Source organism: Terrapene carolina, unplaced genomic scaffold (genome assembly GCF_002925995.2).
Source record: "Terrapene carolina triunguis isolate 2854851 unplaced genomic scaffold, T_m_triunguis-2.0 Scaffold58, whole genome shotgun sequence".
NCBI lineage: Eukaryota > Metazoa > Chordata > Testudines > Emydidae > Terrapene > Terrapene triunguis.
In genome coordinates, this window is record NW_020664409.1 from 5,046,559 (window position 1) to 5,118,647 (window position 72,089).

The 72,089-nt window shown below is 42.8% G+C and overlaps 2 protein-coding genes across 4 annotated transcripts in view; both read right to left on the reverse strand.

The window, feature by feature from the left end:
* Positions 1 to 9,828: 9,828 nt before the first annotated feature.
* Positions 9,829 to 21,082, reverse strand: RBM24 (RNA binding motif protein 24). Of its 3 annotated transcripts, none has more exons than XM_024200759.3 (4): positions 20,585 to 21,082; positions 19,434 to 19,557; positions 18,127 to 18,181; positions 9,829 to 11,989 (listed from the first exon to the last, which is right to left on the reverse strand). In XM_024200759.3, the coding sequence occupies exons 1-4, from the start codon at positions 20,750 to 20,752 to the stop codon at positions 11,656 to 11,658; spliced, it is 681 nt and encodes a 226-aa protein (XP_024056527.1). In that variant the 5' UTR covers positions 20,753 to 21,082; the 3' UTR covers positions 9,829 to 11,655. The 3 variants fall into 3 exon arrangements, with proteins under 3 accessions (XP_024056527.1, XP_024056529.1, XP_024056528.1); XM_024200761.2 differs by having other exon boundaries at positions 20,608 to 20,777; XM_024200760.3 differs by lacking the exon at positions 9,829 to 11,989 and adding an exon at positions 12,471 to 17,796.
* Positions 21,083 to 68,446: 47,364 nt separating this feature from the next.
* The window catches only part of STMND1 (stathmin domain containing 1), a 9,368-nt gene continuing 5,725 nt past the window's right edge, over positions 68,447 to 72,089 (reverse strand). The window contains exons 2-3 of the mRNA XM_026647313.1: positions 69,169 to 69,294; positions 68,447 to 68,722 (exon numbers count right to left, since the gene is read on the reverse strand). Coding sequence (XP_026503098.1) covers positions 68,447 to 68,722; positions 69,169 to 69,294 — 402 coding nt within the window. The remainder of the gene's footprint in view (positions 68,723 to 69,168; positions 69,295 to 72,089) is intronic.

Genomic DNA, 72,089 nt, shown 5'->3' on the forward strand with positions numbered 1-72,089 from the left:
TGTATGATCTGTTTAGACCAGCGTTTCTCATCCAGTGGTTTGTGACCCCCAGAGGGGTCAGAAGAGGCAATCGGTGGGAGGAGGTGTTTGCAAGATGTTGAAAATGTTATTACAGTCTAAAGCAAAGAAAATCTCACTCCCCCACTCCCTGCACATCCTTACTCTTCAAGGTCAAGTATTCTCTCTCAACTTCTCAAAACATACACAAATAAATTATATAGGCTTATCATTATTATCATTGATACAATTTTTACACTGGCTTTTATAGTAAATCTAACAGGGCACTTGGAAGAAGGGGTCACGAGCCTGAGAAGGTTGAGAAACACTGATTTATAGCATAGTTCCTGATGTGTCTAAATAGCTTCTTCTCTAGTGATTTCATAGGTTCTCTTGGGTTATTTATGTTCTATGGCATTAGACCCAGCCAGAATTGTTTTGCAGTTTAAAAAAATAAATGTTATAAAGGCACAAAACAAGCAGGTAGTGTTTGGGTGCAGATTGTAAATTCTTCGTAGGGAGGTCAGTCTGTCTCTTGTGTATTTACAGAGAAGTTATTTGTATTAAATATGTCTTATACAAATATAGAATTATTTTCTCCCTTCCAGTTTATCATGTTTGGGAGATGGACAACAGTCCAGCTGCAACATGATATCCATAACAAACTGGTGATTCACCATATTTAGGCATTAGGAGATGCTGCTAATAAGAGAAATGAGCACATCGCAAATCTACTGTATGCACTGCATTTTACAGTGTCACTGATTTGGCAGTTTCCAAGTAAAAAATAAATAAACAAATGAGACTCCATCACATCCAGTGTTATTCCCCCCCCCCCCCCCCCCCCCGAAATTGCTAGTTATTTTGGATCCGTGTGTCAACGACACCAAATGCAAGGGGCTTCATAGTACACAGTTGGGATTAAAAGATCAGACATTGAACTTTGTGCTGGACTTTATAGGAATAACGCTGCATTATCTTTGTATTTGAGAGTCTGAGGGATATCTGTTATTAAGGATGCAGGACTCTTCTGGTTGCAGTATAACTCAGTTTAGCATAAATGTGTTCACATTTATGTATTTCCCAAGGTATGTAACAAGTTCCATCCGATCAAGGCTGCATCCTGGTTATATATTTTTGATGGTTAAAGATGCAAACAGATAATTTGTGTCAGGGTCCGTGGGAGAAGGCAGGGGAGTACATTTAAATCTGATCTTCTCACGGTTGATATATGATAGTAATTGCATTTTCTTTTAAGTTCTGTCTGTTTCAGAAGGGTGACAGACTTGAGCTTGTGGGTGTCCTGTCCTTTGGAAGGCCTAGAAGAAAGCCAGTTATTAGACTGACAGAGAGGTATATTTGAGTCTGGCAGTTATTTGGGCAAGTGTCAAAAGGGATGAACTGTGATTAGCAGATACTCATGTTGTGTGTGTTTAGTAGCAAACATTTGGTTGTCTCCATGGGTTGTATCCATAGACAGGATATCTTTGGTGAGTCAAGAGTCCAAAAAATGTGAGGTATTAATGGCAGAAATGCATAACACAGTGCTCAAATGTGCATTATTACTGTGTTGCAATAATTGAAGGTATGTTAGCTTTTCCATTATGATCCCCTAATTTTAGGGATTTGAAAGTCTGATGTAAAGATTCACCAAAAAGTGAAACTTTCTAGCAATTTTCAGATCACATGTGAATTTATTGCACAACTTTTAATATAGCCCCTCTCCCTCCGAATATTACTAGTTTCCAATGATCTTATTAAACAATTACTCCATAACATGGGCCAATCCTATGCATTAATTTTTATAACAAAATTAACCTTTAAATCAGTACCTCTTTCCAGATTACCGGTCCTACTAGTGCTTTAGAGGATTTTATATGTATTGTGTGCCTCTCCCTTCAAATGGTGGACATGGCATAATTAATTTTGAAAACCGGTATCTGTATTTTCCCATTAATTACTTTTCAGAGAACATTCACAGTGGAAAATTATGGGACAAAATCATTGGGATTACACCAGGGTGAAACCTGGCTTATTGATTCCACAGTTATACCATAGCTAATAAACCCCTCAAAAACATATTAATCGTATTTCTTATAACACTACAGAGTTTATAGTCTGTGCCCGGATTAGAAATTTGTAAAGATCTGGACCATGAGGCACCTAAAATATTTGGAAACCATACATGGTCATCCTAGGCTATTTTCCACTTCATGATACTCCATTCTGTATGAGTTATCTGGTGATCCCATCTCCCACATTTCACAAATTCTTTCTCAATCCACAGGTGCATGCACACACATAACTACACCTAATAATAAGTGAGTGATCAAACTGATATTGTAGTGTGTACCATGTACAACATGGGATTTACTGATGCAGAGAGGATTTAAAAATAATTGTATATTATGCATATAATCAAAAATTTTATCTCAAGCTCACAATTTTGTGCAAATTAGCAGAAAATAATCCCATGTGGAAAAGACATATGTGTATTATACACATAATGGATTACATATTACATATGTGTGTAAGCTTTTATATTAGTTCCTATCTGAGACCAAACTAGGAATATATTTAATATATAAATATGTAAAACATTGCACTATTTATATTGCATTTGCATATTACCTATATATTTTTTCCATGTGGGAGAAATTATATCTATCTATCTATCTATCTATCTATCTATCTATATAAAAAAATGGGATATTTGTTTGTGTCTTTGAGATAACATTGCAAATGATCATTTGTATAAGCCAGTGGCTCTCAACCTTTCAAGATTATTGTACCCCTTTCAAGAGTCTGATTTGTCTTGCATACCCCAAGTTTTACCTCCCTTAAAAACTACTTGCTTACAAAATCAGATATAAAAATACAAAAGGGTGACAGCACACTATTACTGAAAAATTGCTGACTTTCTCATTTTTACCATACAATTATAAAATAAATCAATTGGAATATAAATAGTGTACTTTCATTTCAGTATATAGTATATAGAGCAGTATAAACAAGTCATTGTCTGTATGAAATTTTAGTTTGTACTGACTTCGCTAGTGCTTTTTATGTAGCCTATTGTAAAAATAGGTAAATATCTAGATGAGTTGATGTCCCCCCTGGAAGATCTCTGCGTACCCCCAGGGGTACGTGTACCTCTGGTTGAGAACCACTGGTATAAGATAAATAAAAATATGGTGTTTTTTTAATCTTTCTCTGCATAAGTACTGTAGAGTGTGCATGCAACAATATCAGTTTGATTATTCACTAAATACTAAATTTGTTGAAAGAGCACACTGTAAAAGAGTCAAAACAAAATATTTATATCTTTCCTCTACAAGTACTTACAGATCATCCTTTTTCCTCCCATTCATAAACGTATGTAATTAATAGTAAAGCTAGTTGAAATTTTTTTTAACATAAAGGTATTTTCATTTAAAAATTACCTTTTTCCATTTTTTTGTGATAGTTATCAACATTTTTCATTTACCAAAAAATGTTTTTTTGGTGTTTTGGGTTTTTTTTCCCTGTAAATTTTTTATTCAAAGCTCCAGTTTTCAGTAAATTAAAAACGTTGATAATGGTTTCAATAAAGAAAAAAAACAGAATAGGAATTCAGTAAATGAAAAATCAGTCCATTATGATCCCTGTGAAACAGAAACAGCTTTGAAATATCTCATGGACATTTTTAATTATTTTGACTCACTGTACTTAATAGTTAGCATGTCTTGTACGTATCTCTTATTGTTAATCTTCTTCATTATCACTTAATGTTGTATCTTTCACACTGATAATATGATTGTTCTAAAAGCTAGCAACAAAATAATAATGCTGGTAATAACAATAGATTCCCAAACTATAGCTTGGCTGCATTGTTTTTATGATGGTCTATACAATCTATCTTTAGTTGATTGTCTAACAGTTCAGTCTTAAGTTAGAGACTCAAACTAAGGCACTGGTTGTATTAAATATTTAGTTTGAAAAAAGTAAAGGAGAGCTGCATAAAGGCAGTCCAACTTTTAGTAAAATAAATGGGAATTCATCTGAGATTCTCTTAATTAGCTACAAGTACAGTTTTGGATTCAGAAGTTCTTTTAAAACTAAATGTATATCCAACAGAGTGCAATACTGTGGACTGGTAAAATGCAATATATAGTGAATTAAACAGTGTTTCTGTCTAATTCACTTTAAGGAGGGGGGGGGACATAAATATCTTCTAATCTCAAATATATGTTTAATCCCATTCCTGTTACCGAATTTGATATATCCCTTGATCATCCAAAAGGGTGGAGCTGTGTGGGTATGCTGAACACAGAGACATACCCGGTACTCTACTTTCTCACTGTCAAAGATATCTGGTGATCTAATATGGGAAGTTCACAGTCCGGTGTTACAGTGAGCATATTTGGTTTCTTTGAAACTAGGGCATCATTGGCTTAGTCTTTTCCAAATAACAGCATTTCTTATTAATAGAGTTCTTCACATGGCCATGGATTATTGATAGTGCTTGATCGTTATGCTATCCTAGACCTACGTGGCTGATGAACTATTTAGTTGTAGAGTTTACCTCTGCTGCAGCTCTTGAGCTAACACACAAAACCAAGTTTTCTCAGATTGTTGTCAGAGATTCTTTTGGGGGCAGTAAAATCTGAGTAGGGGAACAATATTGGGATTCTTGTTCTCTGGCCTGGTGATGATCAGGTACCTTACCAAGACCCTAGGGTTGACATGACAACATTACACATTTTTAAACACCAATGCCTTTGTCTGCACTAAGTTTGAAAAGATGTTGATTAACCCGTTAGCTAACATTTGTTAAAAACACCTAATTTCCTAGTCTAAACAGGGCCTCATGCTTGATCCGAAGCTCATTGAAGTCAATGGACATTTTCCACTAGGCTTTGGATCAGGTCATTAGACTCTGAGGAAGGGCAATGGATGTATTCTCAAAACACATGCCCTACTGGCTAATTCACCACCTGCTTTGGTCTTGGAGGATGTCACTCAACCAGCCCATTAAGGTGGGGGAGGTAGAGTGGTCCAAGATTATACCAGGATAAATAGTTGCGTTACAATGAAACTATGCAGCTACAGTGATTCAGATAGGAAGTAAAGCTATGCAATGATAAGACCTTTATGTTCTGTCTTTTGTATTACTTTATGATCCTTCAAGGATGTTTTGTTCAGATGGCATTTTCCTATGGGGCTTTTATAGAGTCCTAGCCAGGTTTTACATAATATCTCCTACGTACCCTCAAGTTCGTAAGCACTTTCAAAAGTCTTTCTTGACTTCAGCCAAAATAGTAGAAGACACTAAAGGCTTAATAGTAATGTTTGTCGAGGTTAACTTAGAAATTTACTTCTGCAGCGAATGTGAAGATTCATCACAGTAGCAGAACTAGCCAAAGATCACAAGGTACTTAGGCTACCCCAGATTCAGGTTTAGGTGCCTAATCCCAGTTTTAGGCCCCACTGTGATCCACAAAACTCCCACTGAACCCTGTAGGGACCTAAATTTATTTGGCACCTGACTTTTCAGGGTAATAGTTCCCTCAGCACCTTGTTTATGTCTCTGGGCATATCCACTGTTGCCTCATTCTAGGCATCTGGAGGCCTATTTTCTGCCTAAGCCCCACAGCAATACATAAGCCATGGGGAGCTAGGAATTCATCCACCTATCTTGCATGCAGGGCCCGATCTGGTAGAAGTGCTCAGAGGCCACCTACCGGATTGGGTCTTATTCAAAATCTGGCTGCTGGAGGAGGAGGTGCCACCCACCTTATAACTTTTAGCTCAATGGTTACAGCACTCCTCTGGGATGTGGGAGACACTGGTTCAATTCTCACCTCTGCCTGAATTTGAATAGTGGTCTCCCACCTCTTAGGAGCATGCTCTAGACTCTGGGCAATGGGATAGTCTGATGTGGGGCTCCCTCAGTCTCTCCTGTTGAAGCTGTTCCACTTTGTATAAATACTTAGGGTTTATTGGGCCACAGAGCAAGAGTGACAATGACTCTGTAGCCTGGTGCTTAAGGCAGCCACATGAGAGACCCATGGTCCAGTCCCCCTGCTCCAATCACTCTTTTGTTAGTATACACAGTGGAATAGCTCCAACAGGAGAGACTGTGGGAGCCCAACATCAGAATAGCCCACAGCTCAGTGTTTAAAGCACGTGCCTGTGTGTAAAAGGCTGCTGTTCAAATCCTTTCTCTCCCTTAGGCAGAGTGGGGCATTGAACCTAGCACTCCCACATCCCATGAGAGTGTGCCAACCACTGGACTAAAAAGTTATAAGGTGGCTGTTACCACTGCCCCTGCAATCCAAAACAATAGTTTAAGAATTAGGTTTTTGGTGTATTGATGACATTAATTGCATGCTGCAGGAGTAAGGAAAGAATCAGGAAATTGGTTTACCTAATCATTCTAAGTTGTTGTTTGAAATTTTTCTATATTTCAGTATTTACATTTTTAATGTAATGTGGGATGCTGAGTAGATTTTCTTAAACAGAGGGTGTTACAAACTCCATGAAATGATCATAACTGAGCTTTAGTCATACTAAGGCAAAGAGAAATCTTGTACAATCATGTCTTTGATAATTTAGCACCATGTGTCTTTCTGTCAGCTTCCCAGCTTTGTCCTTAGCCATAAGGAACTCACAGTTGGATTCATGACAACTGTGAAGAAGCTTAGATGAGATTCTCTTTAATAGATTTCTATATGGTAAGAAAATTTTCAGATTTTGGAAGACAATCATCCTTGTAAAATTAATCCACGATAACATGCTAAAAAAACATATTCTGGGGAAGAGGGGGGAAAGGGGAAATGAAAGATGTCTGGAGAGCCAAATGTGGCAGCTGGAGGAGAGAAAAAATAGACAGATGGAGTAGGCAAGAAATGCTACAAGGGGTAAGAGAGGCAGCTGGGAGATTTAAAAGAGATGGCCTGAGAGATGCCAGGAGTCTGTCGGAGAGAGAGACTGGGAGCTACATGGCTCTGGCTGTAATGAGAAATGTGCCAAAAATGAGAAGAAAAACAGCTGTAGGAAACAGAACTTCAAATGTTTTAAAAAACATTGGTGGATGTGCAAATTTTATAACTACTAAATGAGTACATGGATTAACCGCTCCTTTTCTTCCGGGGTACCTGCTCTTTCATGGCTCTGAAACCACGCTACCCTCCCAGCTCGGCTTTCACCCGGGACCTCTTCTTCCTCCAGGCCCTTCAAGATTCTTCTCCTGCTCCCATGTCGAACACCCTGGTTTCCTGATGCTCTGCTGACCCCTTCTACTGCTGTTCCTGGATGCCTTCTCCTCTGCGCTCTTGGAGTCTGATCCAAAGCCTGCTGAAGGCAAGGGAGACTACCATTCACTTCAATTGACTTTGTGCCAGGCCCCTGTACTGCCTCTTTTGCTGTTCATCTTTCATTTCCTGGCCAGCTCCTGTCCATTATTCAGAGAATGTCAGTTTTAATAGTGGGACATCTGTCTCTCTAAAGAGGATGTGCTGGCAGCAGACAGTTTTAATAGCTCCTACCCATAAGGAGTTTTTACTATAAGTTTCAAAGGCTTATACTCTAAAGCGCTAATTGGAAGAGGAGCAGGAATTGGCAGAATTGAAGTGTCTGACTGAACAGTTCCTAGAACTGGCAGGTTCTTTCACAAGCTTGTAATGAGCACACACTGTCTTTGATGAAAAGGAAACAGAAAAAAACATGGATGGTTAGGCACTTAACAGGCCATGTGCATGTACAAATGTACAAGCTGTGCACACACATTGGGGAAATACACATATAAGCTAGGCAGATGCCAATGTCTGTAAAGTATATACTTGTATGCTCCTACCTTTGAAAACCTGGCCCTGTTGTTGTTAATCAGCAGTAATGACAAAGGGAAAGAATGATCAGAAGGAATTAAGGTTGTGGAATGAAGGGCCTGGAGCAGGACTGGAGGAGATCATGGTGAACCCTCTCCCATCAAGAACTCTGTTATGCAGCATCATGAAAATTACAGACATGCTGTCTAGCTTCTCCAATGTCTCCCAGGGACTCTGATTTACTAAAGAGATAACCAAGGGACCAGGAGCTGCAGCACACTCAACTAACACATGGGAGGACAGAGATAGACAACCAGAGATCCCTACAGCAGTTAGAGAGCACAAGGAAGGAGGGTGGGATGAAAGAGAGTGTGTGTGTGGGGGGGAGGGAGTGGGGGAAGAAATGGAGACCAGAAAGAACGAATTTCCCACAAAAATAAATAAAATATACTACACTAAGAAGAATAAAAAATGGGAGATACGGTCCATGCAACACACCTGAGTTAACTTTGCTGTGGGAACCTTAATGTTTGTATTTCTTGACTCGGTTATTTTAGCTGTAGCACCAAAGTGATTTACATTTAAAAGGGTCTTCAACAACAATCTTTTCTCTACCCTTACATAACTCATGCAATGGCCTGTCACAAAGCAATCCCTGGAGTGCAGTGTGTCCCCTCTTCATATCTCACACAGGGGTTCACATCACCTTAACAGCAGGGAAGAACAGAGGTAGGGCCTATGACTATGCATCCTGCCCCCGCCCCCCCCCGCCCCCGCCATCTTCCACGGTGGCCCAAGGAGCAGACCCAGTGCAGCAGCAGAGGAGGCTAGTGTGCCACTGGGCTTCAGGAAGTGCGACACTGTGTTCTTCTTGCATTCTGGGAGGAATTGGTATTTCTGAGGCTAGCCAATCCCATGTCTGAATTTAGGCCCTCATTTTCCCCTGTGGGCCTAACACATGTAGGAAAGAAGTAAGTGAGTTTAAACTAGGAATTTCTGACTCATTCTTCTACTGGGTGTTTATATATCCCCAAGGAAGCAGCAAAGGAGATTTTTCTCCCTGAGCCCATGGATCTCAGGTGATCCCACAGGAGGCAGTTCAGCACCCCTCTCTCCCGCCCCTACTAGGTACGAGCAGTTCACTGTTTGTTTAGAAGGGGAATTTGATGCTTGTGGACATGAGTGCAGTAGTCCTGGAGAATTAAGTCCTATGTTCACCCAAGGTGAAATTTACCCCAGAGCAGCAGATCAGCACCACTGAAGTCCAACTCATGCCCGCAGGATAAGACTCCAACAGAGCACACACACCTTGTGTTGACACGCTGTATGGGAGCAACTTTCACCCACAGAACTGATGCAGCAGACGTAGCAACAGAGGAAGCCTTCTCTATACCACTCCACTTAAGTAATCCAGTGTGCAGGGGAGACTACGTCTAGCAGTAAGAGAGCAAGTCTCCATGCTCAAACTTTCATCTCTGTCATTTTTCATTACAATCTTAGCAATTAGCATCAATTATAGTACAGTAGTGATTTTCAGGACCTGGATAACTTGTTCAGTAAGCACTGGCTGAGGCTGCCATTCATTTCATATGAGGCTCCTCTTTTAGTTGTTGGATGACAGTGGTTTTTGGTCATTAGCAACTTGGGCTGATCATGAACAGATAGAAGAGCTCTGCCAGACAGCATGAACTAACGCTAACCACCGAACTCTCCAAAGCTTCTATTTGTAATGTTGGGAAATGTTAAAGCAAAAAAACACCAGCCCCCTCCCTCAAATGTTCCCTTGCACTAAATGTTTAATAACTTTCCATCCAAAGAGTGTATTTTCTACCCTACATCATCTCTATTCTAGGATTTGCTCAATATAATTTGACAGTGCTCCATTTACATTAGTCTGCAGCTCTGAAACCATTGTGACACCTTGTTCTCCCCACAGTCCAGGAATTTTACAAACAAGTCAAGGCTTCTAATTACAGTTAGAAGACATCCACTACTGGTTGAGCACAAACGTAAATAGACTGGATGCAACAATATTTTTTATTATATTTAATACAAGTGAATAGATTAGAAGATCTGAAATGTTATAAGGCAATATACATACTGAATAAATAGCACAGGAGTCATGTCTACATTATATAACACTGGCTAGTATTCAGAATACTTAAAATAAATCCAGTGACATTGGATAAAGTCCATAAAAATGCTATCCTGGATAAAGTCCATAAAAATGCTATCCTGTCTTCCCTTGTATGAAATTGTTCAAGTATAAAAAATCCAATACAGTGTAAAATATTAAATTCCAATTAGGTCAAGAATAAAAATTGCAAGTATTGCAGTTTCACAGGACAATGTAAAGCAGCATTCTCAAGCAAATGAAAAAATAGTCTACATACAGATGTGTGAAGAAAAAAAAATCTGTACTAATGTATTTGAGAGGCCTACATGAAAAAAAATACTTAAGAGGGAAAAGCCTGGAACTAGCAATATTTAATGTAAAAACCTAAAAAGTGTTAAATTAAGAGTACCCTCATACAGTGCACGTACTGAATTTAAATAAATCCAAGTCAACATCTTTAATTGATTAGGTTAATATTTAATATGCTACATCTAAACCTGCTAAATAATTTATGCCATGAGATGAATACATAATTTTACAGTGTCACATCTAAAGTTGCTTTCTTTAGAGCGCAGCATAGTAAAACTTTCAAAATAAATATTTTTTTTAAATAGCATTACAATTAAGGCACAGTATATATCACATACCATTAACCCTTGAAGAACTGCAATCTCAGTAACAAAAGTTGTCTCGTACTGTATGTTCTCTAATAAATATTTTTAAATATTCTGAAATAGATACTAAAATTGTACAAAGTTTCAAAAAAGGAAAAAAAGAAGTTCCCTTAAAACAGTTCTTAAAGGTTTAAATTCAGCAAGCTTCTTCCTGCCTTTATTCACAAACCATGAACAGATGCAATAAATAGAAAGAGAAGGCTGTTGTAGTAAAGGGCTGATCCTATTTCAGAATCAGAATAGCTGACACGAGCAGTTAAAGTTTCCCAAAAGTGAAACAGGATGGAGAGAGGGATTAGAAAGTGACAAGCTCATCAAACGAGCACAAGTGATGTGTTCTTTCCAGAACTGTCTGTGTTATTGATTGTCTCTACAGCTGTTGCGCCCATTAATTCCACATCACTTGCTCCATAGTTCCACTCATCCAGAGGACAGATAAGAAAATAACTTTGGTGCCTGTCCACCATTTTATCAACCGGCCATGTTCCTCAGATTGTTCGATGCCCATTAATGAGATAGTGAGAAAATATTTTCCCACTAAAACAAGTTCTATAGGCCACAGTGAAAACTAGAAATGACAATCAGTGCTTTACACATTTTTTAAAAAAAAAAATTAAACTTGATACAGGCTACATATTGCTCACTGATTTTTTTTCCCCTGGTTCAACTTTTTCAAATAATATTTTCTCACTTGTAAAAGGCAGTATGCTTCCCTGATACTGTAAAAAATACACATTTACTTTTTATTTTATTTTTTTAATATAAAGTCCCATTGTTACTCCTGCCATGGTTTCATGACAGTACATTATAGATTGTTTCTTCTCAATTGATACCTGAAACTGGTACTCCCACCCCACCCCTTCCCTAATAGCAACATTATTTGGATGCATGCTGTATGAAGACAGTGGAATAAAAAAAAAATCTTTAACTTTGCAGTAGCATAGCTTTTCTTAAAGCTGCTTAGTTAAATGTTAATTGTCTCTTATTAACTACTTATATTGGAAGGCTGGAAGAAAGGAAGAGAAAGAAAGAGATCTATCTTTCTTCAGAAGTCCATCTGCTATTGCATGCGGTCTGTTTGCAGCTGTTGTGGCTGGTATTGGCCAAAAGCTGCAGCAGCTGTCCCAGGTGCTGCAGCAGTGAGTGGTTGCTGGACTGCATAGCCATAACCCCCAGCAGTGACATATCCTGCAGCAGCTGGGGATGCTGCATACGGGTACTGGTCATAGGCAGCAGCGGCAGCAGCAGCTGCCGCAGCTGAGTATTGTGCATATGCCGCTCCAGTGTAATCAATGTAAGGTGTGGTGGAGGCAGCAGCTGCTGTAGGTTGGACATGTGGAATTACAACTCCTGGCTGCACAAAAGCCTGTGGATAGACATAATGAGCAGGTATCCTGTTGAAAGATGGAAGATAAAGTTAGAGGAAAACTTATGAATTTTAAGTGCTATTTCCATATTCAGAACTAAAACAAACTCAATTTAGTTGTTGTTATGAGCATAGGGTTGCCACAATAGCTAGATTTATTTAATACACCAACGTATCATTTCAATAGCACAAAGAGATGCATTGCTCAAAAACCCAGCATTAGGAGATGACTTAATAGCATTAAACATAACACCATCAAGCAACACTAAACGTGTTCACTTTAAAATCTTTAGAAGGGCCAGTATTTGGGATGTCAGCTTAAGACATCTGTAAAAAAGCTTAATTTGTTTATTCCAGATCCAAGCTTGGATTGTTTATTTTTAAAATAATTGGTAAGTGATTTTGTTGCCCTAATTCTGACTAACCTCATTGACTATTAGTAAAATTCTGTTATGAATACAGGTTTTATTATAACAGCTATGCAATTTGACAGTGTAGTCACTGTAATCAGTTTGCCAGTAGTAGATAATGCAGCTAAAGTTTTTTAGTTGGTCAGTTCTGTAGCCCATCACTCTCTCCCCCCCCCACCCCCCAACCCCTTTTAAAAAAAAAAAAAAAAAATTGTATTGTGGCAACCCTACTTAGATTGCTATGCAGACTCAGCACACATTAATTTCTCTGCAACCTCAGTCACCCTTATTAAAAATTAAAAAAAAAAAAAAAACACAGGCGACAAAGGAGTTTAAAGTTCACAAGTGTGGTAAACACAGCACGAATCACACTTTCCAAACGAACTATAGTGCAGCTCACTCGGTCACAAGAGGCCATAGAGGAGAAGCTACATAGATGCTATTAAAATTCATAACAGTGATTCCTAAGTACATGTGCATCACACTTTTGTAAAGGTCATAAGGACACAAGGGTCAAACCTGTTTGACTATCAGGCCACTGATGTCCTGTTTTGTGCCAGCTTGTTTATTTCTATGCAAGACATACAGCATAGAGTTTTGGGAGATGGGGGTAGGATTAAATCTAAATAGATCTGGTGTTTAACAAAAGCAAAAAACAAGTTTATGGCTCATTAAATAACTGTTTGAACAAGTCAATAGATACACTTTCCCATTTCCTCCTCCAAATCAGAGAGCTTTGCTTCCTTAACTTACTAGCCCATGATTGAACTACTTTTGATACCAGTAGTAATCCTCTCACATCACACATCTGCATACAAATTAATCCCATCATTCCATTGTATCATGTAATATTAAAGACATGCTTTAGAATAGAGTAATACCATGTTCATTATACACTTAATCCCCCAATCCTGCGATTGGATCCATGAGTAGACTGAAGTCAGTGGGGCTCTACGCAGCCACAAAGTCTGCTTTTGCAGCTCCCAATGCAGGATCGGAGCCTTAGACTTTGCATGACAGTTAAAAATTTCCCTTTCCGGCTGAGTCTAAAGACAACTCCAGGCTTTTACCATTATATTTACATTGTAAACATAGCTGGAAAATTGCAGCACTACCATTTGTCCTCTTCCTCCAGCTTTAAGAGCCAGACAGTTTTTTTGAAAATAAAATAACAGTTTTACTTCCAGTTGTCAACAGTTCAATTAAATGGGACACTGTCAACTAAATTCATCCCAAGATAAAAAAGCCAAAGCATTAAATCTGATTGGCTTTTTAAATTATAAAAACTTAACATCCAACAGTCAGTTTAACATCCACGTAGAAGTGAATGAGCAGCAGTAGTTATGACTTAAATATTACTTTAAACAGTGAGAAGACAGTAATACATACTACATTTCTAGATCTTTCTCTGTGCGAACACAAATGACGTTACCGAGGATTTCTTAGAACACTTGTACATGTACTTAACTTCTTTTTAAAAACTAGACTGAAAGATACACATGCTCCCACTTAAACCCTTGTGACTTGTTTCCTTTAAGCCAAGAAACAAAACAGGTGGTGAATTACGAAACTATCCCTTTACAACAGCATTTTAGTCTGCATTATACATGAACCCTGTGCAGGCCCCCCACCATCATGCCGTTTCAGATATGGTGATTGACAGTATAAGCTGCAGTGGGGCTATTTTTGATCCATCTATCATGAGACAAGGGTTTCAAGCAGAGTAAAATGACTTTATAAGGCCAAAGTAAACGTCTATCTACTGCAAAGGCAAGCATGCATACATCTCAATGACACTGAAACACTGCTCTTTAATCTTTTGACCTCAGTTTCCCATTGTGCTGTGACACCTTAATAAAACACTCAGGTTTTTATAAAGAGTACTACTTTATAACAGACAATATTATATTGGGACAATATTTTAATTATACAACGGTCTTATGGCAAGGAACTTTTTTTCCATTTTGTAGTAAAGCTACTCCCTTAAAGAAAGAAAAAAGGCAATGTTTAGCACCAAGTAATTTTGGTGCATACAAGTGCTCTTGCCATCAGACTTAAGATTTTCATTAACCTAAGCTGTAAGAATACTTTTGCAAAGTTAGAACGTTAATTAGGTTTAATACTATAGTAGCTGTATAAGTAACAGTAAACTGCCAAATATATTATTGTAAGTGATATGCATACAAAATACAACTGAAACAAAAAGGTAGCCTAGGCTGATCTGGAATAGCTGCAATACATAGGAATTCAGTATTAATGGACAGAACAATTGTGATACCATTGAATTCTTGAACAAGTAGTTACTGGACTGTGCATGAGACCTGTTCCTTCTATTCTGGATCTTGCATTGCTTCATCTGTTCTTTGTAAGTACAATTAACTAGCAGATTTAATTCAAAAGTTCAATATTGAACAGCCTTCTTATACCAGAACAAGAGAGTTATGCACACTAAACAAAAAAAAACAAACAAAAAAATCAAGCATGTTTTGGGGGTTAAGTTTGAGCTCAATGCCTTCTGCAGTATATTGAAAAATATATACATTCGGTTTTCTTTGACCATGGCAGTTTCATGCCACAACTGTTTCAAAATTATCAGCTGCCTGACGTTACACAGATCTTTTAATTATCAACTGTGGTCAGAACTCTTCCCTCCATCCCTTATAATCAATTATTAGGATTTTGTAAAACTTAGAAGTGACTTAGCAAGTGTTTGATATCAGCTAACCATTCGTTGGCCAGCTTGTCCTCTTGGGACTTAATTCGGCTGTCATTGAAGTTGGTGGGAACTTTTTCATTTACTTCAGGATCAGTCCTTAGACGAACAGGGAAAAAGATCTAACTATTCACATCCTACGTCCACCTCTCCCTTCATGCATGTAATTTTCCACTGATGTTAAGTGGTAATTATGCATGCAAAGGAAAAGAAGCTACCTCAATGGAACAAAATAAAGATCTTTAAAAAAACCGCATTAATTCAAAATGAATTCAATAGCAGCATTTGGTGTTTCAGTATACAGCTATACTTTTATGAGTCACAGTGGGATAAGTAACCAACACTGAACTCTTCAAGGTCCCTTCCTGACCTACATTTCTATGATTGTGGTCAGATTCAGCATGCCAGGTCTCACACATATAGTAAATGAGATTCTGGATGTAAAGAGGAGGTGAGATCAGGAAACGTTACTTGGGTGAGAGAATTAATCGCTATAGCATAGAAAAAATAAACCAGAACTACAAGTATTTTATGAACAGGAACTAACGTTGCTTCTCTTAGCTAGAGTAAAGCCGGGGGGGGGGCGGGTACCGTACTCAGAACTAAGTATATTCTCCCACTAAATCTGATGTAATGTGATGCTGAAAGTAACTGCATTTTGTCTGAAAGGTAGAACTCTGACAGAGCACTGCTGACAAGAGCAAAGTAGAACCTCACTAATTTGCACTTTGCTAATTAATTCACATGCAGAAATGGCACTCTCTCCCCTTTTACTCGCAGAGCACAGTTCTGAGGTTCCATATTACTTAATTTTACATAGCATATGGAAGTACACTTACTAGTATTCACAGAAAAAAAATTAAAACTCAAAGTATGTTTCAATGGAGCCCAGCTATCACCTCAAAATATTACTCTTTACAGAAAAATTCTGTCCTTTTTAGCAAACCCAAACATTAAAATGTCTGAAAAATGAGCCCTTACACAACCCAGCCTGTTCCCCTTTCTCATACAGTCATCACTGTCTATTACTCCACTCAGTTTTCACTGCTCTCCCTAGCCTTTATCCCCTAAAATATATGCATAGATCAAAATAAGAGTTTAGTGGGAGATTATTGGAAGTGCATCCCTTGAACATGAAGTTAGATTGTATAATCTCTTGTAACTGGAGGTAACAGAAAAGGTACAGGGAACAAGGATAAAAATGAATACTGGATTCTGCCAGTTTAAAGCACATACCACCCCTCTTTGCAAAATATGCCTCTAATTCAGATTGATATACAGTGTGTTAGAACCAGAAAAGGCTGATGGATTGGAGAAGAGAATCCATTTTTATTAAGTCCCTTAAGCAGTATATAGTCCCAGTTCCTCCTTTCTTGCTATGCTAGGCAAGTACTTCCTCTTTTCCTCACAACTGCTCCCTTCTCATTCCACCAGCTCCTCTTTGTAACCCTGCTTTTATGCCCTTCTAGGTAACCCCTCCCTTAGTGTGAGCATCAGATTATCATATATTCTTTTCAGTTTCCCCACCATTTCTCCAAGAATATTAAGAGATGCTGGCTTTGTTGAAGGGAAGTAAGACATATCTGGGAATATTATAAGAAGCAAAAATATATATATCATAATTGAGCTTCAGGTACATTTTCAAAACTAGTTTCCTGATTATTACCATGCTTCCCAGAAAACCACTAAAGCACTCTACTGTGAGATAAGAAGTTGTATGTGAAGTTTCTGGAAGACTGATTTCCCATCCCCACAACTTTTCCAAAAGGAAAACGATCAACTTCTAATGGAAAGCTAGCTTCAACTTTAACTATGGAGCAGCTACTGCCATTTCATAACACCAAGGTACAGTAGATCTTAAATCTACACTTGTCAAGTAATTGAACAAAGTACATCCTTTGATGCATTCTCCTGCTTTGTTAGCTTATTTATTAAATTATCAAAATTTATTATTTTGCAGTGACCTAGTCAGTGTGAATTAGTGAGGTGTACAGGACAGAAAATTTAAGCAGACTTCACCTCCTAATTTTACATCTATAAAAAGCAAGTGTTAGAAATACTTAGGAATAGTATACTTGTATTTTTTTTTTATTTATTTATTTTTTTTAAAAGGAAATGCACTACATATTGAAGTCTGATGGAGAAGTTAAAGACTGGAATTAGAAAGCCCAAGTGGAAGCACAGTGTTAATCAAAAGAGCTCCACACCCCTTCATACCCCTCTCAAGGAACAAAACCAAGAACTATAAACATGCAAGCAATAGGTTGATTTTCTTTATTAAAAAAAAATCAAGATGTCACACAATTTAGCACTCAATACAAAATACGAATATGGTTAAAAAAAAAAAGTCACAGGCTACAGCTTGAAAGCAAGAAAAAAAAAAAAAGTCCCTTTGCTCCCCATGGCAAAGTCAACACTCCTCAACAACAAAAACAAAATTAAGAGACCCCCAAAAACTTTCACTACAGCTCTTTCAATTAAATAAAAGCACACAGTTTAGCTATCAACACCACTTCATTTCTGTAAAAAATAATAAAAAAAAAAGCACACGGAGGTCTATTGACTATATGAAAAAACATACATGCATCGTTAATCACCATTTTAGCTTGTTTGTGTTTGAGTCTACTGGTTACAGTGTTTAATTCCAAACAGAACTATTCCACCTCTTATCATCATATCCTTCTGATCAGTTATCTTAACTGTAAACGATCCCTGTCAGATTAGAAAGAGATAAATAACATTGAGTCAAGCTGGGGGAAAAATAAATAAATGGGGGGCACAGCGATCTTGTATAAAGTCATACCACTTTCTTTTATTAGAGGGTGGTATGGGTCTGATCCTCTTGGGTTGGGAGGGCTGCATACTTCGTATACACAACTTGACTCAGCTGTGGTCTTTAGAGCATTACCAAAGAGAACATATTTACAAGGTATATGTTTTTAAGTCTGGAAATTTGAATGGCAGCATTATAAAGTCAGTGACAGTACTGTGAGAGGCCATCCAAGGTTATACTTTGTTTGTGGACCTGTTTTATAGACTTACCCAAAAGGCCTCTGTATGAGAGCTGGATGAAGATGCTGAACACCAAAGGCAAAACCTACCAACAAAACACATCACATTCTCTATATGAGCATTCCATCAGCTGCTTATTTATGCTATACACACAGTAACCTTCACTAACAAGCACTAGTAAAGATGTTCAACAGAGCAAAGAACCACAGGTTACAGAATGAGTGTTTTAGATAATTTTTTTTTTACAATTTAAACCAGAGGTACATGATTGTGACTCCTGCCAATTTTCAAAAAGACAACTTATTTGGCAACAACTAGGAGAATTTCACTGAACTGTTATTTAAAACCAAATGTTTTCTAGCAGCAAAGTCTAGTCCTTAACTCTAAAGCCTAAGAATTATAAATTGGATTGTAACTGGATGAATATATGTGTTTCTACAGACTTAACTGGGAGCCATGCATGCAAACATAAGGGTAGAATTACTCATACTGTAATATACACTGACTTCTTACTTCCTGAAATATTCATATTGGGCCTGATTGCAAGCCCCTTAGTCATGTGAGTAGACCCATTAACTTCAGTTGGAATATTCAGGTGACTAAGTTCTCACATAGGTGACTAAGTACCCACCAATGTGAGTATTTAGTCACCTGAGTATTTCCACTGAAGTTAATGGGTCTACTCATGTGACTAACAGCCCACCAACATCAGTAAGGGGTTCACAGTCTGCCCTCTTTAAAATATGAACATTAACGCACTACTATATTCCCATTTATTTTGCTGTGAAGCTGTGGTATTGAACAGGGCATGAAATCAGTGAGTGAGTTTTGGATCAGATCTGGCCTTGTGATAAATCCATTCCTTTTTTCATTCAGTGCAATAGATTCCATGTGTTTTAGAAGTTCCCATTAAGAGACCGACTGTGTTAATAAGACTGGGCACATCTAGAAGTTCCTGTATCCTAGCAATAACTCTTTTACCTCAATTATACTGTAAATTGTGTTTGTCATTTCATTCATAATATAGGGTCCAACAAAATGGAAATTTTGTATGGAGGAAATTTCTCAAAGGGGACATGTATTCCTCTATGTACAGTGCACATGCACACCCTTAGTTTTTATGAAAGCATTCTTACAGATAGCCAAGAAGTTATGGATTACATACATTAAAACACAAACACACACACACACACTATACTCCACGGAAAGTGGTGGCATTGCCGGAGAGAGCCTTTTTTTTTTTATTTTATTTTAACTCAGACTGAAGTTTTGTTCTTCTCAGAAACTTTGTTGAAGGGCAGGGGAGGGAGAAAAAGAGAGAAAGAGACTTTCCTCACCTGGTTGCATTATCCTTGGTTTTGCTCCCAGGTATGCCAGGTTCACATTGGCCTTCCTGCCATCAATGATAGGATTGGGATCTTTGCAAGCCCTTTCAGCAGCTGCTCTATCAGCCATGGTGACCTTAACAATATACAATGCTATGAATTAAACCACTTTTGCCATTGAAAAAGAAGCAGAATTCACCTTTTCACTAAAACAACCAGCTTTCCCCCCCCCCCCCCCAAAAAAAGACAGTATGAAAAATATGAAGCTTCATCTCCCTAGATGTTTTTGGTACAAAATTAATGGGCTTGCTTGAATAATTAAGATAAATCGGGTTTGTTTACATGAAGAGACTGAGGAACTTTAACACGAATTAACGAAAGGCCCGAGAAGTTAAAATGCATTAGTTAAAGCACGTTAAATCCCCTCGTGGATGCTCTCATTCAGAAATAAAGGGACCTTAGTTCTTTAGCTTAAAACTCATTGAAGTACAAAAAATACCCTTCCTTTCCTTTGTTCTGTGCTTAACTGGTAAACAGACACAGAAATCAGGTTGTTTTAAGCTTCTAGTTTGCTGCAGTACAATATTAGGGGTATGTACATGTATAGGAGCCCCCTGTACTACCACAGATAAAACTTCTAAGTCATATCAGTAAACAACCAGCTAGCCTAATTTGTTGCCAGAAATCTGCACTAACTTTTCACGTGCAAACCACGATCCAAATCCCCTCCATTAGGGATTCCCCATCCTTTCCCCTTCCCTCAAAAAAATTAAATAACTCCTCAAAACACAGTACCCTTCCCCCCCCCCCCCCCCCCCCCCCCCCCCCCCCCCCCCATCAGACAAACCCTTTATCTAGGGCTGCCCTCTGGATCTACGGTGCAGCAGCATGCTGGCCTTTGCCTCACAAGAAGTTTCTTTCCGGATTCAGGCGCTTATCCCCCTTTACCTGTCTTCCCACCCCCACAGGCAATACAATGCTGGCTTCTCAGCTTGTTTTAGTTTCCCCAGAAAGCGGTCGGATCCCTCCCACCCACAAAGCGGACCGAAGCTAAAAACGATGCAAAGTAGCCCCGGTGCCACCCAGCAGCGAGTTTCCACCCACTGGCTGCAGGAGCAGCAGCGGCAAAAACGACCCCCCAGAGAAACACCCCCACGACTTACAAATCCGTATCCCCGGGACTTGCCGGTCTGCCGGTCGGTGATGACCACGGCTTCCTCGATCTCCCCGAACACCTCGAAGTACTTGCGCAGGCTGGAGTCGGTGGTATGATAAGGCAGGCCCCCGACAAAGATCTTGGTGTAAGTGGTGTCCTTCTGGGTCGTGTGCATCTTCCGCGTCGTTCGCTGGCCCTGCCAGCCGGACAGCCCTAGGCAAACAAACGGGGAGAGTAGTGTGCGCCTGGGTGCGTTTACACGTGGTGGGAGGGGGTCTTATTCCGGAGTCAGACCCCTTTTGCAACTACACTGCGTTGCCTTTTGCAAACCAATCCGCCGCTGCCTCCTCCTCCTCCCACTCTCAGGGAGGGAGCCCCGCAGCCTCCAGCAGTTTTGAGGTAGGTGTTAGAAAAGGAGGATGGAGAGCGTCCAGTCTGGCGGAGGCAGCAGCAGCTACTGGAGAGAAATGCAGGGCCCGGACGCTAACAACGGAGTGGCTTTTCCCTGTTTGCTTTCCCCTAAAAGCCGGGGCACCCTGGGATCCTCCGCCTCCGTCACCAGGGGCGGGGATGGGGTGGGCCCTTCTTCGCCTATTGGCCCGCTTGGCAGCTGGAGCGGACACACAGCTGTTGCGAACAGCTGGGGGGTTGATTCTCTTCTCGTGTGTCTGGCAGCCCGGGCTGCAGGGAACGACTCGGGAGAAGCGCTGCACGCTCAGGTTTCCGCTTCAGGACAGGAGCAGCCCGAGCAGGAGAGGCGGATTCTCCCGGCCTGGTGTGAGTGGGAAGGGCCTTGAGGCTGCTCTGTGGCAGGGCTCGTGGAAGTCGCTAGCTCACACCCTGGGGCGAGGTTTCTGCTTCAGCTGCCACTGTCCTGCAATATCGCCGATCCCACTCCTGACTCCCCCGGCGGTGGGAGCATTGGACGCTGGTAGAGCTGCTTCCTCGGCCCTTCTCTTCACTAGCCCCTTTTCCTTGCGCAATCACCACTGGAGAGAAAGAAGAGACCTAGAGAGCGCTGAGGGGCAGGGATGGGGGCTCAGAGCCCCAGGGGTGCCTATCACAGTCACAGAACTCCTCCCTGTGCCATACAGGTAGGGGAATTTGAGGCGGGAGATTGGTAGGGGAGAGGCAGGAAGGGGGCAAAGGTAATAGGAAAGAAAAGCAACAAAGAGTCCTGTGGCACCTTATAGACTAACAGATGTATTGGAGCATAAGCTTTTGTGGGTGAATAGGAAAAAAAAGGACATAACAGGAAAGAAAGGTGAGTGAAAGACAGTTGTGCATCAGTGTAGTATTGGGAAACCAAAGCTATTCACCTCTGCTCCCCCACACCCTTCTTAGTGCTACTATTGACTCTTCCCTCACTCCTCTGTGCTCATTTGCCCCTTTGGCCTTTTTCTTTGAACCCACCCTTGCTATAGATAGAAGTCCCCTATCAATTTGCAAGTGGGACTTTATCGTCGAAATGGTGTCTACGTTGATCTCTCTGTAGCTTCCCTTACCAGAGTATCTGTGTGCCCTGCAAGATTAAAGTACACAGTTTACCTGTAGAGGACCTCTAGCTCTTTCGTTCTGCAGTCTACTTCACACAAGAAAGCCTTATGGCCCACCTCTATTCCAAAATTCTCCTACATCAAAATAGGTGGTTTTAAAAATGCTCCCTTCCACACATCAGGAAGAAAGGCTCTGCAGACTTTTTGTGGTCCATGATCTTCAGTTTAAGAAGTCTCTTTCCCTCTCTCTCCAGTGATCAGGTGTTCATGGTTAAAAAGAACTAGATAAATTCATGGAGGACAGGTCCATCAATGGCTATTAGCCAGGATGGGCAGGGATGGTGTCCCTAGCCTCTGTTTGCCAGAAGCTGGGAATGGGTGACAAGGAATGGATCACTTGATGATTACCTGCTGTGTTCATTCTCTCTGGGGCACCTGGCATTGGCCACTGTTGGAAGACAGGGTACTGGGCTAGGTGGATCTTTGGTCTGACCCAGTATGGTTGTTCTTATGTTCTTAAGCCGATCGACAAATAGCTCTATCTGTTTCCTGATTCAAAATATTAATGAACTTCCTGGATAGGGAATCTGTTTGTCCCTAATACATGTTATTTTTTTATAATTACTTAATATACGATTTACCTTAAGGGACAGGTGCAATTCCTTTGTGGCCCTATCTTTCACTTCTAGGAGCGTCACACACAAAGTTATTCTATGTTGTTTCTTTTTGAGTTAGAAATAAAAAACATTTAAAAAAAGAAAAACTCAGCATAGACAGATATACAGAACTGGAAGGTTAAAGTGTGTTGAAAAGCATTATGGAAGAGACATTGTATTGCTATAAGTGCCACTCAATCCTAGCAACACTTCTGTAGTCAAAATGGTGTCTACATTGACCTAATCACAAACTAACAATCTGATCATAAATAAATTGTGTTTGGGCTGAATGTACCTGTTTATAAAACGTTTCTTCCTGGAAGCATTTTTTTAAAGCAAGAAAATAATTTTTAGCAGCTTTTAAGTTAGAGAAACATGATCGTTACTGGCATTAGATATTTATCTTTGTATGCTTTTGGCTTCCATGTCAATTTGGAACATTACTTAGTGCTCTGAGACCCATGCCCAAACTTTTCAAGTTGTACATTTCAAATTGGATAGACTTCTGGGTATGTTGAGTTCTTTCCCCCTAGGCTTTGGAAGCCAAAGTTGTAGAAGACATTTTTGAATCATGGGGGCCCTATTGTAATACCCTCTTTTTTAACTCAAGCAGAACTCCTTATGGATGCTAAGGGGGAAATCTGCTTAAAAACTGATGGTATGACATGGCCTCAGGGGCTGTGCACATACAGCCCTTTTTATCTGTGTCCAGAGCCATCCCTAGGGTATGGCGAATCGGGGCCCAGGCCCCATGCTTTGGGGGGTCCCATGCTTTGTGAGAAGGTGGGTGGGGAGGTGAGGCTGGGGGCAGGTGGGGGGGGTGAGGAGGAGCCGCCCCCCCAACCTCCACCTCCCCCCAGTGCCTCCTGCCTGCCCCTCCCTCCCAGTGCTTACCGCCGATCAGTTGTTTCGCAGCATCTGGGGGGGAGGGGAGAGGAGCAAGGGTGCAGGGCACTTGGGGGAGAGGGCAGAACTGGGTGGGGAAGAGGTGGGGCAGGGCGGGAAAAAGCAGGGCGAGGGCAGGAAGGGGTGGGGGAGGAGTGGTGGTGGGAAGAGGCCGGGCTGGGGTGGGGCCTTGAGGGAAGGGGTGGAGTAGGGGCAGGGCCTGGGCATAGTCAGGGGGAGCACTCCCTGGTAGATAGAAACTCAGCGTCTGTGTCCTGGCCCTGCACACCCCTAGGGACGGCCCTGCCTTTGTCATGTTCCATGGATTTCCATGAACCTTCAGATAGGAGGAGTGTGCACCTGCAGATCCTCATTCAGCCTTGTCTTCATAATCTTTCCACTTAATTGAGGCCATAAGGTGGGATCCATGAACAGACTTAGGCATTGCAGTGCTGAGTGTCACAGTGCTTAACTTTTAGGCACTTAAAAAAATCACAGGAACTACGCTGTGATCCACAAAGCTGAGTTAGTCACCTAGGCTTGCTATACAATGAAGTGGAGCCAACATTCTCTATTTTGCAACCAGGGCCCCAATTCTGCAAACACTCTTGCACATGTTTAGCTTTAAGCACATGAGTTATCCCATTGAAATCATAAGTGAGGTGTAAAATGGTGTTAATGGGACTGCTCATGCACATGCTTAAAGTTAAGCACATATGTAAGTGTTTGCAGGACCAGGGCCTCAATTTACCACCTGCAAATACCAAGCAAAGAGAAAAGTACCAGGGGCTAAGCTTAATAAGGGAACAAAGTTCAGCAACACTGTCACATTAACTTACACAGCATGATAAACATTCCTTTTGATGAGTACAGGATTTGAACAATCTCCCATTGGTTGACAAGGCTATATAACAGGGATGGGGGGAAATATCCACTTACAGTATATGTTCCATAGTATAATGTTTAATAAAACAGAGTACACCAGGGAAAATATGTCAAGACTTGCTCAGAAAGCTCCCTCCCAGATTCCACACTGGATTGTTTTTTTTTTTTTTTTTCTTTTAATAGATCACAGTCATTTTACTAGGGAGGCCTTGACCCAGAACAAATGTCTTATTGGAGTGAATTATTTGGGGCTGTGATGGGGAAATGACTGAAGCAGAAAATAAAATAAGACTTTTTATATTAAATATTTTGCTCTCTTGAGTCAATGGGTTCATGTTTAGAAAGATCAGTTGTTTATGGTCTGTTTAAAGTTCTAATCAGCCTACTGACCATCCATGACAGGAAGTGTCTAACCCGCACTCACCAAACACCCAAGACAAGCAAAAACCAGGTCACCTGTGAGCAAGTGAGTTCTCTCTCATGCACCTGTCTCGATCAGGGAAGGTGTAAGTAAATCCAAGGAGGGAGATGATGTATTAATTCTGACGGGCGATGGGAATTCAAAAATTGTCATTGGTTTATCGTTACAATATTTGTTTCAGCATGCTCCTAGAAAGATAGCATAGTTGCTTTTTATTATAAGTCTAAATAAATGTACATAAAAGTAACAGGGGGCCAGTTTCCTATGCAGTTCAAGCTTCTGATAAGCAAGCATTTTCCATCTAAGCCCAGCTTAGTTCTTGTTTTCTCTGTAATTCTTGCCATGAGAGGACACATTTGTTGTAAACCCTTCACTCAGGCATAGGTTTTAACTTTTTCTATACCCAGGACTAGATCAGTCTCTATGGGTACGTCTACACTGCAATAAAAGAGCCTTGGCACAGCCACGGCGGGCCCATGCCAGCTGACTCAGGCTCACAGGATTCAGTAGGGTGACCAGATGTCCCCATTTTATAGGGACAGTCCCGATTTTTGGGTCTTTTTCTTATATAGGCTTCTATTACCTCCCACCCCCTGTCCCGATTTTTCACGTTTGCTGTCACGTGGGGCTAGAAAATCACAGTGTAGATGTTTGGGAGGGATTGGGCTGGAGCCCAGGCTTTCAGACCACACAAGGGGGGAGGGTCTGAGAGCCTGAGCTTGAACAGCTACACTGCTGTTTTGAGCCCTATGAGCATGAGTCACCTGACTGAGGCTCTGAGACTTAGTGCTGTGGATATTTTATCACAGGGTAGACTTATCATCTGTCTCCTATCCTTGCCTTCCATGCAAAGATCCGCCCGATCATTTTTGTGGGGTAGTTTTTTAATTTTTGTCTCTCCTGGAGCTAACAAGTTCTCACATAATGGATTATTTATGCATTTATATGAGGTGCAGAGGCATTGGCTGTCACCAGCCTTTCTGTTTCCATCAATCGCACGCTAGCTTTGGGTGCATAATGAAACTTAGCATAAAAAGTTCAGCAACATCCTTCCTAAAAATGTCACCTAGTAATAGAACTGAACAGGAATTTTCTAACTGAATTGGGTTTAATTGGAAAAGGAGTGTTCTGATCATCTACTCGGATCACCAGTATAACGCAGGCCATAAAATTTCACCCTGTGACTCCTAATTTAGGAATACTAAAGTTTTCAAATCTGCAATAAGGGCTTCCTGAGGGGTTTTGAACCCAGGATCTTTGGTTCCATAAGCAAGAATTAGGTCGCTTAGGCATTAAGTCAGATATTGTTCATGATGAGGATTCTTCTACAGGGAATTTCAGCTGGGTTTAGGCTTCTCTTAAGCAAGGAAACAATCCTTTGAGATGCATTTGTTTTCTTATAGAGTCACCAGAAATATCTTTCATATCGTGTGAACTAAATCACAGAGGTTGCTGGGATGCATCCAAGGGCAGAATTGAGCCTTGTCAGTTTTAGACTTTTGAACCCATTTCATACATGACCTATGTTTTGGGGGAAGACAATGAGTAATGTCCTCCCTTTCACTGTCAGGCCTTTAGCCAACTTAACAAGTTTGATTTGTTAACATTATCAATTTAAAACTGAAAATAATTTAGTCACCAATAAACCCCCTAAATGTTGATTAATGCCCATATTTTTTATAATTTATTCTGCAGACATCTGTGGCTCTCATTTTCATAATTGCCAGTAAACAAAGGTATATTTATTTTAAACAGAACCTAATCCATGTTATCATTTGATTGTCTAATACAGCTATTAAATATTTAGTTAATTGTGTGTTGATTAAAGTAGATATTTTTCTCTGAAACAAGTATAAGGATTATAATAATTGTTTGAATAGTTAAGCACATACAAGCTACAGTGTATTAATATACTAATGTTTAAACAAATGTAACTGTGTAAAGCTATTTAGCCTTAAGATCTCTGTTATACAGGAGGTCAGACTAGATGATCACAATGATCCCTTTTGGCTTTATAATCTTATGCATCTATGGAGAGAAATCTGAGTTTGGGCTAGCACATTTACTGGAGCAGATGGACTGGATGCTGGGCCTTCCACCCTGGTAACATAACCACTGGATTATAGAATCACTCGCACACTTGATCTCTTTCTCTGGCTTAATGACTCTTTAGTTAACCTCAGTGGAACAGCTTCAACAGGAGAGAGTGCTACATTAGAATATCCCATAGCTCAGTGGTTTGAGCATGCTCCTGAGGTGGGAGGACCACTCCCCTCCCCCATTCAAATCCTTTCTCCTTCTCCAGCAGCCTGGGGAATTGAACCTGGGTTGCCCATCTCCCAGGTGAGTGCTCTAACCGCTGGACTGTAAAAGTTACAGCATAGGGAGCGAGCACCACCTTCTCCTTTGCCTGTGTTGCATGGACTGAGGCAGGTACCTAACTCATTCTCACCAGAAATGGCTTAGTTGCCTAGGCTGTCTGATTCCAGGAGAAGGGTTCCTGGATGTGGATTGCAGCAGTCTAGACTTAGGCATCTATCACCATGCGAGGGGAGGGGGCTTAGAAAACACTCTTGTCCTTGATAGGACACTCCCACCGGCTAGTTTAGGTGGTTCCCTGCCTTGCATGCTGGCTTTTGTGGATCACATGTTAAGGCACCTGTCATTCCCCATTCATTGTATAGGGAGCTTAGGCACCTAACTCAGGCTTTGTGGATCACAGTTTATGCCTGAGAGTTTCTAGGCACCTAAAAATTAGGTACTACAACACTGGGTGTTGCAGTGCCTAAGTCCCTTTTTGGATCTGGGCCACTCTTCTTTGTGACTGTCTGATCCTAACTATTCTCTCCCACTTCAGGGTTATGCCCTTAAAGGATTTTTTTCCCATCATGCCTTTTTTGTGACTGACCCTTTAAATCTGGCAGAACCACAGCCTTTCCCTCCCTGAGGTAGCCATTTTGAAACTGGCTTCTGCTTCCCAAGACTCCCTCTCTTCTACCTGGTATGTACTCTGTGTTCCTGTTGATTTTCCTTTCTTATTACCAAGGAGATGGCATGTTTTCATAGTACTACAGAAAATAACAGCAACAACAGTATCAATGATAGAAATACAGAGGATGGAAAGAGTAGAAATTCACTAATTTCACTTCAATGGCTACATATCTTGGGTAATAATTAGACGTAGTAGTAATGTAGGGGCTAAGTTGTATTCTTGATTACACCTGTACGAGCTAATGGAAATCAGTGGGGCTGCACAGACACAACAGCAGAATTTAGTCCTTGGTGTGCAATATACTTGGGAGATTAAGTGGCCCCAGACTGACATCTTAACAGTGGTGCAATGCAAATATTGCATAGTGTGTCCTCTCTGTATTGCAGAGCCCAGATACAACTGAGAGTGTCTGTGTAGGTCCCCCTAATAGAGAAATCTTTCACAGCAGAGTGTAAATTTTATTCATTGAGCCTGGTTTTGAGCTCATTCTGTTCAACTCTGCTGACTTCAGTGCTGCCCTGCCCCCCCCCATCCCCCAGCTTGAAGTGGTTTCTGTCATATAAAGCATTTATAGTTTGATTCAATGGCTCTCAGCACCCCCATTATACAATTTGTTCCTGCACCTCTGCCCTGTGTGTTGTTTGTTTGAGGAAACAGCACTCATTTACATCTTATAAATGTAGGGTTGCCAGGTGTCTGGTTTTCAACTGGAACGCCCGGTTGAAAAGGGACCCTGGCGTTGGTGCTGACTGTGCCGCTAAAAGTCCGGTCAGTGGCACAGCAGGGTTAAGGCAGGCTCCCTGCCTGACCTAGCTCCGCACGGCTCCCGGAAGCGGCCAGCATGTCCGGCTCCTTGGCACAGGGGCGGCCATGGGGGCTCTGCACACTGCCCCCACTTCGCATGCCAGCTCTGCAGCTCCCGTTGGCCAGGAATCATGGCCAATGGGAGCTGCCGGGGAGGTGCCTGTGGGCATGGGCAACATGCAGAGCCCCCTGGCCCTTCTGCCTAGGAGCTGCAGGGACATGCCGGCCGCTTCTGGGAGCTGCCTGAGGTAAGGACTGCCCAGCTGGAGCCTGTACGCCGAATCCCCTCCTGCACCCCAACCACCTGCCCCAGCCCTGAGCCCCCTCCCACACCCCAAACCCCTCAGCCGCAGCCCTGAGCCCCCTCCAGCACCCCAAACCCCTCATCCCCAGCCCCACCCCAGAGCCCACACCCACAGCTGGAGCCCTCACCCCCTCCCACACCCCAACCTCCTGCCCCAGCCTGGTGAAAGTGAGTGAGGGTGGGGGAGAGCGAGCGACAGACAGAGGGAGGGGGGATGGAGTACATGGGCAGTTAATTTAGATACTGCTGATGTTACTGAGGTCCTTAATATTAAAAGCACAAACCTGTGGCTGATGATAACGTAGTGTAACTTAAATAATTGATAGTCATGCATCTGAAGATATAAATTAAAAGGCTGTCTAATGTTTCTTTTGGGAAAAGCAATAACATAGTTTAACTGAAGAAGCCCCAAAGGCTATCACCTCCAATTAATCATTTTTACTGAGGCATTTTATTTTATTCTGTCAGGATCACTAAGAGTAGACAGCTTGCCAGTTTACCAAATGTTACCAGCTACTGAATTCAGTGGTATCAACGTAATTGTATCGTCAGCCTCTTTATTTATTTATAAACACCATATGCCTGTCATGTCCGAGACCAGTGGATGTCATGTAGTCATTCATTAGGATGCTGAAAACAACAAAGCCCCCCTGATTATATTGCACTCCATTCATTCTTGCCAATGCTTTATTTCAGCATGTGATAATGACTTGTGGGACATTTGGTATACAGTGTCACAGTATAACCAAATTAATATGTCTTGGATATTTGAACCAGTAATAAGGTCATCAGAATGCTTGTGGCCTAAACCCTTACAATTATTATGTAGGATTGAAGACAAAAATCAAATACTTCCTCTTTTGTTTTTCTAGGAAAAACACAATCTTGGCTACTGGGAGTTGTATTTCTGTTACAGTTCCATAATGCCCTGAAACTGTGAAAGTATTCAACTGGTAATGTTAGACATTGCTTTGTCTTGTAATCATCACATTTGTGAAAAGTAAAGACCCACTAAAAAAGGGAACAAAATGTCTAATCATCACTCTGTTCAATATACATTACACAGGAGATAATCTGACTTTATGCTAGCAAAATTTAAATCCTATTATAGATTGACTTGGTATCTGAAAAGTACACTTGCATTTTTATGTTAACATCTATGTGCAGGAGACATAAAATCATCATAATTTTATCCATTTTCCTGCCAATGTACAATTGCTACCTATAGGATGTTCTCAAGTGCTTTGGCAAATTTACTTGGAAATTATTCAATTTACGAGGCTTCCACCACTTTTCTTGGGAGATTATTTCTCCATCTTCACAGACTTCACTGTTTTGAATTTTTTTTCTCTCTGATATCCATTTATCTAGCACCTGTTGCTGTAGCAGTCAGGTGATAATTAGCCTAATTTTTTCTGTTGATCATTTTAAAGTTAAACCCCTAAACATAGATTGACAGGCCCCAGATTTGCAGCCCAATGAGAGTTTTGCCTCAATAAGGACTGCAGGAACAGACTTAGAAAGTTCCAACTATTCAGTGGTCAAAATTCAGAGCTATTGAAACTGTGGATGAAAGTCACCATGCTAGTATATGGCGATATAATAGGTACTATGGGTGTAGCCTGAGATGTAAGTTATGACTGTAGGGGATTCAGAACACACATAAGTAGGTGTAACTGGAGCAAGTTGTAGGTGGGGGAACCTCTTGTAGGGGCTGAGGGGAAAAAAGGTGAAATGTTCATCATTACCCAAATAATAGGGGACATGTGGGATGAGATGGACATATGGTGGTTCAGTGCTAGTGCAAGCTAGAGGTAGGTTGATGTCTAATGCCTGGCAGAAAATAAAGCTGCCCCAAGCTGGTGTAACTGCGGAAGACATCACACCACGCACTGATCCTGGCAAAAATTCAAAACGTCCATATGGTTCCAACCACATCATGTCACAGGTTGGGTGTTGAGAATGATCATTCCTAAGATCTGCAAAGGGAAATCAAGCAGCACAAAGGAATGAGTAACCTCAAATAAATGTGGTCTGGCAAACCAGCTGAGGTGCCAGCTGGAGAGTGAAAGGCAGAAGCGGGGGCTGGGCACTCACCACACATCTGCCTGTCCCAGCCACAGGCAATTGAAAAATGGTCTCCTAACAAATCTAAACGTCATTTTGAGACACCTGAACATTTATTTGCCCCGTACAATGATAGCTGGATGGCTAAATACAATCCTCCCTCCCCCAGTCCCACTTGCATCCAAAGAATTGCACGCACACTCCCATTTTGGTAACTGACAGAGCAGTACGTGCTCAGAGCTGCCTGCTGGGGCAGACGCCCATAGGCTGCACCACCACACCCACGTAACTTGCTCCATGGCTGCATTTCATATATGCAGAATGAAGAAGCCTGGGATGAAAAATACTGTGGGTGAAATTCTCAGCTGGTATAAACTGGTATTAGCTCCAGCAAAGTCATGGAGCTATGGCGATTTACACAATATGAGGATATGATGAGATAACTGCCTTGTGGATGAGGGGAAAGCAGTGGACGTATTATTCCTTGACTTTATCAAAGCTTTTGATGCGGTCTCCCACAGTATTCTTGCCAGCAAGTTAAAGAGCTATGGGCTGGATGAATGGACTATAAGGTGGATAGAAATCTGGCTAGATCGTCGGGCTCAACGGGTAGTGATCAATGGCTCCATGTCTAGTTGGCAGCCGGTATCAAGCAGAGTGCCCCAAGGGTCAGTCCTGGGGCCGGTTTTGTTCAATATCTTTATTAATGATCTGGAGGATGGCGTGGATTGCACCCTCAGCAAGTTCGCAGATGACACTAAACTGGGAGGAGTGGTAGATACTCTGGAGGGTAGGGATAGGATATAGAGGGACCTAGACAAATTAGAGGATTGGGCTAAAAGAAATCTGATGAGGTTCAACAAGGACAAGTGCAGAGTCGTGCACTTAGGAAGGAAGAATCCCATGCACTGCTACAGATTAGGGACCGAGTGGCTAGGCAGCAGTTCTGCAGAAAAGGACCTAGGGGTTATGGTGGACGAGAAGCTGGATATGAGTCAATAGTATGCCCTTGTTGTCAAGAAGGCTAACAGCATTTTGGGCTGTATAAGTAGGAGCATTGCCAGCAGATCGAGGGACATGATCATTCCCCTCTATTCGGCATTGGTGAGGCCTCATCTGGAGTACTGTGTCCAGTTTTGGGCCCCACACTACAAGAAGGATGTGGAAAAATTGGAAAGAGTCCAGCGGAGAGCAACAAAAATGATTAGGGGGCTGGAGCACATGATTTATGAGGAGAGGCTGAAGGGAACTGGGATTGTTTAGTCTGCAGAAGAGAAGAATGAGGGGGGATTTGATAGCTGCTTTCAACTACCTGAAAGGGGGTTCCAAAGAGGATGGATCTAGACTGTTCTCAGTGGTACCAGATGACAGAACAAGGAGTAATGGTCTCAAGTTGCAGTGGGGGAGGTTTAGGTTGGGTATTAGGAAAAACTTTTTCACTAGGAGGGTGGTGAAGCATTGGAATGGGTTACCTAGGGAGGTGGTGGAATCTCCTTCCTTAGAGGTTTTTAAGGTCAGGCTTGACAAAGCCCTGGCTGGGATGATTTAGCTGGGGATTGGTCCTGCTTTGAGCAGGGGGTTGGACTAGATGACCTCCTGAGGTCCCTTCCAACCCTGATATTCTATGATTCTATGATCTGGCCCTGTATGAAGATTAGACATAAAGGGATGTCTACACAGTTGCTGGGAGCAAGTCTCGCAGCCTTGCCTTCGCAGGTTATGCGAAGATAGGGTGACCAGACAGCAAATGTGAAAAATTGGGACAGGGGGTGGGGGGTAATAGGAGCCTAGATAAGAAAAAGACCTAAAAATCGGGACTGTCCCTATAAAATCGGGACATCTGGTCACCCTACGCAAAGATAGCATGTGGACCTTCTGGTTTGGGCTGCAGCTCAGGCTCTGAAGCCGGGGGGGCGGGGGGGAGGAGTATTCAGAGCCTGAGTTCCAGCCTTAGGTGAACATCAAAGCAACGGCTACACAGTTACTTTTAGTGTCCCAGCTAGAGGCCCACTAATGCAAGTTTGTCAACCCAGGCTGAGGACTCACTCCCAGCAGCTGTGTAGACATACCTAAAGGTTAGTGAGCAGAAATACATTGATGGTGGTAAATGACAGAAGTCACTAAACCCAGTGTATTATAATTGCAGATGATTAAATGGATAGTCAGCAAAAACTACTCTCAAATCAGCCTTGTAGCATAGCGTACATCTAGTGCTGGCCTAAATCAGGTACTTAGTTCAGGAAGCAGAAGGTGAATGTGTATGCACCTTGTACAGAGAAAAATGCATTAAAATGCATGGACCTGTGCAGCCAGCTATCATGTTGGTGGCACACAACTGGGGAACCTCCTCCGTAAGCAATGGCCACCTGCCTGTGAATCCCACCCCCACTGCAGCTCTTGATTCAGCAATTGACTTTCATGCGGTTGCATCCTGCTCTACAATCTGTGCTCTATGGCCTCCGCAGAACTGACTTCCATCTCTACCTTAGAAACCAACAGGCTCTTATTTACACTTATAGGATGCCACATCCTCATTGCCTGACTTTAGCCTGTTTTTGTTTTAACAGAAGGAATCAAATCTTTTGAGGGACTTCTTGTATTGTTTGTACTATGCCATCCTAGCAAATGGAACTTAACTGTCACTCAACCAGCCAAGCTACTCAAATATAGGACAAGATTGTCATTTGCCCTACAATCCCAAGGTGTGTGTGTGTGTGTGTGTGTGTGTGTGTGTGTGTGTAAGAGAACATGCAGTGTTCACTTTCTCTCCTGCATGAGCTACCTGCCTGTTGGGTCCCAGTGTGGGCTGGGGGAGCAGTCTCCACAGGGTAGCTACATCTCTTCCCATGCAGGTTTCTGGACATGAATGGGAATAGATGGAATCTTGACTTTGTCCACTCCTTTCCCAAACATGCTGGCCAGTGCAGCTGAGCCAGCACAGAGGAGCTATTGATATTACTTCTGCCTCGGATTAAGGGAAGGCACTGTGACTGAGTCTGCATACTCAGAGCAGATTGTACAGGGATGGGCAAGCTATGGCCTGCGGGCTGGATCTGGCACCTCAGGGTTTTGGATCCGGCCCATGGGCTTGCCACCCCTGTGGCGCCATGGGCCCCGCATCGCTCCCGGAAGCGGACGGCACCACCGGACAGCGGATGGTCCCTGCGGCCCCTGGGGGAGAGGGTGCAGAGGGCTCCGTGCACTGCCCTTGCCTGTGGGTACCTCCCCCGAAGTTCCCATTGGCCGGGAATGGGAAACAGGCAAGGGTAGCGCGCAGAGCCCTCTGCCACCCCTCCCGCAGGGGTCGCAGGGATGTGGTGCTAGCTGCTTCCCGGAGCGGCGCGGAGCCGGGGCTAGGGCAGGCAGGGAGCCTGCCCTGGCCCGGGTGCGCACCGCTGCCACCCTGGAGCCGCTCCAGGTAAGTGGCGCTGGGCCGGAGCCTGAACCACACCTGTACCCCTCCACCCAACTCCTTGCCCTGAGCCCCCTGTCTGCACCCCAACCCCCTGCCCTGAGCCCCCTGCACCCAACCCCCCTGCCCTGAGCTCCCTCCCACACTCCGCACCCCTCCCTGCACCACTACCCTGAGCCCCCTCCTGCACCCCAACCCCCTTTCCTGAGGCCCCTCATACACCCCGCACCCCTTCTCTTCCCCAACCCCTTGCCCCGAGCCCCTTCCTGCACACCGCACCCTCTCCCACACCCTGCAGTCCCTCCAGCACCCCCAACCCCCTGCCTCAGCCCTACATTCATGGCCCGGCATGCAATTTCCACACCCAGATGTGGCCCTCGGGCCAAAAAGTTTGCCCACCCCTGCTCTAGCCCATATTGAGCTGATTAGTGATGATGTAGGAGTAAGCAGTAAGAAGAGCATAGATGTTGCATTTCAGCCAATTGTTTGTAAGTTCATCTTTATTTTCTACTCCAAAGGTATCTACCGTATGTTATCACTCTAATATTTGTCATCTGAGCCCTTTCTTTAATCTCCAATTTATTTTGCAGTCTCTTGTTTTCTGTAAGTAAAAATATGTCCAAAACAACAGTGATAGCAAGATGGTATCTCTTTTGGGGCTACATGGAAAAACTCTTTTCAAAAATATTAACATCTTATGGCAATACGTAGTGCCTGCAGTTCAAAAGGATCCTGTAGTGCTATACAGTCTGTACAAAGTCACTCATCCACCACCTCACTGTAGTCACTTCTATATAAGCAAATATGACACCAACATTACATTGTTTAAAGGAGAGGCACTGAAGAATTAACTTCTCCATTTGAAAGATGGTGATTTTTTAGGTAGACAGAATTATCGATGTTGAAATTTGTCCAGGACACCAAAGTTAATGCTTTTATCCTTGGGAAAAAATAACATGGCATCTTTCCATGCCCCCCAAAGGTTAGAACTTCTGTTGTACATTTTATCTGAAAGATGACCCCTCCAGCAGCATATCGTGCTCCTTAGCACCGTGCTAGAGCTTATTTTCAGAAGTGACTCAGGGTGAAAGAGCACCTTGCACTAATGCACCATGGCTTCCTGAAGCACTGTAGCTTTTTCTAGAAATCTCAAATCCAAATGCTGGCAAGAATCCAACCCTGCTAAGCCTATGAGATCCAATGAGATCATGGCCCAAAGTGTTATGGCTTCAGAACCACATGCTCTTCAACAAGCAATAAAAGTAGACATTCTGAGTCTGCTGCCATTGAAACTGTTGGAATTTTTTCATCAGAGTTTGGCCTAGAGTAAATTAAAGTACAATTTAAATGGCAAGATAATTCATATTACACAACCAAAAGACAAAAATAAAAGGGGAATTCTAGAAAAGTCAGGTTATATTTTGTACATGTCCTCTCCTTAATTACTCTGTTTGAATTTACACTGACAAGGGTACCGCATGGACCAGATCTAGGTCTCTTTTAAGATAATAGGTTTTGTCATCAGCTACAATGGAGCTAGTGTATAGTATACAAAGAACAACATACTTAAAAAATATTGCTGTAGAACACAATGTGTTGGTGTAGATTATTTGTTGTGTGTTGGCAAACCAATGAGCCAGATTCTGGGCTCAGACGTGTTTTATACTATTGTAATTCCAACAGAGTTATTTCAGTGCAAGTCAGGCATAAATGGAGTGCAAATCAGGCCCAATGAAAACAAACAATCAAAAATACCTAAACAGAATAATGAACCTGGAACATTGAGCGCAAATGTTCTATTTCTTGGAAGATCTAAAATTCCCTCTTATAGACTCAAAGACTTTAAGGCCAGAAGGAACCGTCTAGTCTGACCTTCTGCACATTGCAGGCCACAGAACCTCACCCGCCCACTCTTATAATAGACCCCTAACCTCTGGCTGAGTTACTAAAGTCTTCAAAACATGATTTAAAGACTTCAACTTATGGAGAACCCACCATTTACTCTAGTTCAAACCAGCAAGTGTCCCATGCTGCAGAGGAAGACAAAAAAAACCCTGCCAGGGTCTCTGCCAATCTGACCTGGGGAAAAATTCCTTCCTGACCTCAAATATGGCAATCAGTTGGACCCTGAGCTTGTGGGCAAGACCCACCAGACAGGCACCTGGGAAATAATTCTCTGTAGTAACTCAGAGTCCTCCCCATCTAGTGTCCCATCTCCGGCCATTGGGGATATTTGCTAGAAGCAGTCACAGATGGACCACATGCCATTGTAGGCAGTCTCTTCATACCATTCCCTCCCTAAGCTTATCAAGCTCAGGCTTGAGGCCAGTTAGGTTTTTTGCTCCCACTACTCCCCATGGAAGGCTGTTCAAGAACTTTACTCCTCTGGTGGTTAGAAACCTTCATCTAATTTTAAGCTTAAACTTGTTGATGGCCAATTTATAGACATTTGTTCTTGTGTCAACATTGGCACTTAACTTAAATGACCGCTCTCTCTCCCTGGTATTTATCTATCTGATGTATTTATAGAGAGCAATCATATCGCCCCTCAGTCTTCATTTGTTTAGACTAAACAAGCCAAGCCTTTGTGTCTCCCTCATAAGGTAAGTTTCCATTCCTCTGATCATCCTAGTAGCCTTTCTCTACACCTGTTCCAGTCTGAATTAATCTTTCTTAAATGTCAGATGGTTATATCAGATGCGAACTGCAGTCTGTAGAAATAAATTCTGCATTTTCTAATGGTAAATTTGGATATATTCATTCTATTTTTTTAGTTTCTATTCAGTTTCACCAACGTAACATACTGTACTCCCATTCTTTTTTTTTTTTTTTTTTTTTTTTTTTTTTTTGTTTCTATTTTGTTTTAAACATCTTAACTTCTTTTATTCCCATTCTTTTTTTTTTTTTTTTGCATTGTCTGTCAGGAAGTCTAGAGTAGCTCGCGTGTGTGAGTACCAACCTCAGGGCAGACTGTCAAGAAACAGGGCACAAATCCCTGGTTGTATGTTCTATAATTAGATTTCACCAACCAAGTAACAAGTGTGTGAACTCCTAAAGCACTATAACAGCCTTAACATGGAGTCACAGACAGTCCTCTTGGGCACTCTAGTCTATATTGCCACCCAGGCAAAACTGCTTTTGATAGATGGTCCCTTACACCAAAAATCACAACAATATTCAGGTTGCACCCAGTCCCAAAGGACCAGTCACTTACCCAAGGACAATTGTACCTCAGATCTCAAATCAAAGACAACTCTTGTAGCCAATCCTGTAATTCTAACTAAACATTTGCTAACTAAGAAAAAGAAATGAGAGATATTTGCAAGGTTAAAGCAGGTAAACATATTCACGTGAATGAGATACAGTCTTTGTCTCCAAAAGGCAGCTGCTATCATATGCAAGCTCTATATGTCCTTATGGCTAACCCAAACCAAGCAGCTTGGGGATCCCTTGCTTATGAAATATTGCCCTTTTTGAATTCCGAGCAGCATAGTGATAACAATTCCTCCTTGACAGGGATTTTTATGCCTTTCCCCCAGAGTTGAAGCTGTGATGGGATGAGAGGGCTTGTGCACGTACCGTCTTCATGGGCGTGGGGGAAGCCATCCACAAAGTATTTTGACTACTGATGTTTCACAATGACTTGTCAGGTGTCTGTAGGCCTTCTTCTGTTAGGGAGAAGATGACACATCTTGTGGTAAACTAGCATGTCACACTTGGTAATGCTTCTCCCCTGACTGTGGGGGTTTACAGTCTTAGCAAACATTTGTATAGTTACAGAGTAAACCCTTAAATGTTACCTTATAACATGGGATACAGTTATTATAAGTAAAATGAATACATGCAGAAACATATAAGCATTTCATAAAGTCTAAACACATTCTTATAATCCTAATATTTATTTTAACAATACTAACACATAGGTGAGCCAGACTGGTTTCCAGCTGTGCATTTGTCAGTGTTCAATGAGGCCTAGGGTTCTTGGAAGGAGCTGGCACCTGGTCTGCTAGCATCACAGTCTCGTGTCAAACTCATTGTTGGAAATAGTAGGAAAAGGTTTTTAGATTTGGAGGGTGAGCTCCTGGCCCCACTGAAGTCACATTGGAGTTTTGCCATTGACTTCAATTGGGTGAGGATTTTGCCCAGAATGAGTTGCCTATGGAAGTTCACCATCAAGCTGGAAGGAGTCGAATACCATCTTGCTGTACAAGAAGGGGGACTGAGAAAATCTTAAGAACTATCGCCCTATATGCCTGCTCTCTCATATTTATAAACTCTTTAAAAAGGTGATAACGAACCGACTCTCGCAGATTCTGGATGAACAACAGCCAAGAGAGCAGGCAGGGTTTCGAAGAAATTTCAGCACGATCGACCATATATTTACCCTTAGCCAGCTCCTAGAAAGAGCGAGGGAATACAAATGCCCGCTGTGCGTTGCTTTCGTCGACTATGAAAAGGCCTTCGATAGCATTGAGTTCAACGCAATATTAAAGGGGCTCGCAGAGCAGGGCATTAACACACAGTACATCAGTTTGTTGAAGGAAGTGAATACTGGATGTACAACAGACATTACTCTCCTCGAAACTCCCCTCCGCATCCCAATCGAGAAAGACGTAAAGCAAGGAGATACGATTTCACCGAAACTATTTACTGCCTGCCTTGAAATGGTTATGAACAAGATCAATTGGAGGAGTGGTGTTAATATAAATGGAGAATGATTATCTCATCTCAGATTCGCGGACAACATTGTACTAATTGCCGAAAGCGCCAACCAACTGCAGAGTATGCTACGAAGACTCGACAAGAAAAGCAGTCAGGTCGGTCTGAAAATGAACCGTTGCAAAACGAAATACATGCGATCAGACATCTTACAAAAAGCCCGAATAACAGTAACAGGAGAAGAAATTGAAGAAGTGGAACAGTACATATATTTGGGCCAAGGAGTTAATATGCACCAAGACATGAACGGAGAACTCTTGCGAAGGATTCGGGCAGGATGGTGTGCGTTTAATTCCATCAAGGACATCCTCAAAGGAAAAATCGACAAGACCACACGTACAAATATCTTCAATTCAACAGTGCTGCCAGCCATGCTGTATGGCAGTGAAACGTGGGCACTGATGAAGAGAGAAGAACAGTGGCTGTCGGTAGCTGAAAGGGCCATGGAACGAGCTATGTTGGGAATTTCCCTTCTGGATCGTATCCCAAATGAAATGATTAGAGAACGCAGCGGTGTGAAAGATATTGTTGTGGAAAGCAGATGTAATAAGATACGATGGGCGGGCCACATAGCACAGTTCACGGAAAATAGGTGGACCGCAATCATTATTGAGTGGTACCCGCGAGAACAGAAAAGACCACCTGGTCGGCCTCCAAGAAGATGGGAAGATGACATTGTAAAACGTTTCGGACGAACGTGGAGAAGAAAGGCAAGAATGCAAGAAGAATGGTGGACGTGTTGTGATCAGCGCAGTCTTAACGACAGCTGAATACCAATCGAGCCAGGTGATCCAGGTGATGGAAGTTCACACACACACACTTCGTAGCAATCTCTCTCTCTCTCTCTCTATCTATCTCATTAAGAGCCCAGTCCTGTCCTGTGTTTCGCCAATCTTGGTGAGATTGAGCCCTAAATATAAACAAAAACAGTTTAGAATATACTTATTCTCAGAACCATAATTAAAATTTGGCTTTATAAGTATATTAAGATGTTTTGGTATAGGGACATAAAAGCAATTATAGGGCTTATCTGCATGGGATACTCAGGAAAATTAATCTGAGTGAATTTTTGAAGTGAATTACTTAAACTGTGTTAAATACCTGTGTGGACACACTTAGACAGAATTAAAGTGGCCTTAATTTGATTTAGTTTAATTCACTATTGTACTGAGCATGCTACTGTATGGAGCAGAGACTTGGCCGATGACAGAGGCTAACAGAAAGAGATCGGAGGCTGCCCATCACAGGTGGCTGAGGAAGATATTACTCATTTCATGGAAAGACAAAATAACAAATGTCAGAGTAAGAGAGCTGATAGACCAGGACATGTTAGAAAATATCCTCAAAGAAAAAAGGTTCAGGGTGGTTGGGGTATGTACATTGTATGAAAAATGGGAGACATGGTAAGCAAGCACTGAATGGGGTACCCAATGGAGGAAAGAGAAAGTGAGGAAGGCCAAGGAAGAATTGGCAGGAGACAGGGACAGAGGATATTGAATGTGCTGGCATCACCTGGGAAGAAGTACCATAATTAGTGATCAACTGTAATCAGTGGAGGAACTGGACTGTCCAACGTGTCAATGGCACACGGTGGGTTTAAGGTAAGGTTAATTCTGAATCACCACAGTAAATTGGATCCCTTCAGCACTTATACCTAGGAGTTGTTTTAAAGACTATTTAGCTCTCATACATAGAATATTATACAATCCATAGTGGAGGTAGGTTACATTAAACAGAATCAAGAAGAATTAGTAACACAAGGAAATCTTTGTGTTAAAATGTGATTGCGTTGTTTATTTCCATTGGGAAGAAGATTGGAGGCTTTAGCCTATTAAATGTTCCCTGGCTATTTTTTCCCCTACTTCATCTTTGAAACTGAATAGGGAAATGAGATACAAGCATAAATAAATCAACAAGAAGGTTTCTCAACACCAATAAACTAAACAAAAGAAACATTATACTAGGTGGTGGTTACTTATTGATGGCATCTTCATGAATGCTCCTCTTTTTGGAGGGAAGGGAACATTTTTGTACTTGTTTAATTTTCAACTATCTTACTCAGGTTTTGTTAACATTGTAAAAAAGGTGCTTGAATAAAATATAGAAGCAAAATTTAACACAAGTTAGAAATTCATGTGAAACACCAGGGAGGAAGAGGAATTGTTTAAGGAGGTATAACAGGGGAAATAATTTCGTCCTATTGTTCTTAGTTAAGGAGAGGAAAAACTAGGTAACAGGAAGGCTGGTCTTGTGGTTGAGGCATTGGTCGGGACTCGGGAGATCTGGGTTCATTTTTCAGCTCTGCTACAGACTCACTGTGTACCCATGTGCAATTCACTTAGGCCCCGATCCGCCAAATACTTGTGTGCATACTCTTGCCCTTAAGCATGTGAGAAGGCCCACCCAAATCAGTGAAACTCATCATGCATAAGTGTTTTTAGGACTGGGGACTTTATCCCTCTGTGCCTAAGTTCCCTGCCCTTTGTCTGTCTTGTTTGTTCATAGATTCCAAGGCCAGAAGGGACCACTGTGCTCATCTAGCCTGACTTCCCATATGACACAGGCCATAGAACTTCCCCCAAATAATTCCTAGGGCAGATCTTTTAGAAAAACTCCCAATCTTGATTTAAAAATGGTCAGTGATGGAGAATCCACCACAACCCTGGGTAAATTGTTCCAATGGCTAATTACTCTCACTATTAAAAATTTACGTCTTATTTACAGCGTGAATTTGTCTAGCTTCAACTTCCAGCCGTTGGAACATGTTATACCTTTCTCTGGTAGATTTGAAGAGCCCATTATTAAATATTTGTTCCCCATGCAGATACTTATGGACTGTAATCAAGTTACCTCTTAACCTTCACTTTGTTAGGCTCAAAGAGCTCAACCAATTTAGCTTATCACTATAGGCATGTTTTCTAATCCTTTAATCATCCTCGTGGCTCTTCTTTGAACCCTTTCCAATTTATCAACATCCTTCTTGAATTAAGAGCATCAGAACTGGACACAGTATTCCAGCAGCAATTGCCAAATACAGAGGTAAAATCACCTCTCTACTCCTACTTGAGATTCCCTTGTTTATGCACCTCAGGATCACATTAGCTCATTTGGCCACAGAGTCATACTGGGAGGTCATGTTCAGCTGATTATCCACCATGATGCCAAATCCTTTTCAGAGTCACTGCTTGCCAGGAAAGAATGGGCTACATTTTTTGTTCCTAGATGTATACATTTACATTTAGCCTATCCAAAATGCATATTGTTTGCTCGTGCCCAGTTAGTCAAGCTCTGTATCAGTGACCTCTGTTCTTTTCATTATTTACCACTCCCCCAATTTTCATGTCATCTGCAAACTTTATTAGGGATGATTTTATGTTTTCTTCCAGGTCATTGATAAAAATGTTAAATAGCTCGGGGTCAAGAATCAATTCTGGCAGGACTCCACTGGAAACACACCGATTCGATCATGATTCCCTGTTTACAATTACATTTTTAGACCTATCAGCTAGCCAGTTTTTAATCCATTTAACGTGTACCTTGTTAATTTTGTATCGTTTTAGTTTTTTAATCAAAGTGTCATGCAGTATCAAGTCAAATGCCTTACAGAAGTCTAAGTATATTGCATTTACACTATTACCTTTATCAACCAAATTTGTCATCTCATAAAAAAATATTAAATCAATTTGACAGGATCTATTTTCCAAACTCTCATGTTGATTCATATTAATTATATTACCCTCTTTTAATTCTTTATTAATCGAGTCCAGTATCAGCTGCTCCATTCTCTTGTCCAGAATTGATATCAGGCCAACAGGTTTATAATTACCGGAGTCATCCCGCTTACCCTTTTAAAAATTGACACAACATTAGCATTCTTCAGTTTTCTGGAACTTCCCCAGTGCTCCAAGGCCAATTGAAAATTAGTATTATTTGCATTACAAGTATGTTTAGGCAGGGACTGTCTCCTACTAGGAGACAGGCTGCATTGTACAGCACCTAGTACAATGGGATTCTTGGTTGGGGCTTCAAGGTGCTTCTCTAATACCACCCCTAATAAGTGTCAGGAAAAATTTCCTAGCTGCAAAATCTAGTAGGCTGTGCATATCCCCAAGGGAAGTCATGAGAGTTTTATTATCTGAGTCATTTACAATTAGACTGGGCAAAGTACAAGAAAGTACAGTCTAGGAAACCATGCTGCCTTGGCAAGGACATGGACTACAGTCTCTAATGAGTCTTTTTCATCTCTAATTCCTATTCCAATCTGTGAAACTTCTGCTCTCACTGAAGTCTATGAAGTCAGTGCATCTCTAGAAGTGTCAGCCCTCATAGGGTCAGGTGCAGCAATACATATGGCAGACTTTGTCGTTGGGGGAGAAGGTATGGGAATCTTTCAGCAAACCTTTCCAAGCTCCCTGCAAGTTGAGATGAAGCTTATGTGCCTCCAGCATTTGCAGATGACTTAGACATCTACTGGGACCTATACATTTGGATGCAATGCAGTGAAGACTTTTGCCAGCAGTGAGTTACTGCTGCTCACATCATCATTTCCTTAGGATTAGTGTTCTGCAGTAATCTGCTTTGTAATTCCATGGTAGTACATGTAGTGCTTTGTCTTTGTCCTGACTCTTCCTACATTTTTCCAGACCCTACGTCCTTTGGGGGAATTTGAAGCTCTTTGATGACCACCTGCATTGGACTTTTTGTTGTTGTTGTTGTTGTAAAGTCTGTCACCATCTGCAAGAGGGAACCCAGGGGGCAGCTTCAAAAATGTTTAGTTTTTGTTCCAAACAGCTTTCCTGAGGGGCTTGTGTACAATCACAGAACTATAGAAATGTAGCGCTGAAAGGGACCTTGAGAGGTCATTTAGTCCAGCCCCCTGCACTGAATGTCCTAAGCACAAAAAAAGGCAAGATACCTCTTCAGCCAATATCACTAGAGATAGAAGAACAGGTTATGCCCTCCAGGTGCAGATCTCACCCTCGCAACACAGAAGTCACAATAGTCTCCAGAATGTCCCCAGACCTATGGAGAGCCAGACTCTGGGGTCTGGAGATCCATATGAGGGGACAGGCTGGAGGTGATTGTTCAGCCTCCCCATCACTATCTCCTCATTGGAAATCCACAGAAAAGTTAATGCATCCTGAGATTGCATCATGCTTCCCATGAAGAAGTCCGTGCTAGGGGACTTTTGCTCCCTTTCACACTCAACAGGCAGTAGGAGGCAAGGGAAGCCCTGGCAGAATCTCTCCCTTGAAACCTTGCTGCCAAGGAGGTGGATTCACAGAGCAGATGGAGAGGAAAAAGGGAGCAGATGGACCTGGGCCTCTGGCAGATGCCACTTGATTTGGGGGAACTTTGGGTTCTGGGGGCCTGGAACCCCTTTCCCCAGTTCTGGGTGTGTAGGGACAACATATCTTCCCCCCTCCCCTGCCACAATGATCTGGGGAAAACTCTAAACCCCAGGATTTTCCTCCCCAGTGGTGTTTTTCTGTGAGCGAGAGCAATCCAGACCCTGGAGATCATTATGCACTTATGATCTTTTAAATTTGGTGGAGCCTAATCCTGAGGTCTTCACTCAGGTTTTACTCAGCCCTCACTCAGGCAAGGTTGCACTGAGTCTGCGAGAGGTGGTCTGAGTAAAGAGAAAGCAAGGGCTTCAGGATTTAGCCCTATATTTTAAAATCTCTAAGTGTACCTGTTGCCATGATAACTGGCGACTTTTGTCCTTGATGCCATTTTTAGCAGAAATTTGGAACTTTTGTATGACACGAGAATTTGCTTAACACAAAAGCCAGTGACCTCCTGCATTTGCAGTGTTCACACATCTATGTGAAGACGACCATTGTGTCTGAATTAGTTTATGAGAAAAAGGTGAAATAAGCCAAATAAAATAAATGAGAGAGGTGGGAATAAACATTTGTCTGCCTTGGCAAAGCCAGAAAAGGACAAGTAAATTCTGTAACGTGGGGACTGAGACAGTCACAGAAAGATTATGCTTTGATAACACAGTAGCCAGAGAAGGAGCTGGAAACTTGCAGTCGTGGGAAGCTGACACCTCCAGCACTTTATGTGCAAGAGGCAGTTGTCCATCAGTTCCAAAATGACTCTGTGCATGCTGTTATGACAGCTGTTGGAAACTGTTACATCAGTGTGCCCTTTCCCCCTCTTCGGGAATACGAGATGCTATGCTATTTTGGATACGTTTAGTACTCTGCTTGGTCTGGATCACAAGTGAGTGAGAAACACTGATAATTTTAACCCAGTATTGCGCAGACCTGTTTGTTTCTGACAAACATTTCTATAAGGAGACCATTGTTTTCCCTCTCCCTTTCCCTGGCAAATAGTGCTGCTTTAGGTCCTGGTTCTGAGGCACTACTCCCTTCCAAAAGAAGCGAGTCTATCTGAGTTCTCACTTCGGCACCTGGTTGTCACTTCCCAAGCAATTTCTTAAGGGATATTGTCAGTTTGGTACCGTCTATTACAAAAAATGCATTAAAAGTAGTTTCAGCTTCTACACCTGCCTGAGTCCCACTGCAGTGCTGTGTTTTAACCATCACATTTCCTGATTTGCTCTTCCCTGTTGCTGTGTGATTTGCAGAAACAATGGGAGAAAGTGACTCGTTATACATGGGAAATAGTAAAACTGACTGTAAAAATAAACAAACTGAATACAATAGAGAAATTATCTGATCTTTCAGTTATAGTAACATTACCCCTAAAACATTGCAGAGAAGTATGATTTCCCCCCACTCCAAGTATGTAATTTCTCTTTTCTCCTCATTTGCACAAGGAAAAAATGTCATCTGTGTCTCAGAAATTCAGCATAATGTGGTAACCCGATGGGTTAAAGAAAAGTCTTCTGGTCGGCCTTAGCACTGCAAGGAAATTTGATTATCACTTGTTGACAGGAATGCAGGGCATGTCAAGTGTTCGTGCCATGTCTATTTTAAATTGAACTAGAAGTTGTATTTTGAATTAGGACAGAGTTAAAATGCAAGGATAATAGTTATGTCTTGCCTCGTGAATGAAAACTAGAGCATGCATGGTAGGGGCATATTTTACTGTGTCAGGGGTATGAGGCTCTGATTCGATCAGTGTCCACATGCCCTAATTTAAAAGATACCTGTGCTATTTTGAATGAGAAAATATTGATCTCAGTAACTCCGAAGAACTAACATAAAATTACTTGTCATTGATAACTGGTTTAGCTTCTTGCCCATTTTAGTGCAGTTATAAAGTATCCACCTCCTTTTGTTTAACCCAATGTTTTACATGCTGCAATTCTATAATTTAGAGGCATCACATTGTTGCTTATGCTGTAGGTGTTAAATACCTAGTGGGTCTAAATTTCCTCAGATATACGTCAGTGACTGACTCTATTGAATTCAGTAAGTTACTCCAAAATAAAGTTGGTGTAAGTATGGTCAACAATCAGGCCCCTCAGTTGAGTTTTCAACATGCTGAAAGTAATTGGCCTTCTTCAGGTCTTTCTGAAGCAGCAGCACGCAGCCTTGCCTAGGGTCAGCAAAGAGCATCTTTTAATACCTCTTTCCTCTCCTGCATAGTACCTGGCTGGCTTGCTCACTGCATCTTTACCTCGTCCCATTAGCCGGAGTAAGTGGTACAGACCCACAGAGTATGTGTGATTGGCACAATCTTTCAAACTGGCTGGCCCACCTGATGTTTTGGTTTGAAATGAGAGTTTTCCTTGTATTTGGACTGCTTGCTGTGGCTGATGAGCCCCTCCTGCCTGATAGAGGCACAGAGAAGTGAAGTGACTTGCTGGAGGTCACCCAGCAGATCTGTGGCAGAGCCAGGAATAAAACCCAGGTCTCCTAAGGTCCAGTCCTGCACCCTCTCCACTACCACTCTGCCTCAGTACCTGGCAGTAGTCACTATTTGATTTTGATAGCTGAAGGAAATCCGGCACAGACAATGGCAGGTTAAAGCAGGATTCTTGAGCACCAGGCTCTAGACCCTGTGTTTGAGAAAAACATTGAGCACGGCTCTCCAGGCATTTGCCTCCTGTGGGGTGGAAGCAGCACCTCGCAACACTGGCCAGTTTGCACCCATGATGTCCAATCTGATCAGTGCACAGCTCACTATGCTGGAAAGCAGATTGAGTGGTGGAAGAAAGAGACGGCCAGAAGGCCTTAATGTTTCTGAGATGAGGGACACTGAAATTTTGATGGATTCAATATCCATTTGGTTTTAATCCAAGTCTGAGCTCAGAGGCAACACATTCTCTTCACCATAGAGACATACCTCCAGATAGACAGCTGCTTTGACATTTCAGGTTGGGAAATCTGCCCTCAGGGTACACATCAGATGTTGATACATGGTGTCTTGACTGCTACACTCATGCATGTCTGTGAGGCTGACATGCCTGTTCAAAGGTGGTATGCCAGCACTGCTGTGGTGTGGGTGCCAAGAAAAGATGGCTGCCTTGGGAAGCCAGCAGCGCACTGCAAATGCCACCTCTGCTGTAGCAAGTGTGTTCTCCGCATTGGCATGTTACGTTTGCTCGCACCTGTTAACACTTGTGTGCTAGTAAATGGCCTCACTGTACAGGAAAATAAGACATAGGGCTTGTGATCACTTGTGGTTGCAAACAAACACAAATTGTACCGCTGTAGGCACCTGGAAAACCCACTGAGTATAAAAGAATGTACAGTAAATACAAGCTTTCATGGGCACTGAGGGCTTGATCTTCAGAGCTGCTAAAGACCTGCACCTCCCACTGGCTTTAACTGGAGTCTTGGTGCTCAGGAGTTTAAATCAAGAGGATGGCTGATGATGGCACCATATAATAGGGAATCAGTGCCTGAGTAGACAAGTGACAACCTAGAAAAGTGATTGGACAGAGAGAGGATTAAATGCCATAGTGCAGATCGTTAACATGTCTAATAATGTGTAGCATAAATTAGGATGTATTGTTAAGCAGGCTATTTCTGTTCTAGTATTGTATCTACAGTGTCTGTTCCATAGTTCTGCCTGCTTCTGGCCAGCCAGGCCTGCAAAATATGTTTTAACAAATGCATTGTTAGCACAGAGGAGATGATGGTGGTTGTGGAGCATACCTTCTGTTTGTGCTTCTTGGCACATGTGAACAGAAAGACTGGTGATCATGTCCAAGTTTAAACAATACTATTATTCTTTTGCTTTAAAATGCTGCCATCCCTCTATGGTAATTTAGTTATCACAAGGCTTGGCAGAATTTGATTTTATTTTTTATCATTTCGATGGATAATATCAATGTTTATTTTAAAGTATTTTTTTTAAAATGGTATCTATTTAAGGTTTCTCAGTTGTGGGAAATTATGGAGGGCAGTGTCAGACAATGGTAGGTCAGACAGTAATTATTTAATGACAATAGATGCTGAGATTCAAGAAGTTAAAACTTTATAACTGTTAAAACACAAATTGTCAACATCAAATGTCAAAAAAAGTAAATATCCTTAAATCAAACTCTAATAAGTTCCCAAACAGCGTTTTTCTTACTTTGCCAATATGTAAATTTCAGATATTATTGATGGAAATATTTTGTGGTCGGTTTGTGTGTGTATGGTGAAATCAACCTTTACTGACATTTACCAGTAAGCGTTAAATCCTCCAAAGCTTAGTTATCTCCCATGTTAACAATAAATCATCCTACCTATTGCGAACTTTTATTTGATAATCTACACAGCCACGTCCAGTAAATCTCACACAATCAAAGTGATTTTGAATTGAATCAATTAATGATGGTGGGGTCTTACACAAATGCTTTATATTATAGAACGGGTCGGTAGTGAATTTGGGACTAATGTTCACTGATGACATTTGACATAAAAAACTGAAAAGCTCTGCCAGACAAAATAGCGTACTGGATTCAGGATACTCCGGTTTAGTTAAAAACAAACAAACAAAAAAAAACACTGCTGCTTGGGTTTGGGTTTCTTTCTTTCTTTCTTTTTTTTGCGGGGGCGGTGAGAGGGGTTGTTGATGGGAATCGAAACTGTAAATTTCTTCATCAGTTTGCAGGTATAGCCTAGTTTATAGAAGGGGATTAAGTTGCTGCATTATTTTTCCAGGGAGTCTCAATCCCCAGTCAATGAATGTAAGAGCCCAGTCCTGCTAACGCAGAACCACATGTGTAGTCCTGTTGAACTCAACGCTGAGGCAGCCTGCGCTTTCCCCCCCTTTTAACCACCTCCCTTTCAGTAGAAGTGAACTTCACCAACAAGGAGCAAATGCATTAAAAGCTGTTCTTGGATCCAGACTATTTCAAGGAAAGCCTGGGACAAACTTTGGCTCACAGCATGCAAATCTCTAACTGTGTGCTCGTTGCCCTTAGAAAGCAATAAGCAAATACATTTAGTTGGCAGAGTGCAGTGATTTCAGGACAGATGAGCGAGGAAAGAGGAAAAAATATGCTTAGAGCATCCCTTTTACTATGAGCCTGTGGGCCAGCTGGAATGTTTACAAGGCTCTAGGGTCAGCCAGCAGGGAGTTGCAATAATCTAATTTTAATTATGTGACAAAAGCATGAAGCATCATTTCAAGGTCTAACAGAGGAAAATGGCTCCTGCCTGCTAATAGCCCTTAGATGGTAAAAGAAAACAAGCTATCCCACAGAATTGAGATGTTTCTCAAAAGATTAAATGGGATCTATCACAACTCTCAGGCCCCTTGCTGTTAGAACACACACAATCACCAGGAAAAGGTTACAGATGTTAAAGTTAGTTCCCAGGAGGTGGTTGGGCAAAATAACAATACTGATGCCTCCCCACAACTGCCCCCCCTTAAAAAAAAACCCCCATAATCTGAAGTGATCAGAAAACAAACTCCAATAATTATATTAAACAGGCCAGCATGAAATCCAGAATGTACACAAACCGATTTAAATGCACAGAGCTGCTTCAGTCTACATTCTCCAGCACCACAACATTCTTCTGGCTGTCCCAAACCAATAAAGCAGCTATTTTGCTGTCCCAAAACAAAGCACAGTAAAAAATTAACAGAATTCTAATCCTCCTGCTCCACCCAGACCCCTACCACATGAGCATAAAAGGGCATTCTCTTTTGTAGTAACAGCATAGGGCTTATGACAAACACACAGGTGAACAGTTTTGATTCCAACCAGTAATGCAAACATTAGCCAATTTGTTACATTACATACTACAAGATGAATCTACAAGCTTCCTAAAGGATTTTACATTTTTGTTGAGTCTGAGATTGTTCAAACTTGTTTAAGGAGAAGCAATCAGGATCTTCATCCCTTTCTTAGGATGCACTGATCACTTTGTATACAAGTTTTTTCCTTAATTGCTTGTCCAGCAAATGTCGTGTCGTCCCCCCCATGTGATGTGTTTATATTACCTGTTTTGCTTTTTCCCCCTGCTGATACATGGGAGGTTTGTGTTCCAGTTTTGTTATTACATGATACCTGTCTAATAGTTTCTGACTATGAGACAGAATGTAAACCTTTTCTATGTGTATTATTAGAACTATTTATTTATTCCCATCAACAAGTCATACCCGATTATATTATCAATCTCCTGGGCTTCCGAGAACCTTCCATGTAATAGCATATACTGTATCTGAGCTTGATGAAGTGCTAGCTAGAGCTATTCCTACTGCTACACCAATTACTCAAATAAGAGGAATATATGGATTACTATGACAGCTCTACCCTGTAGGATTTAGATTGCTTATTATCTATTCTCACATGTACTAATCAATCAAGTGAAATAATGCATTGCTAAATTAGTGCGTAGCTTTGTCACCCACGAATCATTAGCGCATTGTTCTCAATGTAAAAAAAAGAGTGAGTGGAAAAAAAAGTCTTTTCATGAATCAGAGCAATCACCATTTAAAATAGCTGCACACTAAAACAATATTTATCATGTTAGGCAGATGCAGAATTTGGTGTGTGTGGTCAGTGCACTGGCTTGGGTCTATTTTTAACTGGCTCTGTAAAACTGTAGAGAAAGCGGATCAAAGTATGCAGCATTTGTCTTCTAAATAGCCAGTTGGAGAAAGTGCTAGGTAAAGTGTTTCTTTTAAAATGGGATGGGACAGACAGCATTGTGAAGTGGGTGTAATACTTGTGTATGTGCCATGAAGATTATTTAATTTATGTCTGTAGAGGAATTTAAGACTTTTGAGCTACTGCTGAACATAAATCTTCTTCTTACAGCCTTAGTCCCGTCTGCATGGGGCCGGCACTTTGAGTCCTTCTCTATTCCAGTCTGTCTTGAGGCAGTTTCTCGCAAACTTCACTGCCAATCAAATCCTTTGTATAGCACTCATCCATGTAGTTCTGGGTCTTCCAACCCTTCTCTTACCCTCCACTTCTAAATTTAATAGTCTGTTTCCTATATATTTGTCTGATCTTCTTTTCGTATGCCCAAACTACCTAAGCATGGATTTCCTCAGCTTTTCTATAATTGGTACCAACTTCACACTTGACGTAATTCATTCATTCCAAGTATGGTCCATCCTTGTAACGCCAACCATCCATCTTAACATTTTCATTTCCACTGCATTCAAGATCTGCTCCTGTCTCTTCCTCAGTGCTTAGCATTTGGATTCAGACAAAAGTGCAGGCCTAATTTCTGTCTTGTAGATCTTACTTTTCAGTTTGATAGGCATTCTCCTAACACGGGTCACTCCACTCGCTTCTCTCCATTTAGTCCATGCCTTTCCTGTTCTGCTAAGTACATTGCTGAGTTCACCAATTTCCTGTACTATCAAACCTATGTACTTGATCTTCTCTACCTTTGGTAATGGCTGGCCTACTTGATTTGTTGTCCCCAGTCTCACTGTCTTCCTGCAAGGTGGTATCAAATCTACAGACCGTATACTCTGTGTTACTTCTGCTGATTTTCATGCCATTTCTTTCAAGTACACACCTCCATCTCTCTAAACCTTCATCCGCTTCCTCTTTGCTCTCCCGCAGAAGCACTGCATCATCTGCAAAAAGTGTGCACCATGGTGCCACTCTCTGGATATTTTCTGGAAGCGCATTGAGCACTAACGTGAACGACTGGATATAAAGGTAAGGTCTGATTCTCCACAAATTACTTTTGGGCCCATGGTGCTGTGCATCACTCGGTGGCTGCTGATGTGTTGGTCAAGTACACAACTTGGATTTTGTTAACTTTATTCCTTTATCTCTGTGTTTATACACCGCATTTGTTTTTTTTAACACAAAGTGCAATTGAGGGCTCATGGACCTCAGACCCAGGTCCGCAAGTCTCCAGGCTGTCCTCAGTCTGCAGCCACCAACTGGCAGCTTCCTGGTATCAGTGAGGAGTGTGGGCCGGGGGACCCCAGCTTGTCATAGGCACCACCCATGACATGCCTGATTGGTGGCGATATCTGGCTTCTCCAATGAGCTCAGACCAGCTATTTAAGCCAGAAGGAAACACGGGAAGTTGTCTGAGCAACCTGGTGAATCTCTGCGTGCCTGTTGTATTGGATCCTGCCTTCTCACCTGACTCCTGGGTTCTGGCTTCCTCCCTTGTTCCTGGTCCCTGCCTTCCTGTCATGTTCCTGCTTTCTTCCAGATCCCTGCTTCTACCCACACTACCAGCTCTGACTCCAGTTCCGACTCTTGGCTTCATTCCTGACTTTGACACCAGCTCTGACGTTTGCCTTGACTATGGCTCTGAACCCTGGCTCTTGACTCCTGCTCCAACCACAGGCCTGACCCCCGCTGCCCTCACCACTAGGTCTGACTGCCTACATCACGGGGCACAACTGCTGGTGTGCTAGGAGCTCATATTAGAGTTGCTCTTTTGAGCCTTGTCTAGACTAGGATTTAAAGTGTGGTGTTAGCATGTAAGAGACCAAGAGACCCCTGAGCTTTGAGAAAGGACTTAGCTGGAACTCAGTTTTGTGTCTCAGGTCCCAGCCATACTATCTAAAAACTGCAATGGTCCATTATGAATAATGAAAAAATAAAGACATTTGCCCACTGCTCCACCTAGTGTTATGTTAAGTAAACTACATGATCACTTACTATTATTTTTCCTTTTTAGTATATTAATATCCCAAGGTAGTCATGGGCATGTAGAGTGGCAGACAACACCTCTGATTGGCAGGTTTCCTTGCTAGTGAGAGCGATCTGTTAGTAAACACCCTCTCTCACTGGCTTCCTTTCACCTGTCACACTGCTTTAGTGAGCCAGCATTTCCAGAAAGGTTAAATAGCCCATGAAGGGAGCTAGTGCTTCCACGAATGGCTGGGGGGGGGAAGGCAAGAGACATGATGTAATTTCTAAAGGGTAAGTAGCTGGTCATGGAGCAATCATGTTTTTGGCTAGCTCTCCTGTGTCAAGAGACACACGTCTCTGGGGCTAGAAGGGGGTACAGTCAGGGCTGGCGCTTCCACTAGGCGACCCTAGGCAGTCGCCTAGGGCGGCAGGATTTGGGGGGCAGCATTTTGCCGCCCTCGGCAGAAATTCAGCGGCGGAGGGTCCTTCCGCTCCGGGTCTTCAGCGGAAATTTGGCAGCAGGTCCTTCACTCGCTCCGGGATCCGCCACCGAATGCTCAGAGGAGGAGTGCTGCCGCCTAGGGCGGCAAAAACCCTGGCGCTGCTCCTGGGTACAGTACCAATGTGGGGAGGAGAAAATTGTTTTCAGCCAGTGTAACCCACGGTTACCTATTTCCCTCTGTGCCAATCCATAGAGGAGGTGAGTTGGTTACCACCCCAGCTGGAGAGCACTGGCTCTTTAGCTCAAGCTCTAGCTGCCCATGCTTTTAGTCTGAAGGGCCCTGGTGCCTCAGCCAAGATGGTGGCTGTCGCACCAGGATGAAAGAGGCTTTAATGTCTAAAATGACTTCTGACAAAAAAAATACTGTAGTCAAGCACAGCCAAGATTTTAATCAGAAGCCCTAGAGAATAGACTAAGGCCTTGTCTACACTAGAAAGGGTTTGCCTGTATAACTATACCGGCAAACCCTCCTAGTGCAGACACAAGCCAGCAAAAGAGGGCTTTGGCAGGTGTGCCTTTATTCCAGTTCCCTGAGTGAAATAAGCTGGTGTAACTGCATCTACGCTATGACTTTTGCCAGTACATAAATATTGTAAAAAACTCAGACCCCTCACTGACATTACTATATTGACAAAGGTTTCTGGTGTAGACCTGGCATAAAGCTATTGTTTTACAGTCCTACAGACTGATCCAGAACTGGAGGGCAGGGCCGGCTCCAGGCACCAGCGTAGGAAGCTAGTGCTTAGGGCGGCCAATTCAAAGGGGCGGCACTCCGTCCGGTGTCAGGACAACACGACTGGGTCTTCGGTGGGAATTTGGCTGCGGGTCCCTCATTCCCTGTCTTCCCCTTTGAGCTGCCGCCGAAGAAGCGGCGCGATTGAGCTGCCGCCAAAGTGCCGCCGCTCGTCTATTTTTTTTTTTTTTTTTTTGCCGCTTGGGACGGCTGAAAAGCTGGAGCCAGCCCTGCTGGAGGGTCAACCTCAACCTAGTTCAAGTATGACTTAGGCTAACCTTGCTAAAGCATCTCCAGGAGATGATACAAGTGATCTTTCTTCCTGAACCTCCATAGTTCTAGGTACTTCCAAGGTACAAACAGATCCCCAGATAAGGGAAGCAGTCACTTCAGCACAGCTGAATCACAGGACAGGAAAAGTTTGTTACGCTGTAAAGATTTTGACTTGGAGTAGAGTCTAACTGTTCCACCTGACTATTTTTATAAGGAAATATTTAATTGGATTGTGCTACATTTACTGATTCGTATTTATCTCTTATCCCTGCCACACTTTAGTGTAGCACCAATTTATCCAAAGCTTCTGGAGAAGAAGAATGAAACTAAAAGCTACAACAGGTGTTCAGGGATTAAAAAGTTTTTAAATCACTCATTAAAAAGTAAATAGAATCCAGAAGGAATAAGAGAAAATAAAATATCTCGATCATTGTGTGGGGATGTAGGGGATAATGAGTAAACCTGTTTCACTATTTATATATCAGTAGGATCTTTATTTCAGAGTAATTCCACAAGGGCAAAATTCCCTTTATATAATGAAACTCTAGGTAAGAGTGCTAGTGTTAATTGGATAAAAAACTAATTGTGGTTAAGTGGATTTGCAGGTACACTAGGGTAAGTTATGCTGACCTCCTCTGTTCTCTAGGATAAATTGTTCATAAAACCCCCCTACAATACATAAATAACCATCCCAGAATTCTCCCAACAGCTCTGTTGGCTTGTGTATGGAATAACGCTCCAAGTGTTAACTAAAGGTTGATCACAACATGGAGAGTAGTAAGGAAAGGTTGCGATTGAACCCAAATATAGTATCTTCAAAAGAACTACACTGATGTCCGGAGCAAGACTTCCTTTTGCTGGTGCCTTCCTAATCAAAAGGAAAAAGAGAGGGAAATCAGTGAGCCAAAGTCAGTCCTAGCACAACTGGTTACTACTGTTGATTTTAGTAAAACTTTACCTTTTTTTATATGCAATAGGTTTTAAAACAAAGGAAAAGGAGAGAAATGTTTTCTTTTAATTCTTATTTTTGGGGTGCAATAGGGATTTTTATGTGCTAAAACATTACAGTGTTTAACCCTCCCTTACCAATCTTATCCTTCCCCCAATCTTTCCCAACCCAAAGGTTGGCCTTTTAAGTTAAAACCTGAGTCTTAAATCAATTTGGATTTCCTGAGTAGCTATACTTAAGTGTCCAAGCCCCTTCTCAGCTTGTGCTAGGAGGAGAAGTGCTGGTTTCTCTTTAAAGTATACCCAGAGGAGAAACAACATCAGCTCTTCAGAAGGAAAACCACCAGTTCCCAGCAGAAGCATCCAAGTTGTATTAATTTTATTTTTTAATGTAGAAACCCAGATTGGTTTAAGGCTCTCAATTCAGATTTTTAATGTTGGATCTGTCTGTACCAGTAGTGTCATGTCAAGGCACATTATTCTATTACACAGTATTGCCCTGGTCATGTTATAAGTTTGGTCTTGCATGCATAGACAGAACCACACACAGAATAAAAACTATTACAGGTGTGCTCTATAAATGATATGCCTATATAAATGTAAATAGTTAACAAGTAAGGTGCCAGTAGATGGCACTGAAGAATAAGTAGCATAGTTCCTGCTTTCTGTAGATCAATAAAGCTTGTCGTTGTGTACTGCAAATTACTTCTATGCAGCTCTTGACATGGAATTCTTAACAAAAACCATGTTATGAAACCACTTCATCCCTGGGACCAGATTCAGTAGTGCTTCATTCCTGGGTTAGCTTTGTTCTTTAATTCTAGACAGTGTTAGGGGTCTGCTCAGTTCTTGGCATAATTCAGAGCAGCCGCAGGGCTGCTGTAATATGCCCTTGCTTTTAGCAGTCCTTGATAGGCTATTACATCAACCCAGAATAGCCAGAGTGCATTGACTTCAGTGGGACTACTCATGTGAGTAAGGTTATATACTTGCTTAAATTGGGAATAATTCATATTTTCAATACCGTATGTTTCCAATAGGAAATGTTAGTTGAAAAATGGGCTGTTAGGCCACAAAGCACTACTGAAAAGGCAGCCAGGCTCATGGAGATATAGAAAGAGGGGAAAGAGGTCCCACTAATCCAGAGAAACTAAAAGGAGAAAAATTAATTCTATCAATTTTACAATTAATATAATGAGAATTGTAGTGAGAGGGTTGTTATACCCTTTCTCTTGCTATTTTATCTCATACTTCTATATGAATTACACTTCATAGTGGAAGGATACATGGTCTGAAATTGTTTTTAAACTCTTACATTTAAAACCAAAGAGCTCTGCGCTAGTAGCAATAAGCTACACAGGCGCTTATTATTGGTGCATGTCTTGGGTGGCTGAAGGCATGAGAGGGAATGCACCAACAGCTATTAATGCACACCCTCTTGTTGCTTATTGTTGTAGCCCAGATTCTGCCACTCTTCCGTACCCACAAGTAGTCACATTTTCTCCCATGGGACTACACACAAAGAAAGGCACGGCTCAGCCCAAGCAAGGCTGGCAGAATCTGGCCCCCAGTGTTGCAATGATATGCTCATTCTGTTCTGAATGGGAGCAGGTAAATCTGAGAGGAAGTCTCTGTGATCACTGATGGGTTCAAATACAAATGAAGCTAAAGAAGTTTATTTTCACTCCCCATTAATGAAAGTTTAGAAGGATGGCATTTATATTTCACCATACAAAATAAGATTACATATAGTTCGCTTGGAGTAGGTTAGAGGATGGTGCAGCATTGCAGGTGGAAAGTAAATCACAATGGACGTAATCACTCTAGAAAGTAATATGACTGATTTGGGGACTGTGATGGGGTATATAATCTATCCCACACTGGACAACAAGGGGTTAAGAAGCTGCTCTGGGCTCAGCCACCTGCAAGCATTCAAAGGCTGGAGGAGGAGCTTAAAAGTGGAGCAGGGCAGGTGGCTTGTTGGCAGACCAGGGAAGAGAACAGACCTGCAACCCTCAGCTCCCGAGGAAAGGGCTAACTGATGTCAGGAGCTTCCCCGACAACCACTGCCTGAGGGCCGCTCCCTCTCTTTCCTCAGGATCAGACTAGGGTGACCAGATGACAAGAATAAAATATTGGGACACATGGGGAGGGGGGGTCAGCCACAGGCTCACAGCCCCCACCCCACTGGAGCCATGGGGGAAGGAGGATACACAGCCTGAGGAAGCTGCGGGCTGGGGGCACATGGCCCCGGTTCCGGGAGCAGCCCCACCACAGGTTGGGAGTGCATGGCCCTGGCTCCGGCCACAGCCCTGCTACAGATCGGGGGTGCACAGCCCCTGCTCCCGCCGCAGGTTGGGGGCTCATGGCCCCCGCTTCAGCCCTGCTGAAAGCCGCGGGTTGGGGGTGCATGGCCCCGGCCCCCACCACAAGCACACGGCCCCGGCTCCCACGTGCAGCCCCGCTGCGGGCGCAGGGCCCCAGCTGCAGCCTTGCCGCTTACCTGGGGGACGGTTCCCACCAACTGGGAAGCACCTGGCAGGTTCCTCTGGCTCCTAGGGTCAGCAGCGGCCAGCGGGGTCTCCACTGCACGTGCTGCGCCTGCCACAAGCACTGGCTCCAGCTGCCATTGGCTGGAAGCTGTGGGAGTGGGACTTACTTGGGGGCGTGAGTAGCATGCAGGGCCCCAGGGTCAGGGTCAGCCCGGGGGGGGTGTGTGTGTGTCTGCACCCTGTCCATGCCTGCCGCTTCCATTGGCCACGATGGAGCCAGTGCTTGTGAGAGACCACCCCCGGCCGCCCCTGTGCCTAGGGGCCGCAGGGTCCTGCTGCCCGCCGTTTCCTGGGAGCTGCCCCAAATAAGCACCGCCGGGACCCCAGGTGAGCACTCACCAGTGTACTCCTCCAGTCCCAAGCCAAAATATCAGGACAAATGGCCAGAGCCAGCTCTAGCGTTTTTGCCGCCCCAAGCAGCAAAAAAAAAAAAAGCCATGATTGCAAGCGGCGGCAGCTCTACTGCCGCTTCATTCTATGGCGGCAATTCGGCGGCAGGTCCTTTGCTCTGAGAGGGAGTGACGGCCCCGCCGCCGAACGGCCGGACGTGCCGCCCCCCCCTTCATTGGCCGTCCCAGGCACCTGCTTGCTACCCTGGTGCCTGGAGCCGGCCCTGCAAATGGCGTCCCGAGCGTACATCTGTCGGGACACGGGGCAAACAACTAAATATTGGGACAGTGCCGATTTTATCGGGATGTCTGGTCACCCTAGACCAGACCCTGATACCCCCTGAGAGGGAGGCATTTCCCTCTCTCTCTTACTAACTCAGTTTGTTCTAATTTCCCTTGTTTTTTTGTTAACAGACTACTCTGGAAGGGTAGAGACTTGGAAATGATCTGGCCAGAGGGCCAACTCACAAGTAAGAAGCAGGCCTCCGCAGAGGTGGAGCAGCCCCCAGCAGGAGACCCCAGTGGAAGGAGAGCTGCTATGCCAGGGGTGGGCAAACTTTTTGTCCTGAGGGCCGTTTCGTAAATTGTATAGAGGGCCGGTTAGGGGAGGGGGTTGTGTCCCGGCCCCCACCTCCTATCTGCCCCCCCCCCGGGACTCCTGCCCCATCCACCCCCCCGTTCCCTAACGGCCCTGCCGGAACCCCTGTCCCATCCACACACCCCATCCCCTGACCGCCCCAGGATCCCCGCTGCCCTATCCAACCCCTCCTCTCATTCTTGACGGCTCCCCGGGACCCCTGCCCCATCCAACCACCATTTCTCCCTGTCCCCTGACTGCCCCCCACCACCCTCATTCCTGACTGCCCCCCCCGGGACCCTTGCCCCCATTCAATCCTATTCTCCCCCCGACCGCCCCGACCCCTATCCACACCCCTGAACTCCCCTGCTCTATCCAACCCCCCCGCTCCGTGCCTCCTTACCATGCTGCCTGGAGCACCAGTGGCTGGCAGCACTACATCCGTGCCACCCGGCTGGAGCCAGCCACGCCGCCGCCGCCACCACGCAGCACAGAGCACCGGGTCAAGCCGAGCTCTGCAGCTGCGCTGCCCCAGGAGCTCACAGCTCCGCCGCCCAGAACATTGCGCCAGCAGCGGAGCGAGCGAGCTGAGGCTGCGGGGGAGGGGAAACAGCAGGGGAGGGGCCGGGACTAGCCTCTCAGGCCACGAGCTCGGGGGCCGGGCAGGACGGTCCTGCGGGCTGGATGTGGCCCGCAGGCCATAGTTTGCCCACCTCTGTGCTGTGCTATGCCATGCCCAACCACGAGGAGGCACCAGATGTGAGTTGACCCCTTCACAGGGACTCAGCCGCTTGGCCCTTAAATCTGCTTATAAAGGAGAGATGGGCTCAAGTTTCAGAATTTTGGATCTAGATTTTGGACACCCCAAAGTCTGAGGGAGTTCAGGTCCTAGTGGGTTTGTTCTTGCCATTATGAAGTTGGAGGTTGCCAAATTCACATCCTGATCTAGGTACATATTTTAACCCACCCCCAAAGTGCTTGGATCTGGTTCTTTGGTGTAGCATTATACAAGTGCTCTGCAAATTCATTTACACGTCCACAAGTGAAATAGAAGTTTCAGATTGGAACAGCCAAAAAGGAATGGAGTTTAAAACAAGACATGTTTTCCCTCAGCGTGGTCGTAATTGAGACATGCAAGGATAAGATAAAGAATAATAAATCACTCACATTCTGAAGAGAAAAAGAACTAGGTCAGACAGAAGTACAACACGAGATGAGTAACTGAACAAAGTGAGGAACGTGGGAGAAAAAATCCCAAAACAGGCATGCATATACTTTGCAGAAGAGGAAGAATATTAGTGTAAAGGGAACAACTCTGGCCAAGTCCAGAAAAGAGCTACCATTGTCATCTGCCTAGAAATGAACTTGCCAGTCAACCAAAGCTGTTGGCCTGAAAATTTCAAACAATGGGGGCCAGATTCTGCTCTGTTACACCAGTGTAAATCTCAGAAAATCCCCACTGAGAGCAATGTGTACATTAGATTTACACTGATGTAACTGAGGGCAGAACCTAGCCCAGGAACTTTGTTTTCTTCCCCCATCCTGAACTAAAACAACAAGGAATCTGGTGGCACCTTAAAGACTAACAGATGCCACCAGACTCCTTGTTGTTTTTGTAGATACAGACTAACACAGTTACCCCCTGATACTTGACATCCTGAACTAGTCACCTTAACAGCACATACAATACTGCCTTTTAATAGATGTGCTTGTTGTAGGCAAAATATAGCCAAATGGTAGGAAATTGCCTATTGGAGGGTAAGGCTAGAAATAGTAATTCAATAACTTAAGTGCAATTTTCATTTAATTTTCATTCTTCTTTCTATATTCCTGGGACTCTGTTGCCTTTGTCTGGTGGCAAGTAGCAAAAATAATGTTCATGAATTTCTTTAGCTAAGTATCCTTGAAGAATGTGATTTGTGCTGGAGGACAAATTTTGTGTGTGTGTGTATTTGGTTTTCTCCAATTAAAGTTTTGAGCAATACCCTCCCTTCCTGTGCAAAAACACATGAAAATGATACATTTAATGCCAAATATCCATGCTGGTGATGGTATAGCAACTATGCTGCATTCTTTCCTTGAGAGAGAGGGGTTAGCGGTAGTATAGCCAGGGTCAGAAAACCTCAAACCTGTGCAAATCCCAAGGATCCAAAGAATCCTGACCCTCGCCCAGCAGAATTTGGGGCACCTGTGCTGAATGCTTACCCACTCTATGTGCTGTCTTCTGCATCCCCTCCCATGGCAGTCACTGAGCTGCCATTGGTCTCTGGTCTGCAACTACACACTACTCTCAATAAGGGAGGTAGAAACAATGGATCAGAAGCTAATGCTGCAGGAGTCTCTGTGAAATTCCAGAAGGAAAGTTGTCAGGGGAGATTATTCCTATTCTGGATAGGAATAATTTGTCAAAAGGAGACAGGGGATGCTTTGCAATGGGCGGTTGCTGGCCAGAATAAAGGCCAAAACCAAACTTTTGCAGCGCTAGTACATGTCCAAATGGTGCTGTCCCATGATTTGGTCCTAAATTTTGATTACTATTCAAAAAAGGAGGAAACTCACGATATAAAACGATCCCAGTGCTGTCTAAGTGTGTTTGCTAAAATACTTACAAACTAGTCAGTATAATTTCTCTGGAACAGAGTGACACCTGGTGGGGAGTGAGAGAGCTAAATGATTCCAATCGGCTTTAGAACTGCAAACCAGTGCAGAGCTTGCTGCTCATTGTATCTCTGTGATATTTAGTGTCTGTCTTTTAGCGAGAAAAAGAGGAAATAATATAGATTTCCTGGAGTATTATTCATGTCACATACTGTGTGATTTATAGTGTACCTCACAATGAATCATACCAGAGATGCCGTGTTGAGGAGGTGGTTAGCTGAGAGAATTCGCTCAGAGCGTGATAGGAAGTAGTTATAGCCACTCAGTGCTGCTAATCCAATCTCTCTGTGTATTTCGAGTGTTGGTTTGCAGCATGGCTGCTCTTGCTCGAGCTAGGCTAACAAGAGGAGTTAACTTGAGCTAATGGTTGCTTGCAGTGAAGACAAGCCTGTAATCTTGCTATGTATTTGTGGGGAGGTGAGTAAGTGCTGGGCTGAGAACACTCTTTCTCCACAGTTGTTCTGGGGTAAGAGGACAAGGGCATCTCTGCTCCAGTGGACTCTGTCTCTCTCCCAGCTGACAGCCAGCACTAACAGACAAGAACGCTGGGTAAGGGGAGACCCATGCCCTGATTGCAAAGCTGGTACGGTACTGCACATGCGCACTTGCTCACCTGATGTCATTCCCAAGGCTTCAGGAGGCAAGGTTTAGCAGAAGCATAGAGGCAACATAAACTCTGCCCTTTGACCTGAACTACTGGGTCTGGTTCATGGTTATTGCTGAATTGTGCAGTGCATTGTTATCTTTGGCAATGGGCACTCCAATTACTTAAACAGATGAATAATTTTAAAAGCTTAGACCTATGGCAATGAGACAGTGTTAATATGCTCTGTGGTGACACCTACTGGTAGATTTCTCCTACATAGATGTGGGGGAGGAGGAAGAGTTGCTGTTATTGTTCCCCCTTTGGCCTGAGCAGTTAGCCAATATTCAGGGCCTTGCAAGGTTGTTTTCATTAGGATGAGAAATTTATGATATGAATCCGGTATATTCTTGGTGTAAACTTGTTAATTTTCAAAATATGTACACAGCATCCTGTTTCCCTGAACATGGTAGAAACAAATAACAGCAGGCAGTTTCCTTGCTCAGAAATACCCATGTCTGCCACTCCAGCGAGCATTGTGCCCAAGAAGCCCTGGGCTTGGTCTTCCTCTCAGGGTCGCACTCACAGCTCCTTCTCCTCCCTTTCTGTCTCCAATCCATGCAGGCTGCAACCAATATCCTAGTCCCTGTGTCTAGAAGCGGCAGAAGTCTCCCCGTCCCGCCCCTTCCCCCCGAGGCCCTGCCCCTGTGCTGCCCCTTCCCCCCGAGGCCTTACCCCTCCACCGCCCCTTACCCCCTAAGGGTAGGGACCCCTCTGCCGGCCCTTGCCCCTGAGGCCCCACCCCTCCTCTGCCCCTTCCCTCTGAGGCCCCGCCCCTCCACTGCCCCTTCTCCGGAGGCCCTGTTCTCGTACTGCCACTGCCCTGCCCCTTCTCTCCGTGCCCTGTCTTCATGCCTCCTCTTCCTCCCAAGACCCTGCACCCCGCTCACTCCTCTCTGCTCCTTCCCCCCATTGCTCACCCTTATGGATGGTAAAAAAAAAATGGGAGGGCATATTAACAGAATACACTTTAACACTAAACAGGGAATAAAATGAGTTTGAAGCAGACTCAAGGAATATGTATAGAGTGACCAGATAGCAAGTGTAAAAAATCAGGACGGGGGTGGGGGGTAATAGGTACCTATATAAGAAAAAGCCCCCAAAATCGGGACTGTTCCTATAAAATCGGGATATCTGGTCACTCTAAATATGTATATGTTCCTGTCTAAGTTAAATCTTCCTATTAAAAAGATGACCCCTACAACTGTCAACTGTGGTCACTGAAGAGGAGGTAAACATCTTGCCTATAGAGACACTGATTTGCTTGCAGTCCATTCTAGAGCAGGTTATCTTTCCTTTGGGGTTTGTATTTGTGTTTGAACATAGTGAAAAATTAACCTTTCAAGATGTAAGGCCAATTTTCTGCCTAGCCTTACTTGGTTTCCATTCCTGTGATCTCAATATTGCACCCACAAATCAGGGACCAAGATAGGAAATTGCAGACACACATAAGTGTGGATACAAATTTGCTCAAAAATACTGAGGCTAAATTCTGAAGATCTGGCCTTTAATGTGCAATTTTGACAACACTGAATGTTGGCATCTAATTTATAGCAGTTGTTTAAGAACTCTTCTGAATTCCAAAGAAACATCTATGATGTAAATAAATATTTATAGAGCGAGTTGATGAATGATTTCTTCAAAAGTTATGTTCCATTCTCTACACTTACCAGGGCAGAAGTAAGAAGGAAAGAGGTGGCAGTATTACATAACCATTTACTGTTAAGCCCCAAAGCAAACTAGCTTCATCCTCTTTGTAACCATTCTTTTGTGTATCAAGGGCCCAATCCACCTTCCACTGAAGTAAATGGAAAGATTCAGGTTGACTTCAGTGGGAGTTAGATCAGGTTTCAAATAATCATTTACATAATTCAATAAATAAATAAATGCATAGCATTTTAAATCTTTATATATAAATATATGCACACACACATACACACATATTTTTCCAAGAGAGACATTTAAAGTTTATTTTGAAATGATTTCTAAGTTCAAATAAGTTTTAAAATGTGTTTCATACCTATGAATTTACTTGTGTTTTATTCACACCTGGTACATTTAAAGCATCTTCCATTTATAAGAAGGGTATAAAAAGCTCAGCAGTTTCTTATAAAAAAAAAAAAAGAAACATTTTCCAAAACATGCATTATTAAATTGTGGCGTTCGATAGAACCTCCTGAGATGGATACCAGAAACAGGTGTCATAAATATTTATAAAGAAAATCTACGCATTGTTCTGAGTCTTCATTCTGATCATTTCATGAAGTGTTTGTATTCTGCTAGTAGGCTTTCTTGAAAGACTTTTTAGCATTGCATATGCTGCATTGTTACAATCGTTACAACTTTTCACTTTTACTGCCTTGTACTCAAATAGACTACTACTATAAGAACACACAAACATAACACCTGCCATACTGAGTCAGACCATGGTCTATGTTGCCCAGTATCATGTCTCCAACAGTTGCCCATACCACAGACTCAGAGGGGAATGTACAGAACAAGGCAATTATGGAGTGTTCCACTCCTGGATTCTGATAGTCAGAGGTTAGGGTTGTCTCGAACATGATATTGCATCCCTGACCATCTTGGCTAAGACCACTGATGACCCATCCTCCATGAACATATCCAGTTCTTTTTTTGAGCCCAGTTATACCTTTGGCCATCACAACATTGCATGGCAATGAGCTCCCTGGGTTAGATGTGTGTTTGTGTGAAAACTTACTTTCTCTCATTAGTATTAAACCTGCTGTCTGTTCATTCCATCGGGTGACCCCTGGGCTTTGTATTGTGTGAAAGGGTCAATAACACGTCTCTCTTCACTTTCTCCATTCATGATTTTATAGACCTCTATCACATTCCCCTTTAGTCATCTCTTTTCTAGGTTGACCAGCCCTAATCTTTTTAGTTTCTCCTCAATGGAAGTAGTTCCATCCCCTTGATCATATTTGTTGCTCTTTTCTGAACCTTTTCCATTATATCCTTTTTGAAATGGGGCGACCAGAACTGGACAGAGTATTCAAGGTGTGGACACACCATGGATTTATATAGTGGTATGATATTTTCTGTCCCTTTCCTGGTAGTTCCTAACCTTCGGTTAGCCTTTTTGGCTGCTGGTTTTGTTTTGTTTTGTTTTGTGTTTTAAATGTGTGGGTGAAGCAATTTGGTTAATTAAAACTAGTGTTCTAAGTGAGGATTGAATTCACTACCTCAGCCGGTCTCTAGTCAGCACTGCTCTATAAGTACCATGCGCTAACCCATTGTGTGACAGGAGCACCCATTGAGCAGAAGTTTTCAGAGAACTATTTATGGTGACTCCAAGATCTCTTTCTTGGATCCCAACAGCTAATTTAGACCCCTTTGTTTTGTATGTATAGCTTGGATTATTTTTTCCAATGTGCATTACTTTGCACTTGTTAGCATTGAATTTAATTTGCCATTTTGTTGCCCAGTGACCCCGTTTTGTGGGATCCCTTTGTAATGCCTTGCAGTCTGCTTTGGACTTAACTATCTTGAATAATTTTGTATTGTCTGGAAACTTTGCCACTTCACTGTTCACCCCCTTTTTCCAGATCATTAATGTATATGTTGAACAGCACAGGTCCCAGTACAGATTAATACTATTCATAGTTGTCACTTTATGTAGTACTTTGTTTGGCTCTCTCCTCCTCCCTTGGCTCCTTCAGGGTATGTCTTCCCTGAAGAGTTTAATTCAGGTGATTGGGCATCTGTGTCTGAGCACCCGGGTTAGCCTAGCCTGGTAGTGAGCAGCCACACTGCACAGCCCTGCTTGAGTTACTGTGTCCTCACTGGTGCTGTGCTTTCCCATGTGTATGTCATTAGGACTTCTGGCAGCATAGCCAATGATTTTTAGCACTGTCTTCGGGAGTCCCCGAAGGCTCTGTCCTTGGCTCCCTCTAGACATAGTTCTTAGGTGACCTCATCTGTTCAAATCAGTCCAGTCATTGTCATTTTGCTAGGACTCTCCAGTGTATTTCTCCACACTGGAATTGTGTCTGTGTTCAGTCTTACCTTTTTGATTCTTTCTGCAGTTGCCATCTTGGATGGCTTGCTATCAACTGAAGATCAGCATTTCTGCCTCTGTATTGCTACTGTTCTCCATTGCTGAAAACTTTCATCCTTTTGGCAACCACATTCACATGACACTAGGGTAATCTTCTACCCTTTCCTCACATCCAGTCCATGACCAAATCTCGCACTTTCTCCCTCCACAATACAATAGTTGATATAGACCTGGTCAAGCTCCCCCTTGTTGGACACACACCAGGCTGCCGTGTTTGGATCCTTGTGCTTTTCAGCTCCCCTAGGTCTGGGTAGGCTCCAGGCACTATTTCTTTCTTTACAGCTGCAGCCATCCCATTGTTCCTCTTGGGCCACATAACTCAGTTGTTGATGGTCCTTAGTGATTGGCCCATTTATAGGCAGACCCCCAGGCACCAGTCCCTCACTCCTTGCCACAAGAAGTATGATTCAAGAATACAGTAAAGACCATCACAAGGGTTTTAAACATACAGAGATCATAATCTCAAACAGAATTCAGAGATAAGTCCCCCTGAACCCACACAATAGCACACAAAAATAGTCCTTCTGATCTCCTGATGGCTAAATCATGTACCCTAATTATCTTCAGCCCCAACCCCCTGGTTCTCGCTGGTGCTCTCCTGATACCCACATTGCCTCCCTCCAGTCAGCACAGAATGTTACCACTAAAACCATCGTCCTTTCCTGTTGTTCAGACCCCGGCATTCCACTATTAAAATCCTTTGCTGGCTCCCCATTGCCCTGCACATTAGGTTCAAACTTCTTGTTCTTACATGAGGGCCATACCCCACTCTGGCCTTGCCTACTGTCCCATTCCACCACCCCTGAGCTCTGCCAGTTACAACCCCTTCCCCTTAATTTGCCCCTCTTTATTTACACATCGGCCCTGGGATGCAATCCCCACCCAATCCGTATTTGCTAACCTGCCACTCTCTCCTCACTCCCGTCCTCCCTAAACAAAGAAATCTCCCACAAGCCTTCTTGATAAATTAAAAATTTTAATAGAAGCATCAAGGTGTGCAATGCCAAGACGGAGTAACCGGGTCACTACTTTAACCCGAGTACTTCCTTGCCCCTCCCTCCTCGTTTTTTTTCCTGTTACTTTCAATTGTTGTCACACCTACAATTAGATTGTAAACTTGTTGTCACAGGGTAGGATGCCCCCTCTAGGGAGGTGGACTTATCCCCCACCTGTGACTAATCAGCTGCTTCTTAGCTGGTGAGAGGAAAGGCCAGTACACAGCTCACTAAGAGGGAGAGCTCTTGAGAGGCTCCTGTAGGAGACCGAGGGTCAGGGAAAGGATCTGGAAGGGGGTTTGCCACACACCAGCTAGGTGAAAGAGCTGGCTGGGGATGCCTGCTGCATAGGCAGCAGCAACAACAACTCTGAGGCCAAGTGGCAGGACCTGGTTTACCTGTCGTGATTGATGTTGAACTATGATTGTATTTGAACCATGGATGCATCCTTCAGAACAAGGAAGGAAATACTGACCCTGGTGGGAGCTTCATTGACACACCGGACACCAAGGTGGCCCACTCTCTAACGTGAGTGGGGAAACTGAGGCAGGGCAGATTCTGACACTGGGTTTGGGGAGACCCTGTTATATTTGTCTTTTATTTTTATTGTACAGTGTCAGCACAATTGAGGGGCTGGAGCAAAATCTTCTACTTCCTGGTTGCAGTCCTCTTCTTCTGCACAAACTCCGTACCTGTGTAACCCAGCAAATTTCAATTCATGCTCTTAACTTTAGGAGGGGAAAATGCAACCACCCCTCAATGCAAAATGGGAGAAAGTCTTATTGTTTTTTTCATTAAACATAGATGAAAATCCAGGCAATGACTGGAACAAATGAGTTTTGAATAGGACCCCTACGTTTCAAAGGCTGAATGTGTTGGAGAGAGATTTTTGCTTGTCAGAATGCTTCATTTAAATTGGTGTTATAAGTTGTATCAGACTCCACAGCACCAAAGTGTTCTGAATTGCTGTTTACAGTTTCGACAACTATTTCCTCCTTCTCCAGCAGAGTCTCTGTCTCCAGGTCGAATGATAAAGGCTGATCAATGTTTGTACCTTCTTGACCTTCCGAAGTTGAATAGCCTTCCTCATTCAGCTCAGCAGTATTTTGATGGGCAGTTGCTGGAAAAAGTCTGCCACTCTGAAGTCTTTCTTTCGGTTGCTCTTCTTTAGTCTGAAAAATACATTGCTTTGTAACGGGGGGGGGAAGTAGGAATAAACTGTATTTGAACACTCACTTTAACAGTTGCTTTTACCTTTCCATCTGAGTTTAACTGGAATTTTACTCCAACTGATTCAGAATTTGGCCAGTTTGCACAAAAGAAATGTCTCTCAAAACCACTGGGTTTTATGTATTTTGCTGCAGAAAATGGAAAAATGCTATTCTAGAATTCTCCTTTTTTGTCCCTATCTTCAGCACAATTTTCATACTCTGAAAACCAGAAAGCTTAACAGCCCAGTCCTGCAAACATCTGTTGTTGAGAGGGATGCTCCTTCCTGTGACATTGATGTCCATGTTTTACTAGCATTTTTCAGAGATGCAGCCTCCACTAGCTCAGATTTTAAATGGGGGGTGTTTTTTAGAAGACAAAACAATCCTATGTAGCAAAATTAAATTACCTTTCTTCTTTCTTCGGCAGAATTTTTAATGTCCTTCATTGTTAAAGCATTCACTTCCTTCTTTTCGATCTTAAGCTTTTCCAGCTTGGCTGGTGGTTTCTTTAGTGGCTTTTCCAGGGCTTCGCTCTGTGGAAAGACATTTTAAAAAATGACAATATCGTGAGTGTAGTGGGAACTGGCGCTGGAAGGAGCTGAATCTCATTCCACTTGTGCTGTGTCCCTTCCTGCCTCTTTGTGCAATAATTAAGTGGTTAACTTGGACATAAAAAAGGCTGGAAGCAGTAACATATTAAAAAAACTAAAGACCCAATTATGCAGCTTACTCCTGTTGGTGATCACTTACTGAAGTGAGTAGTTTCACTGTCGCATCCATATTAGTAAGGACTGTACAATCAGTCCCCACGTATTGGGAAGATTAAGCAACTGACACTGAAGAGGCTTATAAAAGATTTTGTTGTCACTTTATAATCACTTAAAAAAATGGTTTTCAGTATGTGCAAATTAGCAGCCCAATCTTGTAGCTATCTATTGCCGAGTGTAGTGGTTGCTGCTGTGACATCGAAGTCGTGTTTGACAACCTCAGAGACTGAATTCTGCTGTTTATCCCTATAAGAGGCAGTTGTGCAACCCACATTGCCCTGTCGATCTGTCTCAACCCTCACCTGGTGTGGGCTACCTCCAGGATGAAAGTTCATTCTCCCATGCCCGATCTCTCTGTGACCTCCCCATTGTCAATAACAGTGGGGTTACTTTGTGATGGGAAAACTGGATGGGGACCAGTTATCCATTTTCCAAACAGATATCAAATGGCAACAAGTTTCTGTCACTATTGAATTCAAACTAATAACCTCTGATGAAAAGCTCTGTATTCTGATACTAGTCCCCTGAGTCATCCAGTCACCAGATTCCATCACAAATAACTCTGCAAGTCAGGCCTCCATGCCAGAAGAATCAAGAATCAATTAGTATGGAGGATGACTCACTTAATGTGACTGAGGTGGATGAGGAAATCAGTAGGTGACTATAATGGAAGAAATTTGATCTACTGAAGACGTGTTGCATGCAAACGATGCACCAAAAACTCATGAATAATGACATGTTCAGTTGTCATAAAAACCTAAAATGGGACAAAATGAAGCTCTGAAAATGGTCTTCTTATCATTAATGAAGAAGGCCATTCTAACAGTGTCCAAAAGTGGAAACACTAGAGTACCTGGGACAGAGGCTGGGTCTGATACTGGGTTTGTGGAGGTCCTATTATACTTGTCTCTTATTTGTACTGTCGAGCCAGCACAACTGAGATGCTGGGGCAAAAAATTGCACTTCCTGTTTGCAGTCCTTCTCCTCCCCACAAACTCCATGCCTGTATACCGCAGCAAGTTTCAATTCCTGCTCTTAGCTCCAGGAGGGGAAAATGTAACCACCCCTCAATGCAAAATGGGAAAAAGTCTTATTGTTTTTTTCATTAAAGATAGGTGAAAATCCAGGCAATGATTGGAATAAATGAGATTTGAATAGGACCTCTACATTTCAAAGGCTGAACATGGTCAAGAGAGATTTCTGCTTGTCAGAATGCTTCATTTAAACTGGTGTTATAAGTTGTATCAGACTCCACAGCACCAAAGTGTTCTGAATTGCTGTTTACAATTTGGATAGCTATTTCTTCTATCCAAACTTAAGCGTGGAGACCATAAAAATGATGAATGTGGAATACATACTCTAACTAAACAGGAAATTCTGACAGCAGAACACTTCCCAAATCAGGAGAAAAAAAAATTATCTCCCAGCTGGATTCCTCAGTATGGGGATATCATAATGGGTTTCAAGGAGTCCACAAGTGAATGATACCAATAATGGACAAAGAGGAAATATTAACATGATTGAGGTGCACAGTGTATTGACAATTAGGAACTTATGATAAGTGGATCAAATACATGCAATTTGCCCTACTTGAAATCCATAGCTTTCCGGTTAATTTCTTCTAGACTCTCTCTTAATGAGATAGTGTTTATTCCTAAAACAGATTTGGAAAGTGGGTATTTTGCTATTAGTGATTTAGTTATAATAATTTTTTAAGTGTTCAGCCTTCCTGTATAAATGGCAAGGGTTGGGGGGAAAGAGGAGTATGAGTTTTGGACAAAAATTTAATGCGACTCTTCCTGAAAGAGGAAGAAACCTCTTCATAGATAAATTCAGCTAAACTCCGTCAAAGCACAGGGAAGAAAAACTGTTCTCTCTTAACTCGAGTATTGATTATGGTTATGTTTTTGTGTTGAAATGCTGAAACACCATCACCTGGGGGATATATCAATGCAATGCAACTTGGTTATCAGTATTTTAAGTGGCTCTCTTGGTGCTATGATTCCTGTTAGAATTCAATTGACTAATTTATATTGTAGCAGAGAGTGGCTCTCTCTGACCTGGTCTACTCTAGATTTATTGCCATAAAATTTCTCACTGTCTCTGTCAATGGTGTAGCTCCACTGGTGGCAGCAATGCTTAGAATACAGGGCTATCTAGTCAGTGGGTATTTTAACCACAGGGTCACCTAGACCTGCTCTGTGCAGGGTAAGACAAGGTGGTGATTAAAACATTGATGACTCCCAATATTGCTACCCCACAGGCGGAGCTGCATCAATAAGAGCAATATGGGAAATGCTATAAAACAGGGGTGGCCAAACTTACTGACCCCCCCGAGCCACATACGACTGTCTTCAGAAGTTCAAAAGCTGGGAGGAGCCTGCCAGGGCTTGGGGCTTCAGCCCTGGGGGGGATGCCTGCCAGGCCTCAGGGCCTCAGCCCCCCAGGGAAGGGGGTCTCGCGGCCTCAGCCCTGTGGGAGGCACCTGCTGGGGCTCGGGGTGTCCCACAGGGATGAAGACCTGAGCCCCGGCAGGCGCGCCTGGCAGGGCTGAAGCCCCG

Bases quoted from the DNA above. Each gene is read 5' to 3' on its own strand.
- RBM24 (XM_024200759.3), bottom strand. From the start codon at position 20,752: ATGCACACGACCCAGAAGGACACCACTTACACCAAGATCTTTGTCGGG. The intron at 19,558-20,584 runs GTAAGTCGTGGG...TATATTGTTAAG, and splicing joins AGTCCCGGGGATACGGATTT to GTCACCATGGCTGATAGAGC. The intron at 11,990-18,126 runs GTAAGTCTATAA...ATCTTTCAACAG, and splicing joins CTCATACAGAGGCCTTTTGG to GATACCTGCTCATTATGTCT.